General features: G+C 53.1%; 3 protein-coding genes and 1 long non-coding RNA gene across 6 annotated transcripts; 3 read left to right on the forward strand and 1 right to left on the reverse strand.

Moving 5' to 3' along the window:
• The first annotated feature begins 6,428 nt into the window (after window positions 1-6,428).
• Window positions 6,429-7,275, forward strand: LOC145543224 (CD63 antigen-like). 2 transcript variants are annotated; one of them, XM_081584090.1, is made up of 2 exons: window positions 6,429-6,510; window positions 6,559-7,275. In XM_081584090.1, the coding sequence occupies exons 1-2, from the start codon at window positions 6,436-6,438 to the stop codon at window positions 7,147-7,149; spliced, it is 666 nt and encodes a 221-aa protein (XP_081440216.1). In that variant the 5' UTR covers window positions 6,429-6,435; the 3' UTR covers window positions 7,150-7,275. The 2 variants fall into 2 exon arrangements, with proteins under 2 accessions (XP_081440216.1, XP_081440217.1); XM_081584091.1 differs by having other exon boundaries at window positions 6,436-6,765; window positions 6,856-7,275.
• An 8,496-nt stretch (window positions 7,276-15,771) lies between these two features.
• On the forward strand, window positions 15,772-28,882 carry WNT6 (Wnt family member 6). The gene is made up of 4 exons (XM_081584095.1): window positions 15,772-16,080; window positions 25,698-25,918; window positions 26,145-26,479; window positions 28,051-28,882. The coding sequence occupies exons 1-4, from the start codon at window positions 16,001-16,003 to the stop codon at window positions 28,510-28,512; spliced, it is 1,098 nt and encodes a 365-aa protein (XP_081440221.1). The 5' UTR covers window positions 15,772-16,000; the 3' UTR covers window positions 28,513-28,882.
• Window positions 28,176-36,723, reverse strand: LOC145543229 (uncharacterized). The gene is made up of 4 exons (XR_014080560.1): window positions 36,547-36,723; window positions 35,464-35,548; window positions 31,452-31,495; window positions 28,176-30,239 (listed from the first exon to the last, which is right to left on the reverse strand). It is a non-coding gene; the product is annotated as an uncharacterized LOC145543229 (long non-coding RNA).
• On the forward strand, window positions 36,411-49,424 carry WNT10A (Wnt family member 10A). 2 transcript variants are annotated; one of them, XM_081584093.1, is made up of 4 exons: window positions 36,411-36,954; window positions 37,695-37,957; window positions 45,203-45,582; window positions 48,308-49,424. In XM_081584093.1, the coding sequence occupies exons 1-4, from the start codon at window positions 36,863-36,865 to the stop codon at window positions 48,803-48,805; spliced, it is 1,233 nt and encodes a 410-aa protein (XP_081440219.1). In that variant the 5' UTR covers window positions 36,411-36,862; the 3' UTR covers window positions 48,806-49,424. The 2 variants fall into 2 exon arrangements, with proteins under 2 accessions (XP_081440219.1, XP_081440218.1); XM_081584092.1 differs by having other exon boundaries at window positions 36,411-36,644.
• The last annotated feature ends 12,206 nt before the right edge of the window (window positions 49,425-61,630 follow it).

Genomic DNA, 61,630 nt, shown 5'->3' on the forward strand with positions numbered 1-61,630 from the left:
CCATGGACTTCAGCATGCCAGGCCTGCCTGTCCATTACAAACTCCCGGAGTTTATTCAAACTCATCTCCATTGATTTGGTGATGCCATCCAAACATCTCATCCTCTCTCATCCCCTTCTCCTCCTGCCTTCAATCTTTCCTAGCATCAGGGTCTTTTCCAATGAGTCAGCTCTTCGCATCAGATGGCCAAAGTATTGGAGTTTCAGCTTCAACATCAGTCCTTCCAATGAACACTCAGGACTAATCTCCTTCAGGATGGACTGGTTGGATCTCCTTTCAGTCCAAGGGACTCAAATGTCTTATCCAACACCACAGTTCAAAAGCATCAATTCTTCGGTGCTCAGCTTTCTTTATAGTCCAACTCTCATATCCATACCTGACTACTGGAAAAACCATAGCCTTGACTAGACGGACCTTTGTTGGCAAAGTAATGTCTCTGCTTTTTAATACACCTCAATACTCCCATCAGAGTGTGGATGGATTTAATGATGCCCTAGGCATAGCCTGTGCTTCCCCAAATGCCATCATTCACAGCTTCCTTCATGGATTTTGCATATCCACGAGCCACTCAGACTATAGTTTACTTAATACTTTTCTTTTAAGTGTCTCGTTTTAAACTTAAAAGTCTGAGGGAATGAATCACCTTTCCCTGGGTGACGACCCATAGATGCATCTGGTTTCCTCGGAATTGTCTTTGAGCCCTTGTTGTCTGCATTTATTGCAACAAGACTTGATCCCACCCAGAATTCTTACCTTTAAAAACAAAAGCCATTACTTGCTGGAAAGGGTGTGGAGAGAAGGGAATTTTCCTACATTGTTGGTGGGAATGTAAATTGGTACAGCCACTAAGAAGAACAGTATGGGGGTTCCTTAAAAAATTAAAAGTAGAGCTACTATATGACCCTGCATTCCCACTCCTGGGCATTTATCTGGAGAAAAACATGATCTGAAGGATATGTGCACCCCAACATTCATTGTGGCACTGTTTACAATGGCCAAGACATGGAAGCAACCTAAGCGTCCATCGACAGAGGAATGGATAAAGAAGATGAGGTATATACATATATATTAATATACATATATATTAATACAGGTATTTACCTGGTGGTCCAGTGGCTAAGACTCTGAGCTCCCAATGCAGGGGGCCCAGGTTTGATCCCTGGTGAGGGAACTAGACCCTACATGCTGCAACAACAACAACAAAAAAGATTCTTCATGCCTCAACTAAGACCTGACATAGCCAAATAAATCAGTAAATAAATAAATATATTAATACAATGGAATATTACTCAGACATTAAGAATAATGAAATAATACCATTTGCAGCAACACTGATGGACCTAGAGAGTGTTACACTAAGTCAGATGAAAAGGAGAAATATCGTATGACATCCCTTATATGTGGAATCTAAAAAGAAATGATACAAATGAACTTACAAAATAGGAAGAGACTCACAGACTTAGAAAATTAACTTATAGTTGCTGGGGGAAAGGGATAGTTAGGGACTTTGGGAAGGTCATGGACACACTGCTATATTTAAAATGAATAACCACCAAGGACCTACTACATAGCACATGGAACTCTGCTCAATGTTATGTGCCAGCCTGGGTAGGAGAGGGGTTGCGGGGTAGAATGCTGCTGCTGCTGCTGCTAAGTCACGTCAGTCGTTTCCGACTCTGTGCGACCCCTTAGACGGCAACCCACCAGGCTCCTCTGTCCCTGGGATTCTCCGGGCAAGAATACTGGAGTGGATTGCCATTTCCTTCTCCAGTGCATGAAAGTGAAAAGTGAAAGTGAAGTCGCTCAGTCGGGTCCGACTCTTCTCGACCCCATGGACTGTAGCCTACCAGGCTTCTCTGTCCATGGGATTTCCCAGGCAAGAGTACTGGAGAGGGTTGCCATTGCCTTCTCCAGGGGGGAGAACGGATACATGTATATATATAGCTGAGTCCCTTCGCTCTTCACCTGAAGCTACCACAACACTGTTAATCGACTATCAGTTCATTTCAGTTGCTCAGTTTTGTCCACCTCTTTGTGATCTATGGACTGCAGCATGCCAGGCTTCCCTGTCCTTCACCATCTTCTGGAGTTTGCTCAAACTCATACTCATCAAGTTGGTGATGCCACCCAACCATCTCATCCTCTGTTGCCCCCTTCTCTTCCTGCCTTCAATCTTTCCCAGCATCAGGGTCTTTTCCAATGAGTCAGTTCTTTGCATCAGGTGGCCAAAATATTGAAGCTTTAGCTTCAGCATCAGTCCTTCCGATGAATATTCAGGGTTGATTTCCTTTAGGACTGACTGGTTTGATCTCCTTGCTGTCCGAGGGACTCTCAAGAGTCTTCTCCAATACCACAGTTCAAAAGCATCAGTTCTTCCGTGCTCAATATTTTTTATAGTCCAACTCTCACATCCATACATAACTACTGGAAAAACCATACCCCAACACAAAATAAAAAGTATAAAGTTTAGGGGAAAAAAAACAACTATTACTAGGGAATGAGAAACTGGTATCTTTCAGGTACCATTCTCAGTCTTCACTTACTCCTCGTTACACTCTTTAGGGGTAGCTACTATCTAAATCGGACATCAAGGCACAGACAGGCTAGTCCAAGGTCTCACAGTTGAGAAATAGTTGAACTGAACTGGATCACGCTCTACTTCCAAAGCCAATTGATGTGAACTTGCTGATCTTTTGAAATTCAAAGTAAAATGGGGGCTTCCCCTGGTGGTTCAGTGGTAAAGAATCTGCCTGCCAATGCACAAGACATGGGTTCAACACCTGGTCCAGTAAGATCCCACATGCCGCAGAGCAACTAAGCCTGTGGGCCACAACTACTGAGCCCATGTGCTGCAACTACTGAAACCCAAATGCTCCACAACAAGAGAAGCCCCACAATGAGAAGCCCATGCACCACAACTAGAGAGTAGCCCTCAGCCCTCTCGCTGAAACTAGAGAAAAGCCCATGCAGCAACGAAGACCCAGCACGGCCAAATAAATAAATGCAATTTTTAAAAAGTAAAATGATGCAAAGCAATAGTAAGAGATAATGACCAGTGTGGCATCTGTGCTTTGGAGGAACTCACTGTGCAGGTGGAAGGCAGACAGCAGACATAGGAATACAGTGTGTGATAGAGACAGGGGACCAGGAGCAACATCCAGCATTGTGGGAGTATAAGAAGATCAGAGATGTGGGTCCTAAGTCCCAGGGAGGTGGAGTGGGCAAGAGGAGCATTCCTGGCCGTGCTTTTTCAATGCCACAGGGAATGGCATTGACACTGCTTGGACCTCTGTGGCCCCTTCTGATCACTTATAGATCATCCAGTAACATTTATCCATGGGAGCCCTTCTTGATGGGGTGGCTCTGCCTGACACCTTCTCCTAGGGTAGGGCTGTGTCCCTATGGGACAGGCAATCAAGGTGGGGGTAAAGGTGCAGGTGGAAGGATAAGCTGGACTCATAGTTCTACCTCTTGATGACTATGACCTTGGCCTCAGTTTTCTCAACAGCCAAAAGTCCCACAGAGGTGCCCCGTGCTTCCACTTCATGGAACAACTTCCTGTGGGAAGTGGGGTCAGCAGCCTCCAGCTGTCGGCTGCTTGAGGATCAGCTGCAGAGAACCCACTCTCCCCTTCTCGGGGCTGTGGGCACATCTGATGACTGGGTGAAGGCGGGGTGGAGAGGCCCAGCCATTTTAACCCGGTGAGGGCCCCTCTCTCCAGAGCTCAAGGTCCCGGTGTCGATGGAGGCTTTGTTCCACTTCTGCCTCTGTCCAATGCTGCCTCTCTTTTTACAGGGGCTGATTCCAAATAAACCCTTGGCACCCCAGACTCCCTCTCAGTATCTGTTTCTGGAGAACCCGATCGGTGACATATCCATTTTACACAGTCACGACAGAGGAGGCATGCTGCCGGTTTTGATGAAACGAGGTTGGATGTTAATCTAAATGTGAGAATTGTCCAGCTCATTGGGACCTACCTTCTGACCAGACCACGAATCATTTTGGGAGGAGGCACTGAAGGCTGCAGGACAGTCAGGCAGCCTTGCTTCATTATTTGACCTCACAGAACCAGGGCAAATCACTTGAAGACAAAAGGGCTGAGGGGCAGTTGAAGGAGGCTTTTGGAGACAGCACGGTGCCGAGAAGATGGGTGATGTTTCCAGCAATCCATCACTTTAGATAGTAACTCGACAGATATTCTTTGAACATACATTACATGTGAGAGCTCATGCTAGGAAGGGAAAAGTTTTGGAGAAAAGCCTCAAAGAATTTCTCTGACCCTGACTGTCCCCAAGAGCTATTCCTTAGCCCTATGAGCTCTGGACATTTTCCTAAACAGTCCTCTCCTTCTTTGTTTTCTTTTCACTGAATAACTGAAGCCTCTACAATAAAAAATGAACTTTAGCCAAAGAGTAAATAAATAAGCAAAAAAGCTCAAAATGCTTTTTCACCACCGAATATAACAACTTGTTCAGTCACTTAGTTGTGTCCAGCTCTTTGGGAACCCATGGACTGCAGCATGCCAGGCTTCCCTGTCCTTCACCATCTCCCAGAGTTTGCACAAACTCATGTTCATTGAGTTGGTGATGCCATTCAACTATCTCGTCCTCTGTCGCCCCCTTCTCATCCTGCCTTCAATCTTTCCCAGTATCAGAGTCATTTCCAATGAGTCAGCTCTTCACACCAGGTGGTCAAAGTATTGGAGCTTCAGCTTCAGCATCAGTCCTTCCAATGAATATTCAAAGTTTATTTCCTTTAGGATTGACTGGCTTGATCTCCTTGCTGTCCAAGGGACTCTCAAGAGTTTTTTCCAACACTGCAGTTCAGAAGCATTAATTCTTTGGTGCTCAGCCTTCTTTATGGTCCAACAACTTGTAAGATTTTAAAATCCTCCCCTGATCCTTATTGCTGCACCCACTGTTTCTACTGCATAGTCTTTTTAAAAACTTATTTATTTGTTTTTGGCTGCGTTGGATCTTCATTGCTACTGGGGCTTTCTCTAGTTGCAGCGAACTGGGGTACTCTTCTTTGCCATGCATGGTCATCTCATTTCTTAGCTTCTCTTGTTGCAGAGCATGGGCTCTGGGCATATGGGCTCAATCACTGGCTTGCGGGCTCTAAAGCAGGGGCTCAGTAGTTGTGGTGCATGGGTTTAGTTGTTCCATCCCATTAGGTATCTTCCAGAACAAGGGATAGAACTTGTATCCCTTGCATTGCAAGATGGATTCTTAACCACTGGACTACCAGGGAAGTCCTGCATAGTCTTTATTATAAAAATAACAGGCCCAGCGGGAGGCATTGACCTTTGAAGGCTGTGAACTGCCGAGAGAGAAGCAGAGATGAGGTTTCAGGAGGTGCTGGAGGAAAGAGGTGATTGTGTAGCCTTGTGTAGCGGCGCCCTTATGTTGCATCCTCAGGAAAAGGAGCTGTAAATCCTGGGAGCCAGATTCTCATCTGCTCCCTCCCAGAAGAAACCATAGTTTTGTCAACTCTCAAGTGGAGACCTCTGCCCCCTGGGCAGGTCCTGGAGCCAGAGCCACACATCAGGGAGCTCCTGCCCCAGGAGAGTACATCATGTGAAATGCCAGGCTGAATGAATCACAAACTGGAATCAAGATTGCCAGGAGAAATATCAACAGTCTCAGATATGCAGATGATACCACTCTAATGGCAGAAAGTGAAGAGGAACTAAGTAGCTTCTTGATGAGGGTGAAAGAGGAGAGTGAAAAAGCTGGCTTAAAACTAAACATTCAAAAAATGAAGATCATGGCATCCAGTGCTGTCACTTTGTGGCACACAGAAGGAGAAAAAGTGGAAGCAGTGATACATTTTCTTTTCTTGGGCTCCAAAATCACTGCAGATGGTGACTGCTGCCATGAAATTAAAAGACGCTTGCTCCTAGGAAGAAAAGCTATGACAAACTTGGACACCATATTAAAAAGCAGAAACATCACTTTGTAGACAAAGATCCATATAGTCAAAGCTAGGGTTTTTCCAGTAGTCATATACGGATTTGAGAGTTGGACCATAAAGAAGACTGAGCACCAAAGAGTTGATGCTTTTGAATTGTGGTGCTGAAGAAGACTCTTGAGAGTTCCTTGGACTGCAAGGAGATTAAACCAATCAGTCTTAAAGGAAATCAACCCTGAATATTCATTGGAAGGACTGATGCTGAAGCTGAAGCTCCAATACTTTGATCACGTGATGTGAAGACCTGACTCATTGGAAAAGACCCTGATGCTGGGAAAGACTGATGGGAAAAGGAGAAGAGGGGGCAGAGGATGAGATGGTTAGATCACCGACTCATTAGACATGAATTTGAGCAAACGCTGGGAGATAGTGGAGGACAGAGGAGTCTGGCGTGCATGGGGTCACAAAGAGTCGGACACGATTTAGAGACTGAACAACAGCAACAATACTTAAGGCCAGGCAGCCATGGCGGTGGAAGGAGGAATGAAATGTGTCAAGTTCCTGCTCTACGTTCTCCTGCTGGCCTTCTGCGCCTGTGCAGTGGGACTGATTGCTGTGGGCGTAGGAACCCACCTTGTCCTGAATCAGACCATCACCCACGGGGCCACCCCTGGTTTCCTGTTGCCCGTGGTCATTATCGCAGTGGGTGCCTTCCTCTTCCTGGTGGCCTTTGTGGGCTGCTGTGGAGCCTGCAAGGAGAACTACTGTCTTATGCTCACGTTTGCCATCTTCTTGTCCCTTATCATGCTAGTGGAAGTGGCTGCAGCCATTGCTGGCTATCTGTTTAGAGACAAGGTGAGATCAGAATTTAATAAGGACTTCCGGCAGCAGATGCAGAATTATCCAAAAGACAACCAGACGGCATCGATTCTGGACGAGATGCAGAAAGATTTTAAGTGCTGCGGGGCGGCTAACTACACAGACTGGGAGAAGATCCCGACCATGATCAATCGAGTCCCTGACTCCTGCTGCATAAATGTCACTAATAACTGTGGGTTTAATTTCATCGTGAGGGACATCCATACTGAGGGCTGTGTGGAGAAGATTGCGGTCTGGCTGAGGAAGAATGTGCTGGTGGTGGCTGCAGCAGCCCTGGGCATTGCCTTTGTGGAGATCCTGGGTATTGTCTTAGCATGCTGCCTTGTGAAGAGCATCCGAAGTGGCTATGAGGTGATGTAGGGGGTCTGTCTCTTCCGCCCCCTCATCCAGGAGAGTGGGGTAATATACTCCAGGTTTTTCAATTAAACGGATTATTTTTTCAGACCCCCCCCCAAAAAAAATAAATAAAATAAAATAAAATAAAAATAACAATTTGGGTGCTCTTTTTGTCACTTGGCATTATTTTATAGGAACTGTTCTTTGTTTCTATACAGTGACTGTATTTGTCATTGTAATGCTTGCACAGTATTCTATTGAACGATCAGATCATACTTGGTTTAACTAAACCCTATTACTGGCTAAGTACTGCATAAACTTCTAGATCTTCACCTACATAGAAAAACATATTTATAATTACATTTGTATGCATAGAGTAAGTTCTTTTTTTCCCCTTAGGTAGCTTACACTGGGTATCACCCCAGAGGTAAAATCATGCAAAGCATATGATCAGTTTTGTCAGCATGCCTTCTGGAAAGCATGGTCAAATTTATAGTGCCACAAGCAATATGCAAGGGTTTTCTTGGTCAGTTTTTAATTTAGAAATATCTTCTAAAATTTTGTTACTGACTTAACAAGTTGATGTTCTTCTTGGTTCTAATAATTTTTAAATTTCCAGTTCTGTTATCGGAGAAGGCAATGGCACCCCAGTCCAGTACTCTTGCCTGGAAAATCCCATGGACGGAGGAGTCTCGTAGGCTGCAGTCCATGGGGTCGCGAAGAGTCAGACACGACTGAGCGACTTCACTTTCACTTTTCACTTTCATGCATTGGAGAAGGAAATGGCAACCCACTCCAGTGTTCTTGCCTGGAGAATCCCAGGGACGGGGGAGCCTGGTGGGCTGCCGTCTATGGGGTCGCACAGAGTCGGACACAATTAAAGCGACTTAGCAGCAGTTCTGTTATGGTGACCTTGCAAAAAGTATTCTCTTAAGGCCCAGGTAACCAGTGTCCCATCTTGCCAAGAGATGGCGCTGTGACTCTGTGCTTAGGCTTCCTGAGACAGCCTGTGCGGTTAGCGGTGGGCTGTGTGTGTGTGTGTGTGTGTGTGTGTTCCAGGAGAGGGAATGTCAAGAAATCCTCTGGTTCCCCCCCACTGGAACTCCAGTTTCACACCTGAGGTCAGAAAGACCTGGTTTTGGTGAGGAGGTGACACCCCACCTACTGAATCTGCTTTGTCCCCACCAGCAGTGTATCTACCACCCTCTCAAACTCAATAAAACCCAAGTTCCACTGCAGGCCAGACATAGACCTTGTTGCTGTTCAGGCACTAAGTCCTGTCTGACTCTTTGTGACCCCATGGACTTCAGCACGCCAGGCTTCCCTGTCCTTCACCGTCTCCCAGAGTTTGCTCAGACTCCTGTCCATTGAGTCAGTGATGCCATCCAACCATCTCATCCTCTGTGGCCCCCTTCTCCTCCTGCCTTCAGTCTTTCCCAGCATGAGAATCCTTTCCAGTGAGTCAGCTCTTCGCAACAGGTGGCCAAAGTATTGGAGCTTCAGCATCAGCATCAGTCCTTCCAATGAATGTTCAGGGTTGATTTCCTTTAGGACTGACTGGTTTGACCTCCTTGCAATCCAAGGGACTCTCAAGAATCTTCTCTAGCACCACACTTTGAAAGTATCAATTCTTTGGCGCTCAGCCTTCTTTAGTGTCCAACTCTCACATCCGTACACGACTACTGGAAAAACCATAGTTTTGACTACAGGGACCTTTTGTAGGCAAAGTGATGTCTCTGCTTTTTAACATGCTGTCTAGGAGCAAGCATCTTCTTTTTTTAGTGTCTTCTAATTTCATGGCTGCGGTCACCATCCACAGTGATTTTGGAGCCCAAGAAATAAAGTCTGTCACTGTTTCCATTTTTTCCCCATCTATTTGCCATAAAGTGATGGGACTGGAGACGTAGATAACACCCTCTCAAAAACTCATAAGCAAGTGGAGGACAAAATCAACTTGAAATGCTGTACTTCCTATAAAACAGCTTCTAAGTGCTCTGAGGGATTGGGAATCTGAAAGATTGCCTCCAGCTACAGGGTGGGGTCTTGGCGGACGTGGGGGTTGAGCTGGGTCAGCTGGGACAGGAGGCAGGTGAGCAGAGCATGGAGGGGAGGAGGTGGGGGCCTGACCAAGAACCATTGTGAGTCTGGAGCTCTGGTGGAGACTGCTAGGCAGATGAGGTTGGGGAGACCCCAAGAAAGCCCAATTGTGGTGCGGCCTGAATGCCACGCCAAGCAGCATGGACTTGGTTTTGTAAGTGGTATGCTCATGAAAGTGTCACAGCAGTAAAATGGTGGGGTTATCCTCGTGCTCTGGCAAAAGTAGCCTAATATCTAACTGAGTCAGTGGTTTTGCTAAGCGTGTTCTGTGGATCCATCAAGGACCATAGCCCACCAGGCTCCTCTGTCCCTGGGATTTCCCAGGCAAGTATACTAGAGTGGGTTGCCCTTTCCTTCTTCACAGGATCTTTCTGACCCAGGGATCCAACTAGTGTCTCCTGCATTGGCAGGCAGATTCTTTATCACTGAGCCACCTTGGCTTCTGTGAAAGCATGATGCTTTCCTCCCTCCTGCCTCTGTGGCCCCTCCTCAGTCTCCTTTTCAGCCTCTTCCCCTTCATCCGGCCATGAAACACTACTTCATGAAGGCTGCTCTCACTCCGCACTCTCCCCTGGGCTCAGGTTAATTACACCCTACCTCAAGATGACTCAGGCCTCCCCTCTGAGCTCCAGACCCATATATCCCATTGCCTCCCTGACAGTTCCTTGTGAATGTTTTCAAAGCATCTTTAATTCATGTCCCAAACTCTCCCACTCAAGTTTGCCAAATGTTGGTCCTCTTCCGGTGTTCCTCGCCTGAGTGGACATCCCACCATTCATTCTGTTGTGGGGCCAGTTAAAAATCTCAAGTCTCTTGCCCTCTCCCTCTTCCTCATCCCATTTCCAACCTCTCCCCAAGTCCATTGACCCCACCTCCCCCACAGCAGTCAACACTGTGGGCTTCTTTCCTCACCTCTGTGTGGTCCATGTAGGTGGAAGCTGCAAAGGCTTTCCTGGACTACTTAGGGCCACTGTGGAATCTCCTAACTGATCTTTCATGCACTCTGGCTCCTCTCCAACCCCCTCTTTTCAAAATGGAGAGCTGATAGTGTCACCCACTGTCCCAGTGAAATCTCCACTGCTTCCCATTGCTTAAAATTTTTTTTTATTAAGATGATACAGAAAACAATATAGAACCAATGTACAAATGAAACACTCGTGAAACCAGCTGCCATGAAAGGAGGCAGAACTTGGCTACCATCCCACTCCATGTGCCCTCCAAAGAAAAATACCACCGTCCCTCACCCCCAGAGAAACTACTAATCTGACTTTTATGGTAAGCATCCACAGATGCTTCTTTGTCATCCAAGCATGCATCCCAAAATGTTATTAGAGTTCCCAAAATATTTTGCCTGTTTTTTTTTAATTTATGTCTGTTAGTTCTCTTTTAATCTAGCAGTTCCCCTCTTTTATTCTCCCTTCTTCAAATGTATTTAAAAGAATTCCCTTTGCTTTTAAAGCAAGAAAAAATTCCCTTCCATTCCTATAAGGTTTTACTTGGTCTGATCAACCCCCACTCCAGTCCCTCCAACCTCTTTCCCACCAGGCTGCTTTCTACTCTCTTGTCAACCTCAAGCCAACATTGAGTGAGTGCTCCCCACCCCCACTCTGATGCCTTCTTCATATCCCTGCAGGGCTTTTACAAGGCTGCTCCCTTGGCCAGAAATACTCTTCCCTCCCTTGTAGCTCCCAGTTAATTCTGACTTATTTTTATATTTCACTTGGGGGGTTCCCCCCTCTGAGAGGCCTTCTCCACCTTCCCTGACTTGATCAACCCTCCTGCCTGAGCCTTTCACAGTACTCTCTCTTCCCTGAAGCACAGGTCAGAGTTGTGATTTTTCCATTTGTTAGTGAGATGACATGATTAAAAACCGTCAGCTGCATGAAAGTGAGGATTATGTTTGCTTTTGCTCACCATTGTCTTTCCACTATTTAGCTGGGTGCCTGCCACATCGGTGGAGAAGGAAATGGCAACCCACTCCAATATTCTTGCCTGGGAAATCCCATGGACAGAGGAGCCTGGAAGGCTACAGTCCATGCGGTCGTAAAGAGTTGGACATGACCAAGTGACTAAATAACAACAACAACTGGCACATAGTATGTGTTCTATAAAAAAATTGCTGACTGTAGTCCAGGGAGAGAGAGCCAGCAGACACCAATGCGGTTAGGAAGGAGTCTGGGTCTGGAGACCTGGGTGGAGGAGATCTGATTCCCTGAGAGGTGAGGGCTGAAGCAGTGAGGATAGGTGGTGTGACCTGGGAAGGATAGTGTGAGAAGAGGATGAGGACTTGTCTCCAGGACCCCAGAGGCCATGCCAGGGATCTTCTACCTACCCCATGGCCTCTAATGCTGGAGCCAGGCCTGGACGAGGATGCCTGGGGAGGCTCCTGGGCCCAACCACTCCTCCTTGGGGCCACTGGGGCTGAACTAAGTGGAAACAAATGTTCCCTGGCTTCCCACCAGCCCAGTCCTGGTGGGCGAGCAGCAGTCCCTCCCTCTCAGCCTCTGCTTCCCCTTCCCCCTGTCCCACCCTCCCACCCCCCGAGTTCTTTCTCCCTTTGACTGATGGAGTGATCGGAAGGCTGGAGCATGGATAGGATTGAGAGATTTGGAAGATACAAGGCAGGTGGGTTCTATGGGGAACCAGGGCCTGGGGTGGTTACCTTGGACAAATGCCCAGAGGCAATCTCAGGGGAAACTTGACCTAGACTGGCTAAAGCTGGGAACCAGGCGTTTGAGTTCCCACTCTGGGCTGGAAAGGCACATTCTCATGACTTCAGGTGGGCTGGGAAAAGTTGGACTAGCATCTGGGATTCAGAAAGGAGAGGACAGCGGTTCTTCCTTTCTTCTATCTTTTTCCTTCTCTCCATCTCTCTAGAGGGCTGGTCTTTCCTCTCTCTCTTCTCCTGGGACCCAGAGACCCAGGGCCCTGAGGAATTCTCAAGTCCCATCACCACCCTAAAGGAATGAGAGTTAGGTCTCATGGCTGGAGAAGGAGGGAGGGAAGATGGTGGGAAGGGAGAGGGAGAGAGGGAGAGAGAGAGGTGCTTGGGAGGGGAAGGGTCACAGGCCCAAATTCCTGGGCTCCTGCAGCTTCAGTCATTTTGAGAAACAAAGAAACAGAGAAAATGATTTAGAGACAGACACAAACAGAGACCAAATTATGGAGATGGGAAAGACGGGAAAAGACACACAGAAAGACAGTGAGAGAGAGAGAGAATCCGACAGAGGGCTCCGCTTTCCCCTGCAGCGAATCTGATGTTATCTGTCCCCAGCTGCCTCTCTCCCCCTCCACAGTCCCCACTTCTGCCCCTCCTTCTTCTCTAACCCCACAGCCAGACAACCCTGTTTCTCCTTCCCACCTCTCTTTTGGACAAGCCTAGACCTAAGGTGGAGGGATGGGGGAAGAGGTGGAGGGGCCTGGAGGACAGAAAGAGATCAGAGTGGCACCACCCCATCCATGCTACAGAGGTGGTGTGTGTGTGCACATGTGTATGTGCACGTGTGTGCGTGATCGCCAGGAAAGCCAGCGTGTGTCTCAGTCTGAGCCAGCCCACCTATGTGGCCAGCCCTACCTGTGGATAAAAGTTACCCAGCATTGTCTAGGAGAGGCGAGGTGTCCTGTGGTTTCTGCGGGGCTATCTGGAAACCTATGCTCAGCTGTGGGTGGGTGTGAGTGTGTATGCATGTGCATGCATCTTGATCTGTCTTTGTGTGCTTCTGTTTCCATCTCCTAGTTTCCCAGCCCTTCTCCGTGGAGGGTCTTCCAAGGTGCCAGTGATGGCTTGAAGCCTCAGGAAAATCTGAACTCATCTCTGTGAAGGTTTGAGGGCTTCAGAAGTAAAGTCATGGCTCTCTCTCTGCCCAGATGCCAGCCAACTCCTAGATGGGAGTGCAGAGAAGGCAGAAAGCAGTGGGCAGAGCAAGGTTGCCCTTGGAATAAAGGTCTTGAGAATTGAGGCTTCAGGAGACCTGCCCATCACAGACAGCAGCCCACCCCTCCCTGCCCCAGTGCTTCCACAGGCACTAGTGCACCAGCTGATTCTGGAATGGGATTCTGGGGTGCTTGAGTTGGAGGAAGGATGAGGACTTGGGAAATCCAGGGGTGGCTAAATATTCTACAAAGTCTGGCCAGAGAGAGTTCTGCAGGAGGGGTGGGGTGTTCTATGTGTGTTTGTAGGAAAGGTGGGGGGTGAGGGCAGAAAGGCCGCCTGCGGGGGAGAAGGCTTCTTGGCAAAAGCCCCAGTTTCCTGAGCTGATCCCTGCTCCCTGCCACTGCTCCCAATTCTGTTGTTTCAATAACATCATTTTTATCCACCCCGCAGAGAGACCGTGTCTTAGGAGGGGGAGGTGAGGGGCAGGGCTAGGGCATGAGGGGGTGGTAGTGGAGAGAGGCTGGGGTCTGGAGGGAGCAGGGACCAGATTTGGGGCGCTCCCTCCTCAGCAGAAGCAGGGCGGTCCCAGAGCCCTGGTCCCCTGATGACAAAGACAAATACATTAAAATTCTTGCCTCGGAGAAGAATGCAGAATCAGGAGAGCATTTCATAATCTGCAATAACAGTAGCAGGGTGGGGGCGGGGGGGGGACAGAGCGTTCGGAACCCAGGCAGTGGTTCCCAGGGGATTGGTCATTGGCCACCTGCAGCCTCTAGGAACCCCCTCTGCCCCCCTCCCACTCAGAGCCCTCCAGACGCCTGTTCAGCACCATCTGGCCTGAGTGTGGGCCCAGCCTTGGCTGAGTTGTTGAGTGTGCAGGGTCCGGAGTTGGCACTGCCCTACAGAAACAGCAACTGGGTCCAAAATTAAGAGGTGCAGGGGCTGTGCCTGGCGTCTGGTTGCTATTAAAGGCTAAAATGGGAGGGGCTGCACTTGGGCCACGCCCCCTACCTCTCTCAGCCACTAGCCCCCGTCTCTAGAGCACTCCAGCACCCTCACCAGAAGAACTCTCAGTGCCCTGGACAAGGGGTTAGACTGATTCAACCTGGTCACCACGGCCCTAGGGTGGGAGTCCTAGCAAACCCAGGGGCTTCCCTTTGTGCCTGGGCCAACGTTTCTCCATTTCTTTTCTCTTCTCCACTTGCTCATCCTTCCTTTCCCAGATCTGCCTCCTCCTCTGGGACCCGCATCTATGGTCTTTCTTTACACCCCTAGCCCATCTTGATCCACTTGTCCCTACACTCAGAATCGTGGCTTCTCTCTGCTCACCAGGGTGTTTCTCTTATCTCTCTTGGCAGTGACTCTACTCCCCAAGTTCAGGTGCTCCCCACTCCCCCCGCCACACACACACACACACTCCAGAAGATCAGGAGCTTTCCTCTGGACCCCTGAAGCTTCTGCCACATGGGCTTGAGGTCCTCCATGGTTCTCTCCAGACAGGAGCACCCTTACAGCTTGATGGCTGCTCTGGATAGAGGTGGAAGAGAGACTGGTCCTTGCCATGGAATGTCCCGCACCACCTGTCCCTCTGTACCCCCGGGGCACACGGGGCGGGAGCGGGGAGCAGGGACTACAGCTCCCTGCCAGCCCGCTTGGCGTGATGAATGGAGCTGTCCTTCCTCTCCACGGGGGCCTTTGATCTCCCCTCTTGGGGAGGGGGCCAGGGGCATCAAAGACATTTTTGTGGCATTAGAGAATCAGATAAAACGCCATCTCACCTGCAGCTGCCCTCCCACCCGCTCCGGCCCCGGCCAAGTTGGGGGAGCAGCAATGAGGCAGGGGCCCTCGGACCCACGAGGCCCGCCTACAGCGAGTCCTGACTCTTCGCTCTGCAACCTCCACTCTGTCGCTCGTTTGCACGTGCCAGCGCTTGATCGCAGGCCATAAAGAGGTTCCTCTCTCTTGCTGTCTAATCTGCCCTCCCGCACCTCCTCCCCTGAGCGCCGGCCTGATGAGGCGGGGGCTGGGGAGCAGAGTGGAGGCCTATCGCTTCCTCCCGTGCTCAAGAAAAGGCTGAAAAAGGGGGCATGCGGCGCGGAGGCGGGGTCCGGTCAGAGGTGATCCCCTCCGGAGTCTGCCCATCGGGCCATCGAGTTCGACACCCCTCCCCGGAGCACCCAGCGCAGAGGCAGACTGCGTCTCCCGGCCCCCGCTCCAGCATCCCACTCCGCACCGCCCCCCAACCCAAACTCCCTCATTCCTGGGAAGTTTTCTCTCTTTACAGTCAACAAACCTGTCAAACGTCTCCCTTCCAGCCCGTCCCCCATTCCTTCACTCCTCTTCCTTCCCCCCGCTTACCCTTCTCCACCCTGCTTCCCCGCCCCTCCTTGCCCCCGACTCCGAGCGGCGGCGGGGGGCTCCCAGGCCTTGAGAGAGGCGAGGTGAGGGGGCGAGGCAGGCGGATCCCTCAGCCACGAGCGTGCTCGGGCTCCGCCCTCCGCCGAGCTCCGCGCCCGCCGCCCCAGGGCGCTCGGCTCCCTCCCGAGAGTCCCGCCGCCTGACTGTCGCAACTGCCACCCCCACGGCCCCCCTGCCCCCCGCCCCCGCCCCGGCCCCGCTCCCCTCCCACCCCCGCCCCCAGCTCTGATTTCTTCTCCCGAGCGAGCTCGGCAGGAGACACAGGCTCTGGCTGCCCCGTCCGCTCTCCGCCTCCGCCGCGCCCTCCTCGCTCGGGATGGGCCCCCCCGCCGCCGCCGCCGCCGCCGCCGCCGCCGCCGCCGCCGCCGCCGGAGCCATCGTCTCCCGGCCGCCGCCGCGATCGCCCTGAAGCCCGGGCCCCCGCCGCAGCGGCTGGCCTCTCAGCCTCGCGCCCTGCCCGCACCCACCGGCCCTAAAGCTGTCACGATGCAGCCGCCCGCGCCCTCCCGCCTGGGGCTGCTCCTGCTGCTGCTCCTGTGTCCGGCGCACGTCGGCGGACTGTGGTGGTGAGTGCTGCGCCTGGCTGCCCCAGCGGGGCCCCTGGAGCTCGGACACGGGGACCTCGGGGCCGAAGGTGGGGCTCCGGATCGCGCTCCTGCCGCCTCCCGGCTCTACCTGTGCGCGGAGCCCAGCCCCTCGGCAGCTGGAGACGCGAGGGGGAGGTGTGTGCCGCTCCTGCCGACCTCCTCTAGGGGCATTTCTGAACTGCCACTTAGACGTGCCCACACACCCCCTGCCCCCCCTCCCTACATTCTACTGTATTTCCTCCTCCTGTGTCCCACCCCCACCGCAGGTTACGCGCTCAATTCAGGTCACCGAGGAATCAGTGGATGGGTAGGAAAGAGATACGGGGAAATGGGGGCAAGATCTGTAGTCTGAGATCCGAATAAAAGAGTGTGTGTTAAGACGGCTTTGGATTTAAGAGAGAGAGGATGAATTTGGGGGAAAGAGAAGAACAAGGTGGGAAGCCACTGGCAGGGAGAGTCAAGCAGCTGCCTTTTCCCGCCCCACTTTACCCACAAACCCACCAGCTTCTCTCTGGGCTCCTTCAGAATGGGTGGTAGGGGCGGGAAAGGGAGCGTAAAGGGAGAAACTGAGTCAGAACCTTCGCTTTCTCTACTTTCTCCTCCCCGAGCAAAGAGGAGGAAAGGTAGGGAAAGGACCCAAGCTCCTGGCCCTTCCAGATGTAGAGGTCATGGATGAAAAACTTGGCTGCTGGGAATCGTGGAGGGTCCTGGTGGAAGGGAGCAAGGCCTGGCCAGCCGAGGGATGGGGTCGACTTCCAAGACTGCCCTAGCTAGAGCAGACACATAGGCAGCTGAGGTTGCGGGAACTTGGAGTCTTGCGGGATGGATAGAGGTTGGGGAGGTGGGTGCCCGGCCGGGACCGCTCAGCGATCCAGATCCCGTAGACTTTTTTTTCCCCTTCACAGTCTTGGGAGCAGCAAGGGCCCGCCCGGAATAGCTGTGTTTAGAGAGGAGGGACTTGGATGATACCGCTGGTGCATTAGCCAATCTTAACGAGTCAAAACCTTGTCTATTTGCATATCGCCATGTCATTGGCTGGATTCTCTACCCTCCACTCCTCTCCCACCCGGGGATTGGAAGCAGGGGTGGGGCAGGCAGTTCCCTCTTTTCTAGGAAGATAGCTGGATGCCCACACAGGGAGCTGCTGGCCACGATCCCACTTCCATGATGTAGGAGAGAAGTCCCTCAGGGTGTCAGTGAGGGGGCCAAGCCAGGGCGACCTAGGTCCCGGCTAGGGAACATGCGTCCTTGGATCCTGACTTAGAATAATGCAGTAGCAGCTTTGAAATAAAGAGACCTGCGATCTCATCTTCCCCCATTGTCAAGCCTATGACCTTGGGCAAGTCACTTCTCCCTGCTCCCCGATGTCTCAACTGTAAGAAAGGCAGTCAGTCCTCCTACCTGGAAGGCTTGATAGGAGGATTGGGTGGGATGACCTACAACATAATCTGACGTTGGGAGGTGCTCCTAAATGTAATTCCTCTCCTCCACATCCCAGGTTCTGGCCAGAATCCCCATGGGTGAAAAGGGGATCAATTTAAATTAAAATCTAGGGTCTCTAGCAAAATTTTGCAAGGGGATCTCTATCTCTTATTCCCCAAACACCCCTGTCCTAACTTTGCCCTTTCTCAAAGTATGGAGCAGAGGTCTCTCCCAGGGCTGTTGCCTTCCTTCCCCACCCCACTCCACCCCCTACTATTTGTCCCAATTTTATCATCCTTGCACTTAAAAAAACCACTTCCTCCATGAAGCTGCCCCTCTGTCTTCCCTTCCTTGCCTTCTCTATGCTCTCACTGCACTCCATGCACTGGACACTATGCCAGTTAGGCATTTCACTGACTGCCCTCTCCTCTTGAGTCCCCTTTCCCTGCTCCTGGGAGGCAGAGCCTTTGTCTTTAGGGCCCTGGAGACTAAAGGTACTGGGGACAGCTGTATGGAGTTCTGCTGGGGTTTGTGTCCATGGTGGCTCCTTCGTTTGGGATGGGCTGCTGGGTGGGAGCTATGCCAGAGGAAGTGAGACCTCATCCCTTGGAGACTGACCCTGAAGCTGGAAAGGAGGGAGTGGGGGAGGAGGGGAGGAGGGCAGGTGTGGAAGAACACAGAGGCCTTCATGGCCACAGCTGCAGGGCAAGCCGAGTGAAGAGTGAGTAGTTGGAATGATAAGGTGTCTGGCAACTGGCTTACTCAGATACTTTGGAGAGGCTGTCCCCACACCTGAGGCTTCACCTGAAGCAAGAGCTTCTTCAGGCCAGAAACATCCGGGCTGCTCCCTGATGTCTAGGACTGGTTGGCTTTCTTTCTGCTTCTCAGAGAACACTGACCAGGCCGGAGCTCCAGCGGTGAACAGAAAAGTGGCTGACCTCACAGCAGCCCATTGCAGTCCATGCTGTCATTCTAGCAGCAGCCAGGCTGGGAAGACATAGTTCCCCAGGAACTCTGAGTGACCAGACTGTCCTGGTTAGGAAAGGAGGGCCCTGGAGGGGCGTGGCCCAGGCCTTAGGGTCTAGGTCCCCCAGAAGTTTCCCCTTCCAATTTCTTCCCTCCTCCCCCCTTCTTTCCCGCCCCCCCCTTCTCCAGTGCTTTCTAAACTCTGCCTCTGACCTCTGTCTGTCTCTCTCTCATCTGTAACCATATCTTTGTGAATCACAAAATCCCAGATTCCAGGACATTGGCCAGGCTCTCTTGAGGTCATCTCGTCCAGCTTACTGCCTCCAGGCTATCCAGCTTATGCTCTGGCCCTGACAGATCCTATCCTAGTCATCAGCTCCCAGCCCTCCCATCCTGCTCTCTGCCTCCTTCTCATCCTCCCCCAGGAAGTTCTTCTCAATATCTGGTCCATCTTTATTTATACCTTCAATCAGTGGATGTAGAAAATAGCTCACTCTTACAGAATAGCCAAATCAATCTCCCTTCTTCTCCTTTCCTCTTTCCATTTGATATTTTCTATGAAAGAAACTAGCCCTCCCATTGTTCCACTAGGAAAAGCACCACTTGGTCTCACTCCCTTCCCCCATCTCATCTTCCCTATGGAAAAAGGAATCAGGCGCTGGTCTGCTCTGGCCCCTCAGGGAGGCAGGGAAAGGACCCAGGCCTCTTCCTGACACCTAGGCTTTCCAGTTACTCCCACCACCCCTTCCCATCCTCTCTTTCTCTGGGGCCCCTGATCCTTCATGGGCAGTCCTGTTGCTGGCTCCCACAAGCTTAGGATGGGGTGGATGGTGAGGGTAGGGTGGCCATCCAGGCCTCCCCTCCCAGCCACCACTCCCCCCCTCGCCTTGGCAGCTTCCCCTGGAGGGAGACAATGGGGCTGTGAGTAGAAAAGGGCAGGGGCAAAAGGAGGCTGGCTTGGTCCAGGCCAGAGCATGCCCTGAGCCCACCAGAGTCCTGGCACTGTGACATTTCCCGGGGAGTGCAGTCCCCTCCTGCCCCATTCTCATCGGAAGCCAGGAGTTGGGTGGGAGCGGGAGTTGGGGGGGGAAGTCAGCGGGAGGCTTGATCATCAGGGCCCAGCCAGGGGGATTCCAGAATGTGTACTTTGATGAAGAAATGCAGTGGTGGAGGGGATGAGGCGGGGGTAGGGGGGTGGGGGGGGTGCAGGCAGCCAGGCTGCAGTCAGGCTGGTGGTAGGGCACCCAGCCAGCCAGGCAGGAGGTGCTCAGGAACACAGAAGCCTGTCCCCAGGGAGTGGGGAGAGCGCCCTCTAGCCTGCACCCTCCTTCCTGCCAGGGCCAGGGTGGGGCGAGGCCCTGGGTGCTTCCCCTGGACTGCCTGAGGAGGAGCACGGGGAGGGAAAGGTCGCTGGGCAAGTACCTCACCCACTTTCCACTTGGTCTCTTTGGCTGTTTCCTCCAGCTTGGAGCCCTCTGCTTAATCCAGAAATTAGATTTAGAAAGGACCTTACAGATCATCTGGCCCAATCTTCTCACTCTCAGTGAGAAAAGTCTAGCAAAGTTCAGGGACAGGAGGTGACTTGCCCAAGGCCACCCAGAATGCAAGTAGCTGAGGGCTGGGGACCAGGAGTCCACCTCCTGCTGAGTACCGCGTCCTGGTGTGCAGTAGGGATAGGGGTCAGGAAAGGGGTACAGGGCCTTGCACAGGACCCTTCTGCTCCCCCAGTCCTCCCCTTCTCACAGTGCTTCACCACTTCGGTATAGGAGAGCAGATGGCACAGGACAGACTCTCTGAAGGATATCCAGTGGATGGGCATTGAGTCCAGGCCTCTGACCAGCAGCAAGCCATCTTGTGTGGGGAAGTCATTCAGGGCAGGGAAAGCCCCTGCCAGGGGAGAACTGTGAGGAGTTGGGAAGGGCAGCACCCGGGACTGGGCAGAGAGAACCCAGTTGGGCCAGGGGGGTAGGGATCCATGGAATGGGGTGGGCGGTGGGCAGTGGGGAGGTAGGGGTTAATGGAGCTGGGGCATTACTGACTTTGATGTGGTGGTTGGGGTGGGGGTAGGGACTGGGGGAGGGGGAACAGTAATTACTGAGTTAGACAGAGCAGGACAGGACAGGCGGGCCGGGCACAGGCCCGGGCCCAGCCTCCTCGGCAGCCCAGCCGTCAGGCAACATTTTTCTACCCCTTCTCCACCACCCACCTCCCCCACCCCTGTGCAGCCCCCACCCACAGCCCCAGGGCTCAGGGCTCCCTCTGCTGGCTCTTGGGAGCTGAGGGTCAGACTAAGGAGTACCGGGAATGAGTGCAAGGAACTAGTGGGGATTTGGCTATGAGACCCTTTAGGGGAGCAGACATCAGAAAGGTCTGTGATCCTTTTGGCCTCAAGAATCCACCCAGGAGCGCTGGCTGGAGAAGGGAGGCAGGGGGTGGGGGGATCTTGGAGGGTGCTCCTGGTCCATGGGTTAGACTGGCAGGGGAAGAGGAGATACTGGGATCCAGGCTAAGGAGAGTTGGAGCAAAGCCTGTTCTCAGGAATTCACACATGTTGCCTGATTGCTGTGCACTGTGCAGGCCCAGGAGATAATTAAGGGTGTGAATGGGAAGTCACCCATGGAAAGACACTTGTGGAAGCCTACTCTCTGGACAGGCTCTTTTCATCATGTAACCTGAGAAGTAGGCGGGTATTATTATTTATTTCCACTTTACAGTTGAGGACACTGAGGTTCAGAAGGTTAAGTTTCCTCATCCATTCAACAAAGGCTAAGTGCCAACCTCCCTGGCTAGGGGCTTACTAACATCGTGGAACCAGCAAATGGCAGAGCCCAGATCCAAACCCAAGTCCGATGGATTCTCAAGGCCCTGAGTTGTGTTCTGCTAATGACATTATACTTCTCCCTGAGATCTTTGTCTGGAATGAGTTTATATCTAATTGGAAAGATAAGATAAGAAGATGTGACAAAACAATTATGCCACTGGCCAGGATGACAAACAATACCCCCACACACACACCAGGAGTGACACGAAGAGTGAGGCAGGTGGGGGAGGTCATTGAGGGCTGGGGCCCACCAGAGCAGGTGGGATCTGAGGCAAGTTTGGAGAGATGCTGTGTGAGATTTGGATGACTTAGGGGTGAGGAAGTGGGGGTGCCTCTGAGTCCGGAAACTTAGCGGTGTGATCTGGGATGGATGCAGTCAGCCAACTCTGATCAGACTAAGGACCATGTGGAGGACAGTATGCAAGAGCCCCTGAGGTATCAGAAGCCCTTGGGGCAAGAGGGCTCTTTCCTCCAGTCCCTTTGGTTTTTAAAATATTCGCCTAAATTTCTTGCTATGGGGATTCCCCCATTGAATGGCCAGCGTCAGTCCCCTCTCTTTTCATCTTGCTTGCCTGTACAATAAGGGTGAGGTGGGTGGAGGTGGACTAGAAAATCTTCCACCCTCTGAATCCAGGCATGGAAAGCTAGGTTAGGTCAGAAACGCAGGCCTCCAAGGCTTAGATTCGCAGATGCTGCCAGTAGGAACTGGCTGCCCCCTAATGCCACCTCATTTGGCTACTTATTTTACCAACCGAGGTCCCTGGGAGGGAGATCTTGGCACAGGAGGCCAAGCCAGCTAGAATGGCCAAACCCAGGCTTGTTCTTTCTTGTCTATGTACTGATTTCTTTTAGGGCTAGCTTTGTTTTTTCTATGCCCAGGAGCGGCTATTTGTTTAGGATCTCAGATCCTGCATATTATCTGTTTCCTACCACCACTGCGCTCCAGCCACTAGCCCCCACCCAACACACAGATACTTCCAGACAGGCACCTCTTCCCTAGGCTGATCTCAGGCCAATGCTAACTCAGAGGCCCCCAAAGCAGAGTTCAGTCCCTAAGCAAGCAGAGGGGAAGGAAGGAGGGCAAAGGAAGAGGGGAGATGGGGGAGTTATTCTGTGATTCGGTTAAAGATGGTGATAAAGTTAGAGAGACTTTTCAAGTCTGTCTTGCCAACTCCTTATCTTCCTGACACCCAGAGAGGAAACTGACTTGCTCAGCATAGCTCAGCTCACCCAGAGTAGACAGAGACCAGAGTACAAATGTGAGGGCTGGTGTTTTGCCCAACACTTCCCTGCCTGTCCCCTTCTGGAGTTTCCTTTCCTGTGACTTGAAGATGGGAGTGAGGACAGGAGGGCAGGGAGCAAGCTGGTCCCTTGGGATTCTAGCTGCTACTATTGCCCATCCCTCCTCCTGACCAGCTTGTAAACAAGTCTAGTTCCCAGGCAGCCAGCCAGCCTGAGGAGCCAGACCCGGACCAGAAACTGACTCCAGGGCAGCCCCTCAACCCTGTGCGGGGCCAGCCCCACCTCCTGGGGGGCCCTGCCTATCGTGCTCCTCCTGATTCCTCTCCTATCTCAAGCTTCTGGGAAAAAGACAAGGTCAAGAGGTTCTTTCGCTTTCTCTCCTGCATACCCCACCCTCTCCTACTTCCCCAGAGCAGAGGGGGGAGAGAAGCGGGATGGGGCAGAGTAACCTTGGGAAGATAAGGCCAGTCAGCCTTGGGAAAGTAGGGAGTTAGCAGAGGGCAGGATTGGGGAGGGGAGACTGGGGAACTTGGCAGCTTGGGGGTGGAGTGGGGAAGACGGGTTTACAGGGTCCCAGGCTCCAAGGTAGCGTTCTCAACATGCAGGTGGCAGAAGAGGAACTGGATGGCTGTGTGGAGGCCTGTTTCCCTGCCTCTGAATCCAGCTGGGGAGAAAGAAAATGTTTCTGGAAGCTAATTAGGAGTCATGAAGCCACATGTGGACAGGGTTCAAGTGAGGACCTTCTCCTTAGATGGCTCCTTCATTCACTCGAAAACATGTATTGGATGGTATTCATTGGAGAAACATAGTAATCATTCACAATATGCAAACTTTCATAACAAAAATTGGAGGGGAAATACAAATTAAGCAGCTAAAAATCTGCCATGGGAAACAAAGTAACAGTCCTAACTCTCAAGGTGCTCCATAGTCTTCTTTACCAACCTTGTACAACCATACTGGAAGTTGCTCCCAATTATTTTTGTAATGAAATGGGATAAGTAAGTAGAAGGGGGATAAATAGATCGATAGAAATAAAGATAGATAGAGACTGATCAACTTGTACAGCCAGAGGTTTTCCAACCCTTGGCCCACTTGCCCCTGATCCATCTATTACTTTTCTAGCGATGCAAAAGGGTTGGGGCTGGACCTTCCCAGGTACAGTGGGAATGCAGTGATGGCAGGTCCTAAGCATGGAGGCAGGCGGGTTTGGATTATGAGTCTCTCCACTGAGGGGAGAGTTTTGGTTCCTGGACTACTGGGGTAGAGGTGATGACATTGATCGGACAGGGTGGTGATGTGGGTGGGGTGGAGTGTAGAAGGAGACTTTACAGGATTGAGGACTGAGCTCAAGGATTGAGCTTACACATCTTCCTGCAATCATGTCTTTAAGCATCTCAGTCCTCAGTGAGAGAAGTTCTGCCTTAAGACTTAAATTCCTCCTGCTGCTATTTAAGCCATTACATCTCATTGTTGTGGGCCCAGAACATGCCTGGGCAGCCCCTACTTGTGGAGCAAATGGGGACAGTGGGGTGGATGTGCACTAAAGCTAAGCTGAAAAGTAGGCCACCTTGACCTTTGGCACATATCTACCAACATTTTCCTCCACGTTTTCTTTCTCGTGGTGTTGCTTCTCCCCACCCAAAATCTTATTCCACCCCCTGCTAAAGGCTTTTGAGTGGTTTCAAATTACCCTCAGTCTAAATGCTCTACCTACTCATTCCTACCAGACAAAGATCTCAGCTAAGTGCTGAAATAAGAGCATTCCAATTAAAGTAGGCCCCTCCAGGTAGGAATACCCAGCCAAGTGAACCTTCAGGGGTATGATGTACAGCTACTAAAAGGAAGTGTTAGCCTCGGATGAAACAAAGGCTGAGAATGGAGAGATTTCTGAAAATGTGTGGAACTCCTGGTAAGGTCTTTACCCACCAAGCCAAGGAGCATCCCCTCCCCAATCAGTTATGTTACCTACCTTGCCATCCCTGCCCCATGCACTGGTCTTGGCTTGCTGCCATCTTGCTCTGGAAAGGTCACAGACCCTGAGGCAGGAGAAGGGTCAATGTCATCTACTTTACAACGTGGCTTCAGAGACTCAGTCCCCAGTGCCTTCCTCCTGCTCAGGGAAACAGGGAGATATTGGGGGAGGGGGGGAGGGCATCTGACAGAAGGAGAAATCTGGGCTAGAGAGGGGGTGTTACTTTCCTCAAAGGCACCCTTCCCTGACCGCTCTAACATACCGTGGCTTGCTGTATTGCTGGGATTGCCCTACCTTTCTAGCATCAGGGCTAATCAGCTAACACAAGACCAGCCTGTGGTCCACTAAGACCAGATCCTTTTCTGATACTGTCTACTTTTCTTTATATTTCTTTATGATATGTACCTTCTTTTCTTTGACAGCTTATAGCTTACTTTTTTTCCCCCTAATTGCATTTATTTATTATTTTTATTTTTGGCTGTGCTGGGTCTTCATTACTGTGTGAGGGCTTTCTCTAGTTGTAGAGAGCAGGGGCTATTCTCTAGTTTCAGCATGCCCGGCTTCTCATCACAGTGGCTTCTCTCGTTGCAGAGCAGAGGTTCTAGGGTATGAAGGCTTCAGTAGTTGCAGCACATGGGCTCAGTAGTTGTTGCACACTGGCTTAGGTGCTCAGAGGCACGTGGGATCTTCCAGGACCAGAGATCAAACTACCGTCCTCTGCGCTGCAAGGCTGATTCTTAACCACTGGACCACCAGGGAAGCCCCGTGATGGCTTGCTTGATCTTCCTTCCGTTAACATCCTCTCCCTTTTGGGTTAGGCCTGGTGAATTTTAACCTTGGGCTACCTGGTGCCAGATGCCTTCACCTTGAGTCAAAATCCTGTAAGGTTTTTATTAATGAAGGTGTACACAGAAGGATAATACTGACTCTTTGCTCTATGGCAATTTCAGTCTAGAATCTAGCTCAGAGGGGACACACACATACACGCACACACACACACACACACGGAATAGTAAGAGAACCAGGTGGGACAATCTCTATCTCAGTTGGGGGTGCTGGTGGGGGAAGACGCATGGCACAGCTCCCGGCTGTGGGCTGGGCGGGGCTGGTCTCCCGCCCCCTCCCCCAAGCTCTTCGAGTTACAACCATGGTCTGCTGTTCTTTACTTCCCAGGGCCGTGGGCAGCCCTTTGGTCATGGACCCTACCAGCATCTGCAGGAAAGCCCGGCGGCTCGCAGGGCGGCAGGCTGAGTTGTGCCAGGCCGAGCCAGAAGTGGTGGCCGAGCTAGCGCGGGGCGCCCGGCTGGGGGTTCGGGAATGCCAGTTCCAGTTCCGCTTCCGCCGCTGGAACTGCTCCAGCCATAGCAAGGCCTTCGGGCGCATCCTGCAACAGGGTCAGTGTGGGGAGGACCCCAGGAGGGGGCTGCTGTCTCGCCGTTGGGGAAGTCAGAGGAGAGGGTGGGGGTGGGGGGAGGCCCACGGAGCCCCACTTCCTCCACGGTCAAAGGACACGGCCCGATCCTGTCTCCCAGCCCCACGCCACGCTGCCTCGCGCCCACCGCAGCGCCCCAGAACCCAGCCCCAGTCTTGCTGTCTGACCGTCCCTCCCCGCCCCCGCAGACATCCGGGAGACGGCCTTCGTGTTTGCTATAACGGCGGCGGGCGCCAGCCACGCGGTCACGCAGGCCTGCTCCATGGGCGAGCTGCTGCAGTGCGGCTGCCAGGCGCCCCGCGGCCGGGCCCCACCCCGGCCCCCCGGCCTACCAGGCACCCCAGGGCCCCCCGGCCCAGCGGGGTCCCCCGACGGCAGCGCCGCCTGGGAGTGGGGGGGCTGCGGCGATGACGTGGACTTCGGGGACGAGAAGTCGAGGCTCTTCATGGACGCGCAGCACAAACGGGGACGCGGAGACATCCGTATGTTGGTGCAACTTCACAACAACGAGGCGGGCCGACTGGTGAGTGGGGACAGGCACGTATAAGAGCTTGCGCGTGTGTGAGTGTGGAAATGTGGGAGTGTGGGTGAATATGAAAGGATGTAGGAGAGTGTGGTATATCAGGAGGAGTGAGTTTGTGAAAGGCTGTGAGTGGGGTACACAGTTTGTTAATGTGTGGGAGGCCACTTGGGAAGATTGGCTGGGGGTGTGGTTGGGCCAGTGGGAGGCAAGGTGACTGACCTAGAAGAGGGAGTCACTTGGCGGGCCTGGGAGGGCTAGGGGCTGATGGCCCAGTGGGCAGGGTAGGGAGGGGACACCCAGGGAAGAGGACCCAGGGCCTTTAGGGACCTCAGGTAGGGAGGACATACTTCTGAGACAGGACAAGTAGGGCAAAGCTTGGGTGGCTAGGGGCTGCCAGGGCAGGGGCTGAGGAGGGAGACCAAGGCCAAGGATGAGAGAAAGGACAGAAGCCCAGTAAAGGTATGGGGTCTGGAGGTTGGGGAGCTGGGAGAAGTGAAGGAAGCTCCAGGGACAATGGTCTTGGAAAGGAGTGAAGGATGAAGAGTGGATCCTGATGGTAGGAGGGGTCAGGCAGAGGCCAGGAAAGCTGTGACAGTCTAGGCACTTGTCAACTGGCTGCCTGGCAACCCCAGACCAGTCCCTCCCCAGACCCCTGGCAGCCTCTCCCCTTCCCTCTACGATGAGGAGGGCCTCAGGAGCTCGTTTTTAGGGACAAGAAGCAGTCTGAGTCAGATGTTCCTGGGAGGGGGTGGGGGAAAGAGAAGGGGCCTGGGAGGGGGCCCATAGACGTTCAAGACTGTAGATAAGGTTGGCCCCTGGACTCTGAGCTTCCGGAAATGATCTTCCTGGGGCATCTGACCCCATAAATCTCTAGCAGGGTTGTGAGTCTTCCATTCCAGCTTCAGACATAAATGGTAAATAAAGGGCAGGACTCCTGGGTTTCAGTTCTCAGTAGGGCATTCATAGGGGCCCTCCTGCACCCTATGCTTCAATTCTAGGGTGTGTCAGGGAACCCCCACATCCTATGTCTTGTAGGGTTCTGGCCTGAGGCATTGGGCAGGGGGGGAAGAGGGGACTCAGAGAGGAACGTCCAGACAGGCCCACATACCTGTCGGAAAGGGTTGGGGAGGGGTGGCAGAGACAGAGCCTAGGCCGCCTGCTCTGCCTGGGGCCCTGAGAGCAGGAATGAGAAGGCTGGCTGGCAAGAGGAATCCGTGCGACAGCTGCCACCTTTACCCCCTCCCTCCAGGGAGAATCTCACCCTTGCTGTCCATTCCGCTTTCTCCCCCATTCCCTGGCTTTGGATCCTGGAATGTCTACACTGCATACTGTCCTCCACTCCCCACTGCTCCCATTTCTCCATCATTCCTCCTCCTCCTCTCCCGGGTGTCGGGCCGTGATTTCCTTCCCACTTTGCGCGCTCTCGCTTTTTGTTTGTTTGTTTTTGGTCTTCTCTTTGCTTTCTTCCATTCACCACCCTCCCCTATCTTATTTTCTGTTGGTCCTCTGGGCCTTTCTGCGCCCCACCTCCCGGATCTGTTCCCATCCGCCCGCTCTTCTGCTCCCCGCAGGCCGTGCGCAGCCACACGCGGACCGAATGCAAGTGCCACGGGCTATCGGGCTCGTGCGCGCTGCGCACCTGCTGGCAGAAGCTGCCCCCGTTCCGCGAGGTGGGCGCGCGGTTGCTCGAGCGCTTCCACGGCGCCTCGCGTGTCATGGGCACCAACGATGGCAAGGCTCTGCTGCCCGCCGTCCGCACGCTCAAGCCGCCGGGCCGCGCTGACCTGCTCTATGCCGCCGACTCGCCCGACTTCTGCGCCCCCAACCGGCGCACGGGTTCTCCGGGCACACGCGGCCGCGCCTGCAACAGCAGCGCCCCGGACCTCAGCGGCTGCGACCTGCTATGCTGCGGCCGCGGGCACCGCCAGGAGAGCGTGCTTCTCGAGGAGAACTGCCTGTGCCGCTTCCACTGGTGCTGCGTGGTGCAGTGCCACCGCTGCCGCGTGCGCAAGGAGCTCAGCCTCTGCCTTTGACCCACCGCGGCACCCGGAACTGCGCGCGGAGCCGCCTCTCGGCACCTGCGGGACCTCTGGGGGCCAGCAGAGGGCGCTGCCTCGGCCCAGCTTCCCCCTGAGAAAGTCCACCTCCCAGGCCTCTGCAAACTGCGAGGCGGTGGGGCTTGAGACTTACGCCGCCAGTTCATCAAGGCCCAGGGCACTGAAGGAGCCACCCGACAGGGGCTCCCGGGGACTTCATGAGGAGACCACATAGAGCCTCTCTCTCTTCAGCCCCCAGATGGAAACCAAAGAGCCAGTTTCTAGGCCTCTGGATGTAGGGCTCCTCAGAACTACTGGCCATGGTGTGGGTGGGTGAGTTTTGTATCAATAAAGATATTTAAACCAATAGGATATATCAATAAAGATATTTAAACCTGGGCCCAGGGTTTGGGAGGGGGGGCTGCCATGGGGACAGGCTCTGAAAGGAGTGAGTAAAGGGAGATGGTTTCGATAGAATGGGCCTCTCAGGGGTCATCGCCTGGATCCCTATCTGTCTTCCAGAACTGGGCTTCCTGGTGGTGAAGAGTGCCGGATGCCGCCCTTGGCATTCTTCTTGTTCACTCTGGTACACATCTAGGGTCTGTATCTGCAAGGTGGGGGAGAACTGGGATCCCCTTTAATGAGCAGACTGAGGGGATCTAGGGAAAGAGGACCAGAAGCCTGGTGGTGTACTGAGTTCTCAGGTCAGCCCTTGTCCTAATTCGGGGTGGGGGGAATTTATCTGTTTTTCTGTTTCTGGGGAATTTGAGGGTAGACTTATAGGCCCACCCAAACTCAAAAGTTAACTTTATAAATGGTAGAATGTGATGAAAATGTTCTTAGTAACATCAGATTTTGTTGCCATCAAAACTAACTTCACCCCCACTAACAATGAAAAAACTTAGAATGGCATTTCCAATCAAACTTAGAGAGAGGTGAAGCAAAGCTGTCCCAAGGTTTCTCTTGGTATACAACCACATTTCTGCCTTTCTGATTCCTCGTGGAAAGCTAATGGTGAGGGTAAAGGGACAGAGGAAGGTTTGGGGTTCTGGGTTTTCCAGAATTGAGGGTAAGGCCCCTATCTTTCTCCAGAGAGAATGGAAGAGGGCATAGCCAAATGGCTGGGATTCGGAGCCCCCAATGCCCCCACAGTCCAAAAACTGCTGTGGAGAATGACTCCCATCAAGGTATGCAGAGCAAAGCATGAACGTTAGATTCAGGCACTCTGGGTTGGAAACCAGTGCTGTTGCTTAGAAGTTTACGATATAGGCCATCTTAGTCCCAGTGTCTTTACCTATGCAATGGGAATATCATTGTTTCAGTTATCCATTGCTGCATAACAAACAATCCCAAAGTAATTACTCCTCATGATCCTTTAGGTCAGGAATTTGTCAGGACTCAGCTGGGTGGTTCTGCTCTTTGTGACAGAGCTGTTGGTTGTGGTCATCCACTTGGCTGATTCTGCTGGTGGCTCTGCTGGGATGGACAGTCCAAAAGGCTTCACTCATGTATGTCCAGTGTCCCAGAGTTTCTCCAGTAGCCTCCTTCTCTCCATGTGACTAGCTTGGGCTTCCTTACAGCATGGTAGCCTCAGCATAAAGCTGGATTTCAAATTATACTGTGCCAAACTTGAAGGCAGAAACTGCAAGTGTCTTCTTAGAGTCCAGCCTTGGAAGGTACCCAGCATCACTGTCATTCCCTTTTGGTTGACACGAGTCACAGAACTGGCCAAAATTCAAGGGGAGAGGAAACAGACTCCACTTCTCAATGTGCTGAGTGTGTGCTAAGTCACTTGGGTCGTGTCCAGTTCTTTGCGACCCTATGGACCTGCCAGGCTCCTCTGTGGGATTCTCAGTAGGACAAGGGCAACTTGTTACACCCATCATAATCTATCCACATCCTCATATAATTTTGAGGAGGATTCTTTGAGATATGCAAAGCACTTATCATTTGATCCAATAATTTATGTCAGGTTTGTATTTAATAAATGGTAGTTACTGTGAGAAAGGGGATAGAGACCTGATGCTTTGCAGGCATTGGGCAGGCCTTGACTATAAATGAAGATACCCAACTCAAACTAACTTAGGCCAAAGGGAATTAATTAGTGGATCTCATACCTGGAAATGGTTGGATGGCACCACTGATTCAATGGACATAAACTTGGGCAAATTCTGGGAGATAGTGAGGGACAGGGAGGCCTGAGTGCTGCAATCCATGGGGTCGCAAAGAGCTGGACATGACTTAGCGACTGAACAACAAAAATACCTGGGAAGTCCAGGTAAGTCTGAATTTAGGCACTGCTGAGCCCAGGGGCCCAAATGATTGATGTCACCTCTCTCTCTCACCCCGAGAAAGGTGAGAGAGGTCTATTGTTTCTACTTGTCTCTGTCTCTCTTTTCATACTGTCCTTATTTTCTCCTGCTGCAGACAGACTTCCTCTATATGGCATCCTTATGTCTACATTCTTAGATTCTTAGTGCCTCTGACCCAAAAAAAGATCAAAAAAGAATGGATTCCCAGCAGAAGTCCTCAGGAAGCTGGGATCAGGTCAACTTGACCCGCTTGCCTATCCTTGAACTAGTAACAGTGCAGGGTAGGGTGTGTAAGGGGGGGGACTTCCCTGGAGGTCTTGTAGTTAAGACTCCATGCCCCCAAAGCAAGGGGCATGGGCCCAGTCAGTGGGAACTAAGATTCCACATGCTGCATAGTGCAGGAAAAAAAAAAAAACTAGTGTCCAGGGAAATGTACTACCATGACTGGCATTGGTAGCCCCCCCTAGAACCACAGGGAATTGGGGCACAGTGAGGAGAGAAGAGTTCTTCAAACGAAAGAGAGGGAAGGGGAACTCATCCTGGGTATGACAGACCCTTTACATGGCTTCCAGGGCATCGGCCCTCCCCTGACAATACCCCCTACACACACCTGTGTGACCTCACCTGGTTCAGCTCTCAAAGATCACATCGGCACCTCGGAGTGAAGCCTGTATGGAGAGGGAATATCAGGTTTCAGTGAGAAGGAAAAGACATTTGAGTTTTCTTTTCTTTTTCTTTTCCAATCTTCTTCCTCCTGGCTCCCTCAAGTCAAATACCTGGGCTTCAGGGAAGTATCATGAAGAATTCGGACTCAGAATCTCTTGAACTAAGGGATTTGGCTAACTTACCAAGGCGGGAGAGTGGAGCCAACATTGTGGGCCCATGGAAGAAAAACGAAGCACTGTACAGGATAGGGTTTTTATTCACATGTCTGCCTTTTCCAGGCTAAGCACCAAAGAATTGATGCTTTTGAACAGTGATGTTGGAGAAGACTCTTGAGAGTCATTTGGACTGCAAGGAGATCAAACCAATTAATTCTAAAGGAAATCAACTCTGATTATTCATTGGAAGGACTGCGGCTGAAGCTGAAGCTCCAATACTTTGGCCACCTGATGCAAAAAGCCTGCTCATTGGAAAAGACCCTGATGCTGGGAAAGACTGAAGGCAGGAGGAGAAGGGGACGACAAGATGGTTGGATGGCATCACTGACTCAATGGACATAAGTTTGAGGAAGCTCCGGGAGACATTGAAGGACAGGGAAGCCTGGTGTGCTGCAGTCCATCGTGTCGCAAAGAGTCAGAACAGACTGAGCGACTGAACAACTGCCTCCCCCCCCCCCCCCCCCCCCGAGTTCCCTGGCTGGGTACAACACTGTTTAAAAAAAAAAGTCTCCCGCACTTTTCTCAGAGGCCACCAGAGGGTGCACAGAGCCCAGCTTCCCTATTAACACGGTCCACAGATAGGACCTACAGGACATCTGGGGAACTCAAAGAGTTGTCAGTATCAGAGGGTAGGATGGAAAGGAAGTAAGGAGACCCACGGACAGCTAGATCAAGCTGCTAGGGATCCAGACTGTCTGAGACCTCTAGACTGACCCAGATGTAGGGCTGGAATGTCTGCCTCTGTCTCTACTGCCGGGTTCTGGTACAGAGTGTTGGGGGAGTGGTGATAATGGGGTGTGGGATGTTGGATTTCCTCTTCTGTGATGCTAGGGAGGATAACTGAGGCAGTGGCAGAAACTGACACCACCCCTAGTAGGTTAAAAGGAATTCAGTGGAAGTAGCACAATAACAGTGGGGGAAAAAAGGCCTAGTTTGCCACCTCGAGCTGGGCCAAGTCAGTTACTCTCTCTGAGCCTCAGTCTCCCCATTGTGAAATGAGGGTGCCTGATAGCACATGGTAAGAGTGCTTGCAGTCTTTGAACGGGCACTCGTGTGTTAGCGTCCATCTTCTGTGACCAGTAGAGACTGGGAACTACAGTAGGAGTCTGGGAACTACAGTAGGAGTCTGGGAACTGCCTTCTATGAAAGGTGAGAGTGGTAGCCCGGGAGGCACCATTTTGACCATTATCCTGGTCCTCTTTAAGCTCAGAGGTGGCTCTGCCTCATTGCACTGAGGACTGGGATGGGGGCTGGAAGCAGAGCTCAGAAATGCCCCACCACCATGACCACCCCCCTCCCCCGTCTTGCTCACCCAGCTGCCCAGCCTCAGGCACAGTCTGAGCCATCGAGGTCCCCCGCTGGCTGAGTGGTGGGGGACATGTGGAACTGGGGAGATGGGGGAAGAGCACAGAGGCGCTCCAGATGTGTGCGTGACCACATCAGGGAACGCCGGAACAAACAGGCAGAAGGGTGGGGAGGCGGGGAGGAAGGCCCAGGACTCAGGAAGCTCTTCCCCTCCCCTTCCGGACCTAACACACAGGGGTCTGGGAGACTGGAGCTGCCGGCTCTTCCCCCTTCCTTACCTTCCTGAGGGGGCCATGGTCCCTGAGGCCTGGACAAGAGGACAAAGAGCTGCCTCTTCACTCTGGGGCTCCTTCCCTCCCTTCTTCACAAAGCTAACCTTCTCCAGCAGAGCATCAGGACTGAGCTTGGACTGGGCTCAGCTGGGGTGGTGGGGGTCCCACCTGTTCTCACCCTGATGCCTCCCTGGCCCTCCCTTCCCCGCAACCTCCGAAGGAGCCACCACAGCTGGAACCATTCTCGGGCGCTGCCTTTCATCCCTGGTCTCCCCACCCCCAGTGGCCCCTGTAATTGTGGTCTCAGGCAGTGGCGGCTGCGGGGGCTGGGGTTAGGCTGAGGGCCAGAGCCCAGGGCAGGGCCAGGGTGGGGCTTGGGGGCTGCTGATAGGGGCTTGCCCATGGCATGGGTCCTGTGGGGTTGGGGCTCCAGCAGCAGACACCCTTTCAGGGTTTCATCTTCACACATGCCAAGGCCATGGGCCCATATAAGCCCTCACTTCCCGGGGCCAGGAAGAAGCACCCCAGACGGGGCACTCCTGGACCCTCATGACAGCAGGCTAGTGCCATGCTTGAGTGCCAGCAAGGCTTGGGCACTGTTTGCTTTCTGGAGTTTTCAAAGACAGGGTCTTCTCCCTCTCCCTTACATTTCTGTATTTCATGAATAGTGGAGGGTAAGGGAGCAAAGAGATCAATCTTCATCTGATGAAGGCCAAAGGAAAAAAAAAATCAGCCACTAAACCAGGTCAGTGGCATTTCCCAAATGTGGTCCCCTTGAAAAGCACTTGAGACATTGGTTAGAACTGCAGACCCCCAGGTCTTGCCTCTAGAAAGGCTGATTCAGCTTCACAGAGCCCAGAATTGGAATTTCCCACAATGGCCTACCCCAGGGGAAGCATACGATGCATCAAGCGTGGGACATGCTAGTGTGAGCGCTAGATGCGGAGTAAGGAGGGCTGCAGCCTGGATTATGAACCTATTGCTTGATCCTTTCTGGGCCTGTTTCCCCAGCAGCCAATGGGAGTATGGCTCCCCAGTCTGGCTTGTCCCTGCTGGTGCCTTCTCCCACTCTGGGCTCATGCCCCCTTCCTGGGTTGAGACTGGGTCTGCCCTGCCCCTCCCCATACCCTTCCCAAACTTTAGACCCAAGCTGTCGCTCTTCCTGCAGCCTGGTAGGGGAGAGTGGAGAGGGCAGGGGGCGGCTGGGGTCAAACCCGGCTCTGGCTGACGAAGACTGCTTCCTGCCCCCGGCTGTTTCCCTGCTGTCCAGCCAGACTGCTCCCCCCACTGCCCCAACCCCACCCCCAGCAGCCTCAAGCCTTTAATTCCTGACAGCTGCGGTGGCTCCCGGCAGAGATGGGGGAGAGGAGGAGGGAGATGCCGTCAGCCTGCTGTTGCTCAGGCCGTCCCCACCACCTGACAGTCTGGGGACAGGGAAGGCCCCACCCTTCCTGTTCGATTCCCCGGAGAGGGGGAGCGATTCCAGGAATGGGCCCCTTTTTGTCTCTGAGCCCAGAGGCTCTGGTTGTTTATCCTTAAGCCAGGAGGGGCTCTCTTCAGAGAGGGGGGCAGTGAGGTTGGGAGGGACACATGTTTAGAGTGAGAGGCTTGTACCCATTTTACAGAGGGGGATGTCAAGGCCACAGTGGGAATAGGTTTTGCTATCAGGGCACAGGTTAGAACCAGAAACAGAAGCTGGAGCCTCTGTCCCCAACTCTCTGGCTTTTGGGCCCTTACTCGGGTCCAGTACACTCATCCTACTAGGCGAGCCTAGTGTTCAGCTGGGATGTGAGGACAGAAAAGGATCCCAGAGAGGAGTGGCCCTGAGCCAAGAAGCTGGTGTTCAGGAGCTCCCAGAGGACCAAGAGGCAGGGCCAAGGTGAGACCTGGGGTATCTACAGGCTGGGTGTGGGGAAGGAAGACTCACTGTTGGGACGCTGCTGCTATGCTCAAGTGGGCTTTGATCCAGCTCTTCTACTAACTTGCTGTGTGACCTTGAGTAAGTCATGACCCTCTCTGAGCCTCAGTATTTTCTTATGAAATAAAAGGGGATGAAATAAGATGACCTCAAAGCATACTTTTAGGATCAAAAGGCTCTCTAATCCCTCCTCTTAGGGCATGCCACCCCTGGATGCTCTGCTCCCAGACAAGCATTCACTGGCATCCCAGGCCTTTTACCTTCACTGGCTCATTGATGAGATGAGATGTGTCTCATTAACCTCATTTCACTGAGGCAGAGGGTGGCTTGGTGTCCAGGAGGCACCTGTTGAAAGTCACACAGCCAACAAGAGCGAGATCCAGGGGGCTGCCAATCCCCTCTGCAGGACCCCACACCTGCCTCAGCAGCCAAACCTGGGAAGTCCCTCCTGAGGTGGGGGAGGCAAGCAGAGGGCCAGCCCCTCCCAGCCCCTGCAGGTGGGTATATGCGGGGGGGGGGGGTGGCGGGGGGGATGGCTCCCCAGCAGCTGCAGCTCAGCTGGGCGCACACACCTCGCAGTAACACACACCTTCCCACACAAACCAGCCAGCCGGCTCACTGGCACCGCCCTGGGCCTGATCGCGCAGACCCCAACACCTCTTCTCCCCGCCCCTCCCCTCACGGTCTGCACCGCCGCTCCCACCCCAATGCTGAGCAGACAGTGGCCTCGGGAGGAGTACACGCCTCTGCCCCCCTCCCCCGTCGTCGTGACGTCACGTGGGGTAGAGCCCTGAGACACGGGGGGTGGTGGGGAGGAAAGGGGAGGCGGCCGAGCTCCCCGAGCCGGGACAGTCACTCACTCTTTTGGGCAGTGGGGCCGGGCACAGACAGCGCCGCCCCCCCCAACTCCCCCCACCCAGCCGCCCGCCTCGCAAGCCCTCGGAAGCGCAGGCTCACCGCGCTGTGCTCGGGGGCTCCCCGGCACCCCAGCCTCTCTTCCCTAGCCCACAACACCTCCGGGCCCCCCTTACACTCAAGAGGCACCAGGAGTTGTTGCAGGGGGGCCTCGGGAAATTCCCCGAACCCCTGTGCCAGGAGGTGCCCGGTGCACCCGCCCGCCCGCCGCCCCCCCCCCGAGGGCGGTGCCCGGGGGCGCTGCCCCATGGAGCAGGAAGGCGGGCACCGTCTGCTCCGAGAGCCGTGACCCGAGTCGGAGCTGTGTGTCGCAGCCGCCCCGACCCCCCGCGGATCATGCGCCGTCGCCCCTGGCTCGCCGGTCCCACCGGGCTGTGAGCCCCCCACTCCTGGCCCATCACGGCCTGCGCGCGATGGGCAGCACTCACCCTTGCCCCTGGCTGCGGCTCCGACCTCGGCCCCAGCCGCGGCCCGCGCTCTGCGCTCTCCTCTTCTTCCTACTGCTGCTGGCTGCCTCCGTGCCCAGGTGAGCCCTCACCTTATGCCCCGCCCTCCTGGAGAGCTGGGACCCCCAGCCACAGGGGCCTCTGCGCGCCTGCTGGGGCAGGGGACCCTGAAAGGAGGGAGGGACGGTGTCGCAGGAAAGTGTTGGTGACCAATGAAAAGAGTACTCTCACAGGAGGGGGTTGAACTGGTGACAGAATAAGGGCAAGCCAGGGAGACAGGGCACTGCCCAGAAGAGTGATGGCTACTAGAGGGGGAAGTGTGTGTTTAGGGGGCAGCAAGTGCCAACCTGGAGTTCCTGCTATGCTGAGGGTATACACCTCACCCCAGGAGTAAGTTCAAATTGCCAAGCTTTACCTTGGAGATTACCCCTAGGCAGAGACAGAGGTTGGGAGCCCAAAGGGGGTCGCCCAGGTGGGGTCAATGAGAGATGGCAGCTAGAAGGGTTCTTATGGTGCATATGCATGTGTGTGTGTGTGTGTGTGTTTCTGTCTGTGGTCAAGTGAGCCCAGCAAGCTGAGTTGTAAACAGCAGTCTGTGTGTGCACATGTGTGGATATGAGGGCTCATGGATCAATGTATGTTCAGATGAACATGTGTGTGAACTTGTGAATGTCCGTGTGTATGTGTATAACTATGTCTGATGAAGTGTGCATGTGTGTAAGTGTTCCTGCATCTGTGTGTCCACTTCAATGTGTGCAGAAGTGTGTCTGCATGAATGTGACTATCTGAAGCATGCCGTTGGGAGTGGTCTCCTGGAGAACACTGCGCTTGAGAGCATCAACGCCTGGGGATGTACTTATGAAATACTGTGTGCACAGGCATACCGGATGTGTGCACATTTGCACGTGTTAATCGGTGTGGATGTGCAGCCTGGTGAGCTGTCTTGGAGGGGAGGATGGTGAGAAGGTCGAGAAAAGGAGAGTGCTTTGGGGGTACACTGATGGGCTCAACCCTCGAAAGCAGGGGTTGGAACAGAGGGATTATGGCCTTTGGGACAGAGTGTGTATAGTTAGATGGGGCCCTCCTAGCCCCTCAAAATGCTCACCCACCCCAACCCCACCTGCCTGCAGGTCTGCACCCAACGATATCCTGGGCCTCCGCCTCCCCCAGGAGCCCGTGCTCAACGCCAACACGGTGTGCCTGACATTGCCAGGGCTGAGCAAGCGGCAGATGGAGGTGTGTGTGCGCCACCCTGACGTGGCTGCTTCAGCCATCCAGGGCATCCAGATCGCCATCCATGAGTGCCAGCACCAGTTCCGGGATCAGCGCTGGAATTGCTCTAGTCTTGAGACTCGAAACAAGATCCCTTATGAGAGTCCCATCTTCAGCAGAGGTAGCTGCCCCTCACCCCTCACCCTTGCCCTGCCCACCCCATTCAGCACCCCCACTCCAGAATTGATCTGCCAGCCTTCCCCTAACCCACTCCCTCAATCTGGCAAGCTCCCCAGGTGCTCATATCTTGGCCCATGTTGCTCTCCTCCTGCCTCTTTCTGCTCTGTGCAAGTCCATGGTGGGCGGGGCGGGGGGGGCGCAGTCAGACAAACGGGGCAGATGTGGCTCCAGGCTGGGCTGTGTGGGATGCAGGTGGCAGGCTTCATGCATGAGAACTGAACTCCTGGGTTATTCTGCCCTGAGATTGACTCTGCATATCTCAGTCCCAGGAAATACCCATATCTGTCACCTGCCTCAATTTACCCTATACCCAACTAGTAAATAGCATTTAGGATGGAGGGCCTGTGATGAAGTACCCAGAATCCACCCAAAGAGGGGTCAGGGACTTTTGCCCAACAGTGTAGGTGAGGGAAGCCTAAGCAGGTAGAACTATACTTCTGCGGAAGCCTTTCCCAGTGGGGAACACCACCAGCCTCTGTGTCATCCTTGCTGCCCCTGCAAACCCTCTCTGAATCAGAGGCACTGGGTGTGTGCCTGTCTTCTGCCCAGTAGGCTTCACTTACGGTTCTGCTGATCCCTTTTCCCCTCATGGCTGGGAGAAGCTGCAGCCTACTATCTGTCCCCCTCCCTGGACTTTTGGGTGACCCACCCGGACAATCCCTAGAGTGGCTTGGGCTGGAGATGGCAGGCGCTTTCCTCACTCAGTTCCACTCACACCCACCTCCTGCCCTGGTATCTTAAGCTTTGATTCAGGTCTTTGGGAAAAGATGGGGGTCTTTCCTCTTGGATGGGCCTAACTGGGTATATCTCTCCTCCACGCAACTACTTGGGTGGGACAGCGTGGGGACCTGACTCCTTGGGAGTTGTAGATTCTCAGGTGACAGCAGAGGAGGCCAGGTACCCCTGTACTCGGTGGCCTTTGGGCCCAGGGTCTTTTGGGAGAGTCAGACTCTAATGTACCCTAATTTCAGAAAGAACTGAGTCAGGGGCATTCCCTGTCCACCAGGACCCCTCCGCGCATCCTCTGAGCCCCCAAGTCAGGGGCCACCCCAACCTCCCCCAGCCCAGCCCCTGGCCGCCCGCCCCGCCCCCGCGCGCTCTCCCTGCTCCCTCCCCCGCGCGCCCGGGGCGCTGTTTCTCCCCGGCCGAGCCCAGCCCGACGCGTGTGGCGGCATGCAGCCGCGAACTAATCCCCGCGGGCCGCGGCAGACGGCTCCCGGCCCCAGCCGCGCGCCTCTCAAAGAGGGCGACACCCCCACCCACTCCGTCCCGCCCCGCCGCCCCCGAGCCCCTCCAGTCGTCTTCCCGGAGAGGATGCCCGCGACCCTTACCCGATCGGCCGGACCAACTCCGGCCCGGCGCCCCGCCTTGGCCGCCCCTGCTGCCGCCTGGCTCACGGACACGAAGTGACAGGCCCCTGCATCTCTCCTGCCCCGGCCGGGCCGGGCTGGCGCTCCCCGCTGCCGCGCGCCTGATCCCACTCCGGGATTCTGGGTCACCCACGCTCCCCGAAATCCGGTTCTCGCCAGCGCTTCGCCCCGAGTTTGCTCCGGGTTCCACTCGCTTAGGACTCGGGCACCCGTGTCTCTTTGGGAGAGGCGAGGCTAGCTCTTTGCCACTCTTCCCGGGGCCTCGGTGTCCCCTCTTTCCCTCTGGTCCTCTTGCCCCTCTAGACCGAGTGAACCCAGGCGCCCCGAGTGCTTCGACCGGGGGAGGCCCGTTCGGGCTGGTGGAGGACACGGTGGGCTTTGCAACTTGGGGGAGAGTTCGGAGCGGTTGAACCCCGCGGGGTTGGCGCTGTGCCAGGCGCTCCCGGGTTCACCTGCAGTTTAATAAGCGGGAGGTGAGCTGCGGGGACGGGTAGGGGGGGAGGTGAGGTGTGGAAGGGGGGAGACTTGCCGGGGCTAGCCGGCGCGGGGCGGCGCCCAGCGCGGGGAGGGGGCGGGACAGCGCGGCTCCTGGACTCCTGCAGGGAGGCTGGGCTCCTACCTTTGGCCTCAGAACACCGGCCTACATCTGTGGCTTCTGCCTCTCCCGCCGCTCCCACCTCCCCCATTGCAACACCTCATTTCTACCTCTCCATCCTCCGCGGAGGATGGCCTCCTTGGAGGGCTTCTGGAAAGAAATGTCCACCCCCCACCCCTCTGCTCACCTCCCAGGGCCACCGTTGCCTTGCCTCACTCACTCCACACTCTCGTGGGACCATTTTCTTGGCCCATCACCTCAAGGACTAGCTAAATTTGAATTCCATGGGCCAGTCTTGGCAGTAAGGAGCCCCTGGACTGGATCCTTCCCCCAGTCTCCCTTCTTTTCAAGTCATAGAATGTCCATGAGGAGATCAGGTGACCCCAGTTTCCCCACATGGAATATCAGTATGGTGACCCCTCTTCTGACCCAGGCTGCCAATGGGGTTCTTTTAAAGGTGCACTTGGGCTTCCCAGGTGGCTCAGTGAAGAACCTACCTGCCAATGCAGGAGACATAGAGACGTGGGTTTGATCTCTGGGTGGGGAAGATGCCCTGGAGGAGGGCATGGCAACCTACTCCAGTATTCTTGCTTGGAGAATCCCCATGGACAGAAGAGCCTGGTGGGCTACAGGCCATGGAGTTGCAAAGAGTCAGACAGAAGTGACTTAGCATGCACATGCATGCCGCCACGTTTAAAATTCAGGTTTTCCACCTGAGTGCTGTCACTGTCATCTAATTGTCCTGACACCTTCCCTGCAATGGGTTGGCTGAAGGGATGGAGTTCTCATGTAGGAGGTAGAGGAAAGGGTGTTTGAGCACCTGGAGTGGGTGCTAGGGAAGCAGGACACACAATAGGGCTTTCCCCAATCAAGGAGAGGGAGGTGGGGCTGCTGGAACCTGGGAGTTGGGAGGCAGGGAGAGTGGGGTTTCTAGGGGGCTAGAGTCCTAAATAAACTGTGAGAAGACCACCCGCATCTCAAAGGCAGCTGTGCCCAAGGATCCTGATATCCTCAGCTTTCAGTTCTGAGGACTCACACGGTTGGTGCTTGGGTCGGTGAGATGCTGGACAAACATTGGCTAGAGGGAGCTCTTTATTATGTGGATTAAAGAACTCCATCTCTTACTTAGGATGCAGGGAACAGAGGGAGATTTGAGGAAGAGGCTGTTTAGAGCTGGACTTGGACACTGGGGTGAGAGGGGATGAGAGGACAGGGACAGATGTGGTGGAGAGAGTAGATTCACGGAGCAGGTCCTGGAGCACTGGCACAGTTAGGGTACCGCCCTCCCTAAGGCCCAGACTCATTCAGAATGGATGGAAAGAGGGGGCGTGAGGCTCTGCAGTAAGCCAGGCTCCCAGCCCAGGAGAACCCAGCAATTTGAGAGTCTAGCCTCTGCTCTCCAAGGCCCTGGCTCTTTGTCTCCCACCTCCCTTTTACATTCACCCTCAGGGAGTCTTGTTTTTATGCGTGGGCTTGGGATATGTGATGGTACTCACATGGGGAGACTGAGGCACAGGCAATCATATCCTAATGATTATCCTAACCATAATCCTAATCATATCCTAACAGGATCACCTAAAGTCTTGTTATTCTTGTTTGTTTAGTCACTAATTGAGTCCGACTCTTTGGCAACCCCTTGGACTGTAACGCGCCAGGTTCCTCTGCCCATGGGGTTTCCCAGGCAAGAATAACAGAGCGGGTTGCCATTCCCTTCTCTGGAAGGAGACCTTCCCGACCCAGGGATCGAACAAATTACCCAAAACATATTAAGTACTTGCTGTGTGCTGATCACTGTTCTGAAGCACTTTACCTGTACTGTAGGGTCTTCAAACAAACCCCATGCACTAGGTTCTATCATTATCCTCCTTTTATAAATGAAGCTTAGAGAGGTTGGGTAACTTGCCATTAGTCACACAGTTTGTACATGAGCTGCAGAGCCAGGACTCAAGTGTAGGCCAGCTGTTCTTAGAGATTGCACTCAACCCCTGCATACTGCCTCCCAAGCTGCAAGGCCACCATGATCTCCTGCCCGGTGCCCAGAGGTGAACTGGTACAACAGAGAAGTAATCCAAAAACTGGAACTGACATGCACACATGTACACACGCACTCTCACACACCAACACCTACCCATAGTTGCGAAGACGTGATGCTACATTCAGTGTCACCCCTAAGTGTTCCTACATATACACAACCCTCTCTCTCTCTCCCAAGCCGGGAACATGAACACGCATAGATTATTTGCACACAGATTATTTGTGTGGAGGGAATGGAGACCAGATTTCTCCACCTCTCCTCCCTCTTTGACTTGAATGGGCAGGTCCCAAGCTTCTCTAAACCTTCCTAGTTCCCACCGGCTCCGAGTCCCCTCTCTTCCACACTTCCCTGCCCTCTAAACCTCCTCCCGCAGCCCCTTCCTGGCTGTTGGCTGCGTCCTGTAGCAGCAGCTGACTCCAGTTAGATGCTGGCAGTCCCTGTCCCAGATCAAAGGCAGGGCGGCTAATTGTGCGTCTTAACGAGCCCCCACCCCCCAGTGCTCCGGGCAGCCCAGCTGGCCAAGGCCCCACCCCTCTCCCCCTCCAGCTGGCCAGATGGCACTCTGCCTGCATCTGCCCCAGACAGTTGGGGCCAGGACTGAAACTGGGGTCCAGAATGGGAGCTGGGGGCAGACCCAATGGGCTGGACTTCTCTGAATGCTTGGAGCAGAGGGTGACCACACAAGCCCTGCCTGGTCACTCCTACACGTGGCTGTGAGAGGTGCCAGAGGCCATGGGATGGTGTCTTTAGCTGCCTGGGGTAGGTAGGGGTGTTCTCTGTAGGCTGTGGGCTACATTTCTCCAGACTCCTCTAGGTCTGCCCTTGAATGTAATGGAGCCTGGAAGATGGTGGTTGGGTTGGCCCAGCACATCTCCTGGGACCAGTAACTTGTTCTTTCCTGGTGTTATGCATAGACCAGTTCAGAGGACTGGAACTGTGCTATCTGGGTTTCTCACCCAGCAGCAGGTCTTCTCCAGAGCCAAATGTCCTTCAGTAGAAAGTGGCCAGGCCTGGGAGCTGGGAGAGCTGGGGCTGGGCCCAGCTCCATTACTCCTCTTTTGTACAGTGTGTGTGTGTGTGTGTGTGTGTGTGTGTGTGTGTGTGTTGGGAGGGGTGCTTTCTGGGCTGCCTCTGGTGGTCTATATATGGCCATTTGTCCTAGAAGCAGGCTGATGACTCCCCCGCCCCAAGCAATAAGTGCTCAGGGTCCCACAGATAAAAGCCAAGGGATAAATACAGGGTGTGCACCTCAGCTAGAGTCTTTCTTTCTTTCCTTTGGGCCCCACCTCCCAGGGCATTGTCTACTCTTCTGTAACTCCCACTGGTTCCCAGGGCCCCCTCTGAGGGCTCCTGCCTATTCTCTTCCTTCCTGTTTCCTCAGAGCTGAGTTTTTCTTAGAAAAGGTCCTGAGATGTCATCAGCTGGAATGAGAAGCTAAAGAGGGACCATCTGCTTTATGGGCTTCTGGTCACCCAAGTGATTTGTTCTCGAGTGGGCCATGAGCTGCAGAGCTCCGGGCCTGGCTGGGGAAACAAGAAAGAGAATAGCCTGAAACTGCAACAGTGGTGGGTGAAGTCAGACAGCAGGAAGGAACTTCTCAATAATATCAAGTGTTTATGTAGTCCTTACTAGGAGTAAGGTATTATCCTAAGCATTTTAAATTTCTTAACTCAGTTCTTGGAACAACAATGAGACAGATGTTTTACAGATGAGAAAACTGAGGCACAGAGAGGTCAAGTCATGTGGCCAAGGTCACATAGCTATTACCAGCTAGTAAGTGGAAGAGCCAAGATTGAAACCCAGGCAGTCTAGCTCCAGAGTTCATATTCTCTTACACATCTCATTTTTTGTTTTTGTTTTTTGCCAAGCAGGGAGAGGGGGACAGGGCCCTGTGATGCAGAGGGTGAATGCTAGGGGTGGGACTGGGTTAGGGTCTCTGTCCAGTCCTGGTTGGCTCTCTGGAGTCAGTGAGGCCTCCAAGTCCTCTCAATCTTGATGCTGAGGTAGTAGGATCCAGAGTTTTTTCTTCTAAATCTCTGGCCTCTCCTAAGCTATCAGCTCCCAGCCGGGTTCTGGCTTCCCCACAGGTGTCTATGGCTCAGCCGAATCTCCTGCTCATGTGGGAGCTGTTATTGCCCTTGGTTTCTCCCACTGCTCAGACTCTCTCGGGTTCAGAGGCTGGTCAGAGACTTGCCCTTCACCAGTCCTTTCTCAGATACACAATAAGATGCAGCTTGCAGGTCCAGAAGCCCAACCCTCCTCTGCAAGTAGGCCTTCCCCTGCCACAGACCCAGAGGATGGCTCAAGCTGGGAATGCCAAGGAGGAGGAGCAGTGTAGACAAGTCCTGGGCTCCTGAGAGTCACCCATCTGGGAAGCTTTGCACCCCTGAGCACCTCATGAAGGCATCTACCTTAGCTAACTGTTCCTTCTCAGTGTTCAACATGACTATACTCTTAACCCCAAGTCAGCAGGGGGCTCACTCCCAGTATCCTTGAGACAACCTCTTCAGCGGACCTGAACAAACCGCAGGCAGGGTGGCTGTGCAATGCCCTTTTCTGAGCAGACTTTCTGGGATGTCATGTGGACAGGGAAGGGGGAAATTCCGCTGGCTCTTTTCCCTCCCTCTGGTACCTGGCCATCAGAGGGTGTTCCATGATGTGCCCAAGGGGGTGGCTGCAGGCAGGATATCTTGGGGCTGGGAAACTTAGGAGGACACCATCTCCTCTTACTTACCCTTCTGCCCATTACCATCCCCTGGGGCCCAGAATTCCATCACTGGTAATTTATTTTTTTTAGGTTAAAATTTGCTTTCTTTCTGCAGGCTTATCTTAAAATTGCAAATATTGCATGAGAGGCAATAACTTAAGTCTTTGATGGCAAAAAAAAAAAAAGTTTACTAGATAGTTTCTGTCCAACGGGATAGCTGTAGACACAAACTCTGAGCTTGCTAAGGGTGAAGGGAAAGGAGTTCAGAAAGGAGGGCTGTGAGGGAGACCTCCCCCATTGCATCCCGCGTGCAGAAAATTTCTGCCCCTCTCTGAGTCTATGTCCTTGTACCAGATCCCTCCCCCGCCCAGCAATGGGCCTCTGCTTCCCCTGGGTGGGGTGGGAAGGCTGGGTGGGGAGGGCAGAGGAATGGGATGTGAAGGCCCCTCAAAAGCCGTTTCCCGCATTTCTACGCCCAGGTTTCCGAGAGAGTGCCTTCGCCTACGCCATCTCGGCAGCCGGCGTGGTGCACGCGGTATCCAATGCCTGCGCCCTGGGCAAACTGAGGGCCTGCGGCTGCGACGCGTCCCGGCGCGGCGACGAGGAGGCCTTCCGTCGGAAGTTGCACCGCCTGCAGCTGGAAGCGCTGCAGCGCGGCAAAGGCCTGAGCCACGGAGTTCCCGAGCACCCTGCCCTGCCCCCTGCCAGCCCCGGCCTGCAGGACTCCTGGGAGTGGGGCGGCTGCAGCCCTGACGTGGGTTTCGGAGACCGCTTCTCTAAAGACTTTCTGGACTCCCGGGAACCTCACAGAGACATCCATGCGCGCATGAGGCTCCACAACAACCGAGTAGGAAGGCAGGTGAGCGCCCCACTCCGCTGGGCCGGCTCAGACCCCACTGCCTAGGCTCCCACCTCCCCCCCCACCCCCAGCTCATCTCTCCTCTGGAGACCGTACTACTGTCTCTAACTCAGCAACTTATCGTTGTGTGTTCTTAGTCTCTCAGGCGTGTCCAACTCTTTGTGACCCCGTGGACTGTAGCCCTCCAGGCTCCTCTGTCCATAGGAATTCTCCAGGCAGGAATACTGGAGTGGGTTGCTATGCCCTCCTCCAGGGGATCTTCCCAGCCCAAGTCTCTTGCAGGCAGATTCTTTACTGTCTGAGCCACCAGGGAAGCCCCAGCTTATCACTGCCCCCTCCTAATTTGGTCATCAAATGTGTGTTGGCTAGCTACTGTGTGCCAGGCACCAGACTAGGCCTGGGGCTATGAGGACAAAACAGCCTCCACCCTGGAAGAGCTTCCCCTCTGCTGAGCAGCCTGATCCTCCCAGTTCCTGCTGTGAGCAGAGGGGAGAGCTCTGGGTTGCAGTCAGGACCTCCAAGTCTAGGCCTAGCTCTGCTGTTCAGTCTCCTCGCCTATAAAGTGAGAAGGTTGAACTAGATGATCCGTAAGGCTCCCTAGTGCGAATGTTCCATGATTCTGTTTGCCTATGCTTAGACACCCCTCCTCTCCCAGGCTTTCTGTGCAGAATGAGAAATTCATGCAAAGGAAAATTCCCTGGGGCCACAGTGGTACTGTGTTATGTTTTCATCCTTGTTTCTCTGCACCCCCTGCCACCTCCAATATTCATACTCCCTCAAAGGTCATTCATTTTAAAGGGGGGAGAAGAAGAGGAGGAGGAGGAGGATAACGGGAGAGGAGAAGGAAAGGCAGGAAGAGGAAGGAGAAGAGGGGGAGGAGGAAGAAGGGGAGGAGGATGAAGGAGAGGAGAGGGAGGAAGGGGAGGGGGAGGAGGAGAGGGAGAGGACAGAAAGGAAAAAACAAAGGGAGGGAGATGTGGAGGAAAGAAAGAAGGGAAAGTAATAGCACACATTCAATTTATTGAGTCCTTTCTCTGTGTCAGGCATTGTTCTGGAGCATTTTACTGCATATTAGCGTATTTCACTTACAGCTACCTATGAGGATTCTATTATTTACCTCATGTTCAGATATGGAAAGTGAGGCACAGATAGACTAAGAAGCTTGGCTAAGGTGATGCAACTAGTGAGAAAGTGGCAGAGGCAGGATTCATCTCCAAGCAGTTGAGCCTTGAACCCTTTTGTTCTGCAGTGTAGTCTACCTGAAGATGCCTCCCTAACCCTCGTGGTAGCTCAGCACCCTCTGTTCTTGGCTACTCAGCTCCCTGTCCCTTCTCTCGGCCCTGCCCAGTCTGCTCAGGCCTTGTGTCTGGCTTCCCCTCACTCTGGCTGGCACTTTCTCCATCTCACTCTCCTTTCTCCTGGCTTCTCAGCCCAGGCTGGTTCACCTCCTTCTTCCACAAAGACTGGAGCTGATTCAGCTCTCCCATCATGACTGAGAGGTGGGGTAAACTGAGGCATATCCACCCTCAGGTCACGTCCAGCTCCCATCCAGTTCTGCCCTATTCGTGCAGCTCTTTTCCCAAGCTTCCATTACTACCTCAGCCCATACCAACAGTGCCTCCTCCTCCTTGTTAAACTGGTTAATTAATGGCTGCTGCCTGTGGGAAGCAGATGTTCTGGAGCTGTTGGCCTGGGGAGGCACTGGGCTGCTTTCCACGTGGTGTTGACACCACAGGCTGCACATATAAGCTGCAGAGCCTTTTAAGACTTGGAGGAATGGGGTCCCTCTCTTAAGGCCCTTTTGCCCAGGTTTGAGGGCCCCAGATCATTGCTTTGTGTTTTTGGAGTGGAGCAGGGGAAGGGACATGTGGCCAGTTTCCACTGGGGTCTCTGGTGAGGATAACATGAAGGGGCTCTTTGGGAGGAGACTCAGGAGAGCAGAGTAAGGGCTGGGCAAGAAGTGGGTAGGTTGTATTACGGTAACTAGCTCCCTTGGAGGCCTGGGAACCTCTCTCCGCTTTCATTGCCCTGGGGGTCTGGCTCTCTGTTCCCTTTGGTTCTGTATTCAGGTAGAGCCTTTGGCTCCTGTTGATGCTGTTTCCTAGGAGGAATGGTGGCACTCGGGCAGAATAAGCCCCAGCCTGTATGATGGGGAGGAGGGAAAGGGAAATCTCTCCAGCCCCTGGCCCTCCCCTTAGGCTCCTTGCAAAGTGCTACAGGGCCCAGAGGAAGAAAGGGGCTTTCTCAGACTCCCCACAGTCTCTGCTCACAGCCTGGAGTGAGGCCAGAGGCTTTGGGCTGGGAGGTAGTGGGGCCAGCACACCCCTGCTCCTGGTCCCCACCTGAGAGTTGGAAGAAGAGGGAATTTCCCTGAGGATCTGGGATCCCCCTCAGGAAGCAAGAACCTCCAGCCCCAAGGGCCCCCTGCAGCTGCTGGGAAAGGCGGTGGGAGAGAAGGGGTGCAGGAAGGAGGGAATTCCCCTGGGGTCTGACCGGGTGGGAGGTGGAAGACAGAACAGCAGAAGAGTAGGCAGAACTCTTGTCCTGATTGCCTGGTTGAGAAGCTGTGCCACCCACGCACCGGCTTCGGGCCTCAGCCTTTGCCTCTGTTCAATGGGAGTTGGTTTGCAAAGCCTCTGAGATTCTCCCAGGCCAAGGTCTGCGTGGGGAGGAGAGCAGTGGGGTCGGCCGCGGGCGTCATCCTCCCCCGTGCCTCCCTCTGCAGGCGGTGATGGAGAACATGCGGCGGAAGTGCAAGTGCCATGGCACGTCAGGCAGCTGCCAGCTCAAGACTTGCTGGCAGGTGACGCCCGAGTTCCGCGCGGTGGGGGCGCTGCTGCGCAGCCGCTTCCACCGCGCCACGCTCATCCGGCCGCACAACCGCAACAGCGGACAGCTGGAGCCCGGCCCCGCGGGGGCACCCTCGCCCGCCCCGGGCCTTCCAGGGCCACGGCGCCGCGCCAGCCCTGCCGACCTGGTCTACTTCGAGAAGTCGCCCGACTTCTGCGAGCGGGAGCCGCGCCTGGACTCGGCGGGCACCGTGGGCCGCCTGTGCAACAAGAGCAGTGAGGGCCCTGATGGCTGCGGCAGCATGTGCTGTGGCCGCGGCCACAACATCCTTCGGCAGACGCGCAGTGAGCGCTGTCACTGCCGCTTCCACTGGTGCTGCTTCGTGGTCTGCGAGGAGTGCCGCATCACGGAGTGGGTCAGCGTCTGCAAGTGAGCCCACAGCTCTCCTCCCTCAAGCTGGTCCTCTGTGGCGTGCTGTCTTGGCCAAGCATCACCTTGGTTCCTGGGAGTGGAGGCTGGACCACAAGATTTTATAGGAACCTCCCAGCTCTGAGGTCATCAAGACTTCAATCACGGGACAGTTCAGGCTTGCTTGGCCCTCCCCCACTCACTTCTGTGGGCTCCAGGACCGATTGCCTCCCGGATCTCTGCCCCAAGCTCAGACAGCTCCCTTGGGCTGGGGGGTTGCCCCACACTTTAGGGCAGTGTCAACCAGGCATGCTCTGGGCTTGCCTCCTTTTATCTCCACACCCCTTCCCCTGGAGTGGGAGGAAACCAATGAAGCTGGTGGGTAGGGGGAGGAGGAGTACAAAGCAGAAATGGACATCACTGAGCTGAAGTGTTTCTGCAGAGGCCTCAGAGGTTCTCCTCCACCGGCCCCTGCCCCTCCTCATTCATTTAACAAATATTTATTTTGCACTCGTTGTGGCCTGGTACTCTGTGGGGATGAGAGGTGCTGGGGATACAGATGTGAATAAGAGACGCAGCATCTACCCTCTTGGAGTTTACATTCTGGCTGGGGAAGATGGGCAATAAACAAGAAAATGCACAAACAAGGGCATTTCAGACAATGCTGTGTGATGTGAAGAAAATAAAGCAAGGTGCTGGATGTAGAGTGATTTGTGGGGAGTGGGGCCCTTTCAGATAAAGCTGCTGATTGGAGAGGACCTCACGCTGAGACCTCATGAGGAGGAGAGCTGTGCTAAAATATTTGTGTGAAATGTGTGTGCTAAGTTACTTCAGTTGTGTTTGACTCTTTGCGAGTCCGTGGACTATATGTAGCCTGCCAGGCTCCTCTGTCCATGGGGATTCTCCAGGCAAGAATACTGGAGTGGGTTGCCATGCCCTCCTCCAGGGGATCTTCCCAATCCAGGGATCGAACCTAGGTCTCCCACATTACAGGCAGATTCTTTACCATCTGAGGCACCAGGGAAGCCCAAGAATACTGGAGTGGGTAGCCTATCTGTTCTCCAGGGGAACTTCCCGACCCAGGAATCGAACTGGGGTCTCCTGCATTGCAGGCAGATTCTTTACCAGCTGAGCTATCAGGGAAGCCAGAGCCATGCACAAATTGAGGGTAAAGGGCTTTCCAGGCAGAGGCCATGTGAAAGCAAAGGCTCTGAGGTCAGAAAGATCTCAGAGGACAAGCAAAGAGGCCAGTGTGATTGGAGGGAAGAAATCAAGGGACAGATGTCAGAAAGTAGCAGCTCGGTTGGGGTTAGGGGGATGGGCACATGATGTGTGCTTCCAGGCCAAGGTAAGGAGTTGGGATTTTATGTAAGAGAAATGGGAACCTTCAGAGGGTCTTAGGCAGGCAAGTGTCATGGTCTGATTGCCACATAGATTGCTGTCTGGGGAACTGAATGACTGGGGACAAGTTGACAGCAGGGGGCCAGGTAGGAGATGACAGCCAGAGATAAGGCCTGGATTAGACGGGAGGCGTTGGGGAAGTTGGCAAGGAGCTGGATCAGGAGCGCTACAGGCCAGAGCTCTAGCTGTCCACCTTGTGCCTGAGCCCTCTGCCACAAGCCAGGACGAGTGTTGGCCAGCAGCACCCGTCAGCAGAGACAGGAGGCACTCTGAGAGCAGTAATCCTGGGCAAGACCCAGCTCAACCCAGCCAGCCCAGCGCCCCGGGGAGCAGGTGGGGCTAGGAGGTGCGGCTGGGGAGAAGGATGGCGGGGGAGGGCCAGGAGACTCACTGTCTGGATTCTGGTCTCTCTGAGTCCAGGCAGGGGAGGCGGGGTGTGTAAGTAAGGCTGGGGGTGGGGGACGTCCTTTCTGGGGCCTTTCTGGCCCCAGATCCCCAGCTCAGGGTACCCCTTGGCAGGTCAGCTGGCCTCCCATCTAGACCCTCAGAAGAACACTATGGAGCTGGCAGCCTAGGTCCAGTGCTGCCCTCTCCTTGGCTCTCAGAGCTGATGTTTTTCTGGAATAGACCCTCAAGAAGGAGGCAGTGGAGAGGGAGGTGGGGTCAGGATCTTGGGGAAAGTACTCTTTGTCAACTTCATCCAGGCTTCCTGCTGCTCACAGTTGAGTGCTGCTGCCTGCCTCAGTTTACCCCAGAATGGCACCCTTCTTGATGAACCAGCCAAGGAAGAAGTCTCGTTCCTTTTCCCAGTTGCCAGCCTACACACATCTCCATACCTCCCAGGCACTAACTCATGCCTCTCCACCCCTGGGTAGGGGTGAGAAGGAAGGAAGCCCTCCTGGTGATGCACCCCCATAAGCCCACCACCTGGGTGAGCTGCCCCCACTCACTTTCCCTCAGCTCCCTTCCCTCCAAATGACTGCATCCCAGCAGCTCCCAGACATGCCTAAAGCAGCAGGGCCTTCCACATGCTCAGCTCTTCTGCCTCTGGAAAAGACAGGGCTTCTCTCCCCATCCCCCCAAAGACAGCCCCACAGGCAGGCGGGTGAGAGTCCCCCGGGAGGAGGGGTGGGCAGGAGCAGCCAGACACACCTGCCTCATTCCTTTCCTCTTGTTCACTCAGAAGAGAGCTGTGGGGGCTGGGTTACCTGCCTTCTTTCTCCCTCCCATTCAGGGTAGGAGGTAAGGGAGAGGCAATGAAGGCCTGGGGAGGCACTCCCAACCCCTCTGGCCCCCAGCAGTGTCCACTATATCATTAGCTGTGGCTTCAGCCTCCTCTGCCTTCCAGGCTTTAGGAGGACAGAGCTGGGGGAGGAGAGACTGAAGATGAGAGATACAGAATGAGGTTTGGGATAATGAGGTAGGAGCTATAACACTGTATAGGGTGTACCTCTAGAGGGAGGGGTGAGCCGTGGGGTGGAGCAGGGAACTGGACACCAGGTTGTGGGGGGCATGTCCCAGTCAAACCAAGTCAAGTCATGGTGATCTGTTGTTGTTTAATCACTAAGTTGTGTCCGACTCTCTGTGACCGCGTGGACTATAGCCCACCAGGCTCCTCTGTCCATGGGATTTCCCAGGCAAAGAATACTGGAGTGGGCTGCCACTTCCACCTCTCAGAGATCTTCCCAACCCAGGGATCGAACCTCTGTCCCCTGCATTGCAGGCAGGTTACCTACCGCTGAGCCACCAGGGAAACTCTCATGGTGATCTGATATACGCTAACTTTACCTTGTAAAGAAGAGAGGGAAAGTTGGAGAAGGAACGAATAGTGTGTTGCCCACTCCCCAACCTCTCTCTGGGTCTGAAGCTGACTAGAGTTGAGAGCAAAGCTGGAGCCCACATTTGAAAAGGAGTGTGTGGGACTTGGTAGGGCCCCTGAAGGGAGATGTGCAGGTGATAAGGGGTGGGAAATGGGGCCCAAGAGCCATTGGGCTTATACACACTGGCTGAAAAGTGAGGCAGAAATCAATGTGCTGATTGGAAATAGGGGAAATGGACTGAACTAAAGTGAGACAGTGAAGGTAAATGGGAAGAAGAACTTGCCAACAGCTCAGAAAGGACCAAGGTTCAGATCTGGAAATGAGAACAGAAGGTGGACTAGAGTTCATTCAGATGGGGAGAAAGCCATCCCCACCCCAAGACCTTTCACCTTGATGGACACTGGGCCAACTCCTTGCAGGAGGAAAAAGGACCATGGAGCCTGGATGGTCCCAAAGGGAAGAGGGGAGGGACCTAAGAGAGAACGAGGTGGTGGATAGATCAGCAGGCAGTGGTGGGTTTAAGGGTCAGGGATAAGCAGCCAGACTGGAGTGGGGGGATCAGAACCCAGGCATCCTGCTTTTCAGTCGCCCAAGGTCCCTGGGCCAGGAAAAAGGAAGGGAGAGGCAAAGGTAGAGTCCTCTGCAGCTGCAGGAGGGCCAGGTGGGTGAGAAGCAAGGTCGGGGGCATCCGGGCCCTCCCTTGCCTTCCTCCGAATTAATGCGCCCCTAGCTAGACCCCGGCAGGGGGCCTTCCACGTTGGAGCTTGGCCAGGCCCTAGTCGAGGCCTCCCTCCTTCGCTCCCCCCGCCCCTTCTCATGTGGTTGCCGGCAGCTGCCTGCGGTCGCCCCAACCCCTGCGCTCAAGGCTCGGGGACTTTCCAACAGGGGAAAAAATGACTTAATGAGAGTGCGAGCCGGGGGCGGGAGGGACAGGTCCCTGTAATCACCGCTCTGCTGTGGGGCCTGCGCGCCTCCGGGCCCTTCCCGGGCTTCCTGCTGCCAGCGGCCCCCTCGGGCTCCGCTGGGGGAGGGGGACGGGCTGGCTCAAGGGGATCCCTTTACGAGCTCCTGGCTCTTTGGGGCCCTCCGGCTGCCTTTGCTCCCTAGGATTGTCCTGCGTGCAGGCTGGGACGCCCCATGATCCCTCGCTGGACTTCGTCCTTGAAGTTGGGGGGTTGCAGTCTTTCCCAGGAGCCAGGGTCATCTGCTGATGGATTAGAGGGGTGCCGGATCGGGAGCAGCGCCCTTTCGCCACTTCGCGGCTGCGCACTTCCAAACGCCCCCGGTTGCTGTGACAACCAGGGCAGTTGAGGTGTGTCCGCAGGGCTGGGAGGCGCCCCCCCCTTCTCTCGCCGCCCTCCGGGCTAGGCCCGGCCGCTGCGGTGCGCGGGGGTGGGGGTGTGCCGTTACCATGGCAAGGGTGCGCTAGGAGGGCACATTCTTCCCCAGGGTGGGAGCGCCCTGGGGAGACGAGAAGGGAGGTGACGGGGGCGGTAGAAAAGGGAGGGGAGAGGGTCAGAACTAGGGAGGAGTCTCGGACAAGACGAACCAGGGTTTCGGGGGTTGGGATGGGGAGTTTGGAATCTGCCCCCTCTCCATACCCTAGCTCTCCGGAGACTTCCCGCTCTTCTCCCCCAAACTCTCGCTGGGGTTCAAGCCCCTTACCCCCCGTTCTCGGGGAAGGGATCCAACTACCGAACCCGAAGGTCTTTTGGCTTCCTCCAGGGTGGGGAGGGGTTCGCCAAGCCAAGTGTCCATACCCACCCCCCCCCCCACAAGCGGAGCTGCAGTCCAGACTGCGACCCGAAGCCCTGCAATTAAGCCCCTTGCCCTCCCCTGCGCCGCCCGCCGGTCCTCTGCCAGGCAGGGCCTGCACCGCCAATTACAGCGAGCGCGCAGCAGCTGGTCACTCCGGAGTCCTGGAAGCGGCCCCGAGTGGGGACCTCGGGCAGGTCAAGGGGGCTGGGCCCCAGGGGGTAGTCCCCGGCCAGGGGTCCTTAATTAAAGCTTCGGGCTGTGGCCCTATGCCCAACTTCTCCGCTCCAGACAATATGGGGAGGAGAGGTCTACTCGGTGCTCAGTCCTTCTCTGCCTCAGTTTCTTCCTCCTCGCACGCAGAAAGAGCGCAGGGGGTGTGTGTGTGGTGTGTCTGAGGACGCAAGAGCTCAAAGCCCTTAAGGCCGGCTCTCTTTCCCGCCGCAGACAGCCGCGTGGGTCTTTCCTGGCCCGATGCCCCGCGGGATGGACCGGGTTCTGTCCTGCTGAGCCAGCCGGTACCGCGTTTTTCTTGGAATCGGGACATGGCGCCCCCTCTGGGCGGGAGGTTCCCACGCTTCTACCTCCACAATGTAAAACAGTCCCGGAACCTGCAGGGCAGCGACGTGGGGATTCTGCCACCACATTTGCCCCCTGCCATCCCTTCTTCCCTCTCCCCTCGCCTGCGGGTCTGCAGGGGCTAGGGGAGAGCTCAAGTCTCCCGTGGTCCAGCTTCGCACATCTGGTCCGCAGCTGGGACCCGCCCACTTGGAACTGCTGGGGACCCAGCGCCCTCTGTTGGTGCCTAGCGGTGGCGCAGCAGCTTTCCGCCTGGACCGCCGCCCTCCTGAGGTCTCGCTCCAGTTCCAAGGATTTTGGGTTCCACCCATTCGGCGCCCCATGCCCTTGCGTATACCCCACCCTCTGCCTCACGTCGCTCCCAAATCCTACTCCTTAGGCTCTTTGCTCTCCGCCGGCCGCGGCCTCGCTGATTCTCTTTCCTCGGTTCCTGTGTGCTTAAAACCTTGTCCGGGGACCCAGCTGTCATCCAACCTCCCATCTCAGTCGTTCAGGCTTCGAGGGCAAGTACTGTGGTGAGGTCTCTCGGCGCCCAACATAAAAGCCCGCAAATAGGAACATAATTACATAAATCGCTGCCCATCTGCTGGATGGAATTCCTCGCTGTGCCCTTAAAAATGAGGTGGTTGGAAGTATATTTAGGGACTGAGACTGTCTGCTCTTCATCTAGGAGGGGGTGGGTGTGTAAGATGCAAAATAGCACAAGGAAGGATCCCTCCTTTATTGCAACAAAAAAATTATAGATGTGATTTGCATTTTTAAAGTCTAAAATAGGCAGCAAAATGCTAACAAATTATTTTTGGATGATTATAGGTGGTTTAAAATTTGTCTCCATTTTATCTATATTTTTCGTTTACCTATGATGCACATGTATTACTTGACATGATAATAACTTCATTTCCAGAATATTTTTGCTCAAAATGTGACCATCAAATTACATCATTAGAATATTTTAAATTGTAAACGAACCCTTTTAAAACTAGGAATTAGGGAGACCTCCTGACAAGAGCTGATATGATTATGTCATTGGGATTTTCTTCTTAAAATCATAATGCTTTGTAGGGAAAGCAGGCTTCCAACCTCTGAATTTCAGGGCCTAAAGAACTGAGAAGTTGTTAGAAGGGTCTTCAAATCCAAATGCATATCCAGTATTGTTGTGAATGGAATAGCTGATTTATTTCCCATTGTAATACGTATGTATAAAGATGCTGTCATGTTCAACAATGTAGAAAATAATTTTAATACCTTTTCCCCAGTCTTGATCTTCTTTGATCTCTTTGCAACACTATACATCATTAAATGTCCTCCCATAGACATATTTAAGCCTTTGGTCCATGTGTTTGATGTTGCAATGCCTTATCCTCCTCTCATTCTCCACTGCCTCAGGGATTCCGTTCACTCTTTCCTTGTCTTTTTTCTTTTTATTTGGTGTAACAGGAAAGTTACAACAATAGTACAAAGAACTTTCCCCTTCCCTGAACTGCTTGAGAATAAGTTGCCTACACAATGCCTAACATTTTAGCATATATACTTTAGGGTATATTCCCTGGTGTCTCAGACAGTAAAGAATCTACCTGCAATGTGGGAGACCTGGGTTCGAACCCTGGGTTGGGAAGATCCCCTGGAGAAGGGAATGGCAACCCACTCCAGTATTCTTGCCTGGAGAATCCCACAGACAGAGGAGCCTGGCATACTAGAGTCCATGGGATTGCAAAGAGTCAGACACAATTGAGTGACTAACACTTTGACAGACTTTTCACTTTCCTACATAACCTAATGCAATACTCACAATCAGGACATTAACATTGATACATTAATACTATCGCCTGGTAGGCTACAGCCCATAAGGTCGCGAAGAGTCAGACACAACTGAGCGACTTCACTTTCACTTTTCACTTTCATGCACTGGAGAAGGAAATGGCAACCCACTCCAATATTCTTGCCTGGAGAATCCCAGAGACGAAGGAGCCTGGTGGGCTGCCGTCTATGGGGTCGCACAGAGTCGGACACGACTAAAGCGACTTAGCAGCAGCAGCAGCAGCAGCCAGATCTTACTGAACTTTCCTCAGTTGGTCTAATGAAGAAAGGATCCAGTCCAGAATTATTCATTGCATTTAGTTGTCACGTCTTTCCAGTCTCCTTCAGTCTGAGATGGTTCCTAAGATTTCCTTTACTTTTATGACCAAGATGACTCAGAAGACTACAGACCTATTATATTGTAGAATGTCCCTCAACTTGGGTTTATTTGTTGTTTCCTCATGATTAGATTTGGGCTATATAGCTTTATGCAACAATATTACAGATGTGAGTGTTTTACTCATTGTTTCATTATTTATTTTGATGCTTAGAATTTCCCAGACTTGGCCAGCTTCCAGGCTGACTTCTGTTACTACAATTCTTTGAGTATTTCCTTACTTTCTGGCACAACAGGATGTTCCAGGTTCATCTTGTACTTTCTCTGCTCAAGTGCTGTAACCAGCCATTTCTCCAAGGGACCTTTGTTTCTTTTAATGGAGAATGATATTTAGAAAACAAGACCTGGGTGCCAGGTGTGCTCATTGTTCTTGAGGTATCACTGCTTCCGGGTCTCTTATGGAGAGTGCTAGGAAATTTGTGTCCGATTAAACACACACACATTATCTATCTATGTATCTATCAACCATTTATCAATGTGTGGAGAAAACGGTTTGTTCACACAATACCTTAACTCCCATCCAACACTACAGGATTCATGATACTTTTCTCCCTTTTTATTTGCATAACTTCCTTCCCTCTTCTTGTTGGATTAATGCCTTTGTAAGTAACCTATTCCTGGCTGCTGCTGCTGCTCCCTCCACTCCCCTTGCAGACATTATCTTCTACTATCTTGGGCGTGATAACTTACGCCAACCCAGTGTCCACTCTGCCCCCACATGCTTGCTCACTTTGGTTGGCCCCCACATCATGGCTTTTCAGCCACATTATTTAGAAAGGCAGGCAGACAGGAAGGCTAGAAACAATTTTACTCTCTTTTTAAGATTTAGATACAATTCTCAATCCTTCCAGTTCCATAAATGCCAACTGATCTTCCTGTCAAAAGCACTGGAGTAGTTGGGCTCCTTTAGTTCCCTGACATCTCACATCCAATCCATCAACAGATGTTGGATTTCCTTCAATTTATAGCTAGAGTTTGGACACATGTCACCTCCTCCATCATTTTACCATCATGGGGCAAGACACTATGGTCTCTTGCTTTGAATGACTGTGGTTATCTCTTAGTTGATCTCCTTGCTTCTGCCCTTACACATCCCCAGCATACTCTATACATAGCAGCCAGAGTGATCCTTTTAAAGCATAATATTAATCATGCAGTGCACCTGCTCTGCTCAAAATTCTCCAGTCTTCCTATCTCACTCAGAACAACAGCCAAAGTACTTACAACCACTTACCTAGAAAGCATATTAAAAAGCAGAGACATCACTTTGCCAAGAAAGTATAGCCAAAGCTATGGTTTTTCCAGTAGTCATGTACAGATGTGAGAGTTGGACCACAAAGAAGGCTGAGCACTGAAGAATTGATGTTTTTGAATTGTGGTGCTGGAGAAGACTCTTGAGAGTCCCCTGGACAGCAAGGAGATCAAACCAGTCAATCCTAAAGGAAATCAGACATGACTATTCACTGGAAGGACTGGTGCTGAAGCTAAAGCTCCAATACTTTGACCACCTGACGTGAAGAGCCAACTCATTGGAAAAGACCCTGATACTGGGCAAGACTGAGGGCAAGAGAAGTGGGTGACAGAGGATGAAATGGTTGGATGGTATCATCAACTCAATGGATGTGAGTTTGAGCAAACTCCAGGAGATAGTGAAGGATAGGGAAGCCTGGCATGCTGCAGACCATGGGGTCACAAAGGGTCAGACATGACTTAGTAGTTGAACAATATGGCAAAAATGGTAATAAGTACATAGTAGGTGCTCAATAAGTGAATGAATGAATGTCTTTGGGAATGACTACCAATCTGTCTTTAGGCCCAGCCTTCCTTCATAGGATCCTTCTTGAAGTTCTGGCTGCCAGCTAGATATATTTTGCTGTGTGTTTGTGGCACCACAAACTGAAGCTTTATGAAGGCAGTTTCATGATCTCATGCATGTATTTGTTAATACAAGGAATGAAATTTCACTTTATTCACTGAAACTCAATCAGTCATGTCCAACTCTTTGCAATGCCATGGACTATACAGCGCACGGAATTCTCTAGGCCTGAATACTGGAGTAGGTAGCCTTTCTCTTCTCCAGGGGATCTTCCCAACCCAGGGATCATACCTAAGTCTCCTGCATTGCAGGTGGGTTTTTTTTTTTTTTTTTTTTTTTACCAGCTGAGCCACAAAAGAAGCCCAAGAATACTGGAGTGGGTAGACTATCCCTTCACCAGGGGATCTTCCTGACCCAGGAATCGAACCAGGGTCTCCTGCATTGCAGGCGAATTCTTTACCAACTGAGCTATCGCCTGAACAGAGACTTTGTTCACTGCTCACTTCTTAATGCCTAGAACAGTGCCTGGCATAGAGCAGGCATTTAGTGTTAACTGAATGAATGAATGATTTCCCTCTCAAATTAGTTCTCCCTCTCTTTGTAACATCATCATTTTTCTCATTACTAAGGCTCAAAACTCCTGTCAACTTGGACTTTCTCCTCCCCTTTCTTTTCCATATTCTATGACTGCCCAAAACCTGCCCATTCTCCCCTGTCTCTGGCACTGTCAATATCACAGTTCATTACACACCTCAGATGTCGCAACAGCCTCCCAACTAACCTCTTTGATCCATCTCTATCAGATTTTTCCTATTTTTCTCTCCCACAAAGTGCTCTGATCATGTCATTTCCTTTGGCTGAAGCTTTCAATGGGTCTTTGCACCAATTAGGGTTCTTAATTGCAAACAGTAGAAATGGACTCTGGTTCACTTAAAATAGAAGTGGAATTTACTGGAATGATATCAGGCGGTTCACAGAACTGACAGGAAGCCTCAAGAATCAGGCTCAGGAAATAGAGAAGGACCAAGAGAAGTTAGGCAGCCAGAACCTCATTCAGGTCTTGCCTAGGAGCAGTCTGATTAGAGGGCTGCTTCCCCTGGGCTTTGCTCTCACATAGCCACCACCACCGTGAGAACTGACTGGTGGTGTCTCTAGGATGACTCATAAATAGTCATCTGCTTCCTTGGGTCACTTGCTGAAGACTCAGAGTCCTGAGTGGGATCATTGCTTTGGTTGTACACTGTTGAGATCATAGTTCTGTGACCTTCCTGCTGGGGGTCAAGGGAGTGAGTATCTGACTTCTCACTAAGACATCCACTAAGGAGGATACTCCAGCATAGGAAAGAGGCTCAGATGCTGGGCAGCCTAAAAACCCAGTGTGTACCCACATACAGGGTTCCCGAGTGCATCACTGAAGCCCTCCACCCTCTGCCACAAACCATCACCTCTAGTTTTTTCTCTCTTGCACACCATGTTCCACTGAAGCAGGACTACATGCAATCCCCGAGTTGATCCTTCCTGCCTCAGTCCCTTGTTGCAACTGATCTCTAAAGATGGTCCCTATTGAAGCACACTTCCTAGATATTCACACCTAAGTATTGTCTTCTGTCCTTGAATCTTGGCTTGCCCGATGATTCATCTTCATGGATAGCAAGCTGTGGAAATGACACTGCATGACTCCCAAAGACAGGGTATAAGAAGTCTTGCAGCTTCTGCCTCAGCCTTTTGGAATGTTAGGGGAAGCCAGTCACCATGTATGAAGTCTGTCTGCTCTGAGACAACCATGCTATGAGGAAGTCTAAGCAAGGCACAGGCAAAGGCCATGTGGCGAGAGAGAAATTCCTGGCTGGTCCCCATCTGTTTCATCTCATCTGAAATAATTCAGATGAGATGCCAGACATGTGATTGTAAAAAGCCATCTCTTGGATATCCAGCCCATTTTAGTCTTCAGATGACTCCAGCTCCAACCTCCATCTGACTGCAATTGCAGAAAAGACCCCCAGTGACAAGTGCCCAGCTGAGTGTCCTATTGGGCTGTGAAGATAATAATAAATTGTTATTTTAAGCCACTAAAATTGGAGGTGATTTGCTTCACAGTAATGGAGAATCAAATCAGCCCCTTTGTGGTTCATGTTTTGTTCTCTCTGGAATGTACTGTGTATCACTCATATCTGCAATTGTCAAAAATCTGCTTTGTGTGGCTCAGGACACAGCAAAGAGCCAGGCTTTGGGAGTCATCTACTGATGGGTTCAAAGGTGTTGAATCTTAGCTTAGTCTCACCATCCCTGTGCCTTTAGGCAAAACAATTTCTCTGGACCTCAGTTTGTGCATCTGCCATATGGAAATAAAAACGCCTGTGTCCTGGAGTTCTTTTAAGTGCTAGATAGAAAATATATAATACAACAATGCAACTGGTCCATTTTAGTCTCATTGAATAGAGTTTTCAGGAGATACCCAGCTTTCTCGACCTGCATCAAATGGCACTCCCAAAGTCTAATTCTTGTCACTTACAAAATACATAGTTTTGGACAAATCCTTTAAAATTCTTTGAGCCTACCCTCCTCCTATGTGACACAGGTTTGATGATAGTAACTGTGTACTGGGGCTTCTTGACTGGGCTAAGGATTGGACTATCTCATGGTGTTAGGCAACACTGCCCCCTTGAGACAGAACACCTAGAATCCTTAACCCATGTCCATTAACCGATAAGACATCGGGAATCCTTTTGGACGTGAACAAAACCACACCCACAATTGAAGTTTGGGCATGAACAGACATATCTAGTGGGTCAGGGACTGCCAGACCACAGGAAATAACAGCAGAGGTTCTGAAAGCTCATCACCATAAGTGAGAAAGGGGTTTCAGTGGAGGCAGGAAGGGGTGCATTGAACAGAGCAGAGGGAAGACTGTTATTTGGAATCATGTGAGGCTAGACACAACCATCTTACGGCTCAGTGCATCTTCATCTCCTACTTTCCCAGGGCCTTCCTGGTGGAGAAGGAAAGATCTGGGGTATAATAGCAAAGGCAAGGGCTACCAGAGACACATGTATCTTTCCTAAGGAACCCTTGTGAGAAGAAGCAACAGATGTTTTTCTACCTCAGAGAGGGAGAGGCATGCCAGGGGACTATGGGCACAGTGGTTTACTTACTATATGATTCCAGTTGCAACCCATGCAAAAACAGGAAAAACATTTGTGTTGTTGGAAGGCAGAATAGTGGTTACACCTGCAGGGGAAGGAGTGACTAGAAGGAAACATGAGGGGGATTCTGGGAGCTGGTAAT

The sequence above is a fragment of the Giraffa tippelskirchi genome, chromosome 3, assembly GCF_054371585.1.
Source record: "Giraffa tippelskirchi isolate mGirTip1 chromosome 3, T2T-mGirTip1v1.2.pri, whole genome shotgun sequence".
NCBI classification, from domain to species: Eukaryota; Metazoa; Chordata; class Mammalia; order Artiodactyla; family Giraffidae; genus Giraffa; species Giraffa tippelskirchi.

Bases quoted from the DNA above. Each gene is read 5' to 3' on its own strand.
- LOC145543224 (XM_081584090.1), top strand. From the start codon at position 6,436: ATGGCGGTGGAAGGAGGAATGAAATGTGTCAAGTTCCTGCTCTACGTT. The intron at 6,511-6,558 runs GTGGGACTGATT...GTCCTGAATCAG, and splicing joins TGGCCTTCTGCGCCTGTGCA to ACCATCACCCACGGGGCCAC.
- WNT10A (XM_081584092.1), top strand. From the start codon at position 36,532: ATGGGCAGCACTCACCCTTGCCCCTGGCTGCGGCTCCGACCTCGGCCC. The intron at 37,958-45,202 runs GTAGCTGCCCCT...TTCTACGCCCAG, and splicing joins GAGTCCCATCTTCAGCAGAG to GTTTCCGAGAGAGTGCCTTC. The intron at 45,583-48,307 runs GTGAGCGCCCCA...CTCCCTCTGCAG, and splicing joins ACAACCGAGTAGGAAGGCAG to GCGGTGATGGAGAACATGCG.
- WNT6 (XM_081584095.1), top strand. From the start codon at position 16,001: ATGCAGCCGCCCGCGCCCTCCCGCCTGGGGCTGCTCCTGCTGCTGCTC. The intron at 25,919-26,144 runs GTCAGTGTGGGG...CCGCCCCCGCAG, and splicing joins CGGGCGCATCCTGCAACAGG to ACATCCGGGAGACGGCCTTC. The intron at 26,480-28,050 runs GTGAGTGGGGAC...TGCTCCCCGCAG, and splicing joins ACAACGAGGCGGGCCGACTG to GCCGTGCGCAGCCACACGCG.